Source organism: Vicia villosa, linkage group LG3 (assembly GCF_029867415.1).
Source record: "Vicia villosa cultivar HV-30 ecotype Madison, WI linkage group LG3, Vvil1.0, whole genome shotgun sequence".
Classification (NCBI taxonomy): Eukaryota; Viridiplantae; Streptophyta; class Magnoliopsida; order Fabales; family Fabaceae; genus Vicia; species Vicia villosa.
Window position 1 is genome coordinate 7626091 of NC_081182.1, and position 72089 is coordinate 7698179.

A 72089-nucleotide genomic window follows, 5' to 3' on the forward strand; every position below is an offset into this window, starting at 1 on the left:
CTGTTCATCTCTTTCATATCCTCAAGCTTTAACAACAAGAAGTTATTCACAATTCTCAATCAAAACTCTCCTCACACATGAATCATCTAGAGCAACCGCTCACAAAATCTCGAATCGAAACCGAAACCCAAATTATACATTAGATCATGCAAGGAGAAAATGAAAATACATTTGGGAGATTAGAATACGCTACCGATTGATTTCGATACGAGGTGTTGAAGGTGACAAGGCGTCGGATTGAACGGCGAGAATGAGGATGATACGTTTGCTTCTTAAAATCTGTAGGTTGCGTTGTAGAAGTGTCAACGGAGCTGCAAGTCGCGAAAGGTCCGCATGCTGACGCGAGATTGCGCGCTGATGATGAGTCCAGAGTCGTTGCAAGGATGCAGTGAGCGATGAATGTTGAAGCATAGATCTGACGCCGTTGTTGGTGCTGTCGCGATTGAGAAAAGTTTGGTCGGACCTACGGGACCGGTGCGGAGGAAGCGATGCTCACGGTGGTGTTGCGCGATTTGGATGCGGTGACTTCGCGGTTTCACACCTATGCTTCTTCTCCTTCTTTATTCTTAATCTCCTCCTTGGATTTGATTTGCTGCAAAGATATAAACAAGTGTTATGGTGATCATTAACAGAATATATGAAGGAGTAAAAATGTTGTTCGATGCGGATTGATAGAAGTTGTGAGTTGTCGGAAGAGGTGTGTTGCCGCAGGCTGTTGCTGAGTTGTTGAAGCAGATAAATCTGTGAGAGATTGAAACAGGGACGAGTTTATAGGTGAATTTGATGATGGGTTCGCTGGTCGGGTCCAATGTTGCTGCGACAGGGATGATGCAAGTTGCTTCAGTTTGATGATTGTTGTGTGTTTGCTTAGCGGGTGACTGTCGGCCAACAAAATAAGGGTTCTCAAAAATTTGGTGGATGTCAGTGTACTATCTGTGAGAGTGAGAGACTAGGTTAGGAAAAGTGTCAATTGTTAGTTTATATAATAGAGAATTAGGTTAAATAAAAATAAATGGGCTTGGATCTAGAGTTAAATAAATATTAAAAATCTTCTTCTTCTTTTTTTTTTTTTATTTTATATTTTATAATTTTACCTAAAGCACGCATAAAACAAAGATTAACGCTTAACTATAAAAAAAACTATTTTTGAATCTTTTTATTATTTTATGATTTTTTTATTTGTTTTGTGAATAAAATGTGAATAAAGTAAAAAAAACATCTTTTAATAAGCAATAAATAATAAAAATATGAAAATACCAATTTAAATATTAAAAACTTATATTTTTTTTTTTTTTGTGATTTTAAAAGTGGAAGTTAAGTTAGTAGCAAAAAATTGTCAGTAGTGGGATTCGAACTTGTGGGCAAATTTTGGGGTATGACAGCTGCCCCTGTTCAATTATCTTAAACCTGAAGATGTAGAGTGGTTTGTATGCCAGTCGGTATCTGAAGGTGGAAGATGATTGAACACTAGAATACCAAGAAATTTGCCCTAGCTGAGGTAGGAACTTTTGTCGGAGATGGGCTTTAAAGATGCCATCTGGTAGTTGTTGGAGTATGGATTGTTGTGGAATTTCTGCTTTTGCTGTATTCTTTTTTTTTTGTTTGAATGTTGAGGAACCGTCAAAGGTATCGACTCAAATCTGTGTTGGGTTATTTAAGGAACCGTCAAAGGTATCGACTTAAATCTGAGGTGTGTTATTAAGGAACCGTCAAAGGTGTCGACTTAACTCTTGATGTGGGTTGTTAAGGAACCGTTAAAGGTGTCGACTTAACTTTGAAGCATATCATTGAGGCACCGTCAAAGGTATCGACTCAGATATGCAGATAGATTGTATAAGGAACCGTCAAAGGTGTCGACTTATATCTGAAGTGTGTCGTTAAGGAACCGTCAAAGGTGTCGACTTAACTCTTGATATATTAAGGAACCGTCAAAGGTGTCGACTTAATACTTGAAAATAGATTGTTAAGGAACCGTCAAAGGTGTCGACTTAACTCTTGCAAATAGAGGTTAGTTTTCTTATGTCATGATGCATGCGTTTATGTAATGAATATCTCAAAATAAATGAGAAACTTCGTATGTTATGGATTTGTTATGCGGTGATGTATGTGATGTATGAATATGCTTGTGTCATGTGGTATGCGAATATGATTTATGTTGTCTTAGTCGAGAATATAGATCTCCAGGTCTCTGTGATTTTGATGTTTGATTTCGTCTTGAAAGATGCTCAGCTGGGGATTTATGATTTTTGCTTGGGGATGATCAGTAACTTGATGTACCCTGATTGGGGATTAGAGATATTAATACACTATGTTGGAGAAGGGCACAATTGAAGAACCGATAGTGTTGAGGATGTAAACTCTGTTGGGGAGTCATATCTTTGTCGGGACGAGTATGTTTGAAGATATCTTCTTAATGATTACTCTGTGGGGATATGTTCTTGTGAACCCGGCTCTTTAGGGAGACATGGGTGGAAGTTGCCCCCAGTATTATAGTACTTGCCATTCCTGGAATTGTGTTGATTAGAACATGCCAATGGATATTGATCGAGGCGTTGAACATGCCTTGTATACTTTGCCCCCAGCTAATAGGAACTTGAAGAGATTCGTCTCGCGAGGACTTTATGAAATGTATACTATAGGTGACATGCCCCTAGTAATTGTACATTTAGGATGATGCCCCTGACTGTTTGGAATCTTGACTTGATTGTCCCAGATTGATCGGGCAAAGCGTGCCATACCCCTTGTATACGTAGGAGACATGGCTTCTTGGAGTAATATTGTCTGTTGGGATAACTTTCGATCATTAATTGTACCCTGTTGCAAGTTCTTTCTGATGCTAATATTTGAAATTATGTAGCAGAATTTGTTTAATAATGAAGTCATGAGATGCAATGCATACGTTTGCCTTAAAATTTTTTTTTAAAAAACCCTTAAAACAAAAGATGTAAAAGCGTGATATTTGTAAAAACATGTTGTTTGTAACAATGTGATGTTTGTAAAAGATGAAGTGTCAAGTCAACATTTGTAGCAAACCTTAAGGAGTCAGGATACCTTTTTGGTGACAGTATGCTTTCGAACTAACCATGCTTCAATTAGGACTTTCAAGGGTTGTAACGTGGCTTGGTTCACGGTTTAAGAAACAAAGGATAAAGACTCAAAATTTGATTATACCCACCCCTCTTCGTGATGATCTTCAGTCTTAAGCTCAGTTAATTCAACTTATGCATTCAGGTTCCAAGAGACTTTTGGATTTGCACCTTTGATAATGATGATGGTTCACAAGCGAAGAGAACTTTTGAGATGGCAGTCACTTCTTTCTTTTGGTATTCACAACATTGTGTTGTTCAAGAATTTATTGACTTCTTCTTTTTTTTTTTTGTCTTTTTGATATCCCTAACTTTTGCCTGAACTGTCTATTTTGAGCTTACAGTCAGCGGGATGCCTTGATTTTTGCCTAAGTCATCTTTTTGATTTTTGACTTAGCAGGCTTTTCTTTGTATATATGTTTTTTCATTTTTCTTTCTTTTTGAAAGATATTGACTGCCTTACTTAATGATTGATGAATCATCATTGTCTTTTAATTGGCATCTCCAACACTTCTTTGATGTGTGCGGACGAACGCTTGTGATTGAAACCTTTGTTGAAAGGTGTACTGAATGATTCTCTTAAAATAGAATGCACAACCAAATTAACTGAGAACTACCCTGCCCCAGGTTATGATCAAGGGTTTTAATTAGTGCAAAAAATAAACTTCTACTTCTTAGGCTCAAAAGGGGTTGACGAGGGATTAACATCCTTATATCTCCACTGTTTAGGAATTGAAACAATGCCTGTACATCGTCAACATAGTCCGTTCAAAAGCATATTGTATGAGGTTGCGGTATCTTTTTCGTCATCCTCCCTCAAAAGGTATACAGCTTTAGCAGGAGTTGAGTATCATAAAACATATGCAAAGTAAAGATGCAGTTTAGATGAGTGATAGCGAAATAATTTATTCAAGACAAACATATGCAATGCACTGATGATGATTATTAAAACAGATAATGTCTATCATAAGTCGAATGTTTAAACAAACAGAAGAGAAACTTGCAAATGAAAGTAGATCTAATGATCCAGAAGTTTGTCCGTCTAGACGTTAGTCAGTCTTGTCATGACTAGGCATAGGAGAAGTGATCACCACCGGAGTTTCAGGAGGATTGAATTTGACTTTCCCATCATTGATCAGATCTTGAATCTTATTCCTCAATGTCCAGCAATTGTTTTTGTGATGTCCAGGAATATTGGAACGGTACGCGCACCTCGCATTGAGTTTATAGCCATAGGTGTTTAGAATTCTTAGGAGCATCCCTCCGAGTAATTAATCTGATCTTCAACAGATGTCGTAATGTTTGAGCGGAAGGCTCTGGATTTTGGTGAATTGATGCTTAGGTGCATCTGGCTTGCGTCGTTGTTGTAGGACTTGGTGTAGAGATTCAGAGTATCCGGGGTTCGAGCTTCCGGAATGTGTATCTAATTGAGAAGACCAGAACGGGTCATGCTTTAGACCATATCTGTAGAGGAGTGTCAGAACGAGTCATACATTAGACCATATCTGAGGAGGAATATCAGAACGATCCATACATTAGACTATATCTGTTGAGGAATAGCAGAACGAGTCGTACGTTAGACCATATCTGTTGGAATGTCAGAACGAGTCATACATTGGACTATATCGGTTGAAGGATATCAGAACGAGTTATTCATTAAACCATATCTGAAGGGGAATGTCAGAACGAGTCATACATTAGACCATATCTGATGAATAATGCCAGAACGAGTCATACATTAGACCATATCTGACTGAAGATACCGGAACGGGTCACACATTGGACCATATCTGATAGGGAATACCGGAACGGGTCGCACGTTAGACCATATCTGATAGAGAATGCTTGCTTGTTAGAGTCGATGAGTTATTTGACGAAGTTTTGGAATGTAAAAGGGCTTGTCAGAATGAATCTCCCGCTCGATTATATCTGAGAGGAATGATTGTCGAGGCGGAACCTGAAAACAAAGTTAGAAATATGCGATGTCATGAATGCAAATGAAATGTTTTTCAAGGATCTTTAAGGAATTTAGTTAGCAACATTGGAAAGTGATTTGGTCGCATATTTGTTTGAAGAATTCTGACTCTTGTCTTTGAACATCCTTCTTTGAGAATCAAGCTCACCACATCGAGTGGATCATCGCCTCTGATTCAGGATACTTCTGTTATTGGAAGGTATGTGGCCAAAGGAAAATAAATCCTCTTGCCCCTTGCTAGGTATCGAGTCTTTGAATAGGAAAGTATGCGGCCGGATGAAAGTAAATCCTCTTGCCCCTTGATTAGGAAATTCGTCCTTGATAAGAGCACTTAAAATTGTGCGCCATAAATTCCTAAGATCCTTAAAAGGGTTAGTTAAATCATGTTATGCTCATGGTGTCATGATGTCATGCAGATGCAATGCATTAAGTAAAGCATAAGGTCAAATTTTCCTACAGGCAAATCCTGCAAGAAAGTAGAAAGTTAAAGCGTAAGGCAATGAGGACGAAATGTCCTACAAGCAATCCTGCAAGGAAATAGAAAGTTAGAGCATAAGGTAATGAGGACAAAATGTCCTACAAGCAATCCTGCAAGGAAATAGAAAGTTAGAGCATAAGGTAATGAGGACGAAATGTCCTACAAGCAATCCTGCAAGGAAATAGAAAGTTAGATAACAAACAGGTCACACAAGAGTCCTTAGGTTTAAAGGCTTGCATGAAGTTGGTAGGTAAGTACCCCCCACTGAAGTTAAGTTGGTTCAACCTGTCCTATATAAAGATCGGGTTCTAGGGAGCTCATGTCATTGACCTTTCTCGAAGGCGCTTATCTCAGTTCGGCAATCGAATCACCAACCAAGAAGGTCCTGAAAGTCCAGTCCATATGAGTGTAGCTTCGAGTATCAACCAACTCCGATCGGAACCAAAGCCAGCTATCTCGCTACTTGCTAATAGGCCAAAGTCAAGTTTAACTAGGGTTCTAGGGCAAATTAGTGCTTAATGACACCACGCAGCAGCCAAGTGTTTCCTCAAGTCGGATCCCAAGGAACACCAGGACAAACAAATGTGTCACACTAACGATGGCCACCATATCAACCACATCAGTATACGCTGTGCAGTCTCCTTGGTCTCACGCCATTTACCTAAGGTTCTCAGATCCGGGTTAGGATCTTTCACACAAGTAAATACCCAAAACAACCTTTGAAATATAAAGCAAACAAATCAAACAATTAAAGTGATCCTAAACTTTAAGGTAACCCCTCTTTTATTCGAAAGCATCCCCAGCAGAGTCGCCATTTCTGTAATACGGTGAACTGACTTTTTATAATCGAAATGTCCGGATAGCAAGAGTCGCCACCGACTTTTATTTTATCCAATTTAAGGAAAGGCTAAAAGAACAGAAAAAGACCTTTTAAAAGATTTTGAGTTCGGGGGGTAAGTTATGCAAAGGGAAGGTGTAAGGCACCCTTTGCATCCATGGTTATCCATGGGCTCTTAATTGCTTAGCTCACTTTTGTTTGTTTGAATTTGTTTTAAAAAAAACAGTGTATGAATAGAAATTTTGAATAAGAACTTTAGCTTGTAAATAAGCGTAGTCTTTTTGAATTTGATTTGAAAAGAGTGAGAAAATAGTTTTTGAATTTAGAGCAAGCAATTACTAGCAACTACCCTAAGTTTGAAAATTCGTTCTTTTAGCTTTTCGAGGCGAAAGGATCTATCCATACCATGAGAGGGCAAGAAGTCTTTCAATTGGATGTGTAAGGGTCATCGAGTTATCATTCGCCATAAGACTGTCCCATGCCATAAAGAGGGCAGGTAGTCTAAGGGAAGGATAGAATAGTCATTAATCTTTTAGGCATCATGCGAGGATACCCTAGCAATTGGGACAATCATCATGTTTTTACCGAGGCAACTTCGAGGGACAACATTGATGATGATAATGAACTTAGGACAACATTTATTTTGCTTTAGGTATCCTCGGAATCGAGGGACTTTGACTATTTTGTACACTCAAAGGCAACAAGGCAACAGGCAACAAAGGCAACCAGAGGGATTACCCTAAAGGTGTGTGGGTGCAACATTCACGTGGTTAACTTCGATTACATTTATCTTGTAGTTAGGTGATCTATGTTCAGTTCATGGTTTGCACTCCTTAAATTACTAACCACGCAGTAATATAATATCACAATTTAAGTGCCTTCAAGGCCAATCAATACAAACCAGGAACAGATACATAATAATATGGGGATAATATGGGGAAGGGGACAATGAAACCAGCGGATCCCTTAATAGGGTTTGACATAAGTAATAACTGAGATAAAGTAGAGTTTAGGGTTACCAAACTCGTAGCTTTGGCAATTTGATGAACCTTTAGCCTTGATTGATGAAGGTTGATGGACAAAGGTTTGCCTTGAACATGAAGCATTGACCCTGACCATTGAAGAATTGGCAAAAGAAAAAAAGAAAGCAGTGAGTGTATGGCTGATTCATTGGTATTTGAATAAACCCTAATTTAATAAAAAGAAGCAAAAATAAATATTTAAATAAATACAGAAATCAGGGACTTAGCTTCTGGATTGGCGTGGCGCGTAGTCGGAGGAAACCTGGTGCTTTAGATCCAGTGGAGGAGATTGAGGATGAATTTGCGAATATCCGAGGGAGTAGAGAAATAGCTCGAATGTACCTCGCAATAAACAAGAAAATGGTAGGAGAATATAAAAATGATAAATAAAACATAAACAATTATTGATTAAAAGAAAAAAAGCAAAAATTGAGATAATCATGTTAAATTCCAAAAAAGACATTAGCAAATAAGGACATAATTTTTTAGTTTTATCATATATAGAAAATGGAATTTAGTTCTAACATGTTTTTAGAGTTTTAATAAAATCTTCATAAACATGTTTTTTGGTACTTTGAATATATGTATTTTATACTTTAACAATTTTATGAATTAAAACAAACTTAGAACAAGTAGTAAGCCTGAACCTAACGTGAGCCGCCCCCACTCAATCTTGTCTCCATCCGCCTCTCATTCTCTTCACTCACACAAACTCTTCACACACATTATCCCAACAACACAAACCTTATCCTTCTCCTTCAATACTCTCTGTTCATCTCTTTCATATCCTCAAGCTTTAACAACAAGAAGTTATTCACAATTCTCAATCAAAACTCTCCTCACACATGAATCATCTAGAGCAACCGCTCACAAAATCTCGAATCGAAACCGAAACCCAAATTATACATTAGATCATGCAAGGAGAAAATGAAAATACATTTGGGAGATTAGAATACGCTACCGATTGATTTCGATACGAGGTGTTGAAGGTGACAAGGCGTCGGATTGAACGGCGAGAATGAGGATGATACGTTTGCTTCTTAAAATCTGTAGGTTGCGTTGTAGAAGTGTCAACGGAGCTGCAAGTCGCGAAAGGTCCGCATGCTGACGCGAGATTGCGCGCTGATGATGAGTCCAGAGTCGTTGCAAGGATGCAGTGAGCGATGAATGTTGAAGCATAGATCTGACGCCGTTGTTGGTGCTGTCGCGATTGAGAAAAGTTTGGTCGGACCTACGGGACCGGTGCGGAGGAAGCGATGCTCACGGTGGTGTTGCGCGATTTGGATGCGGTGACTTCGCGGTTTCACACCTATGCTTCTTCTCCTTCTTTATTCTTAATCTCCTCCTTGGATTTGATTTGCTGCAAAGATATAAACAAGTGTTATGGTGATCATTAACAGAATATATGAAGGAGTAAAAATGTTGTTCGATGCGGATTGATAGAAGTTGTGAGTTGTCGGAAGAGGTGTGTTGCCGCAGGCTGTTGCTGAGTTGTTGAAGCAGATAAATCTGTGAGAGATTGAAACAGGGACGAGTTTATAGGTGAATTTGATGATGGGTTCGCTGGTCGGGTCCAATGTTGCTGCGACAGGGATGATGCAAGTTGCTTCAGTTTGATGATTGTTGTGTGTTTGCTTAGCGGGTGACTGTCGGCCAACAAAATAAGGGTTCTCAAAAATTTGGTGGATGTCAGTGTACTATCTGTGAGAGTGAGAGACTAGGTTAGGAAAAGTGTCAATTGTTAGTTTATATAATAGAGAATTAGGTTAAATAAAAATAAATGGGCTTGGATCTAGAGTTAAATAAATATTAAAAATCTTCTTCTTCTTTTTTTTTTTTTTATTTTATATTTTATAATTTTACCTAAAGCACGCATAAAACAAAGATTAACGCTTAACTATAAAAAAAACTATTTTTGAATCTTTTTATTATTTTATGATTTTTTTATTTGTTTTGTGAATAAAATGTGAATAAAGTAAAAAAAACATCTTTTAATAAGCAATAAATAATAAAAATATGAAAATACCAATTTAAATATTAAAAACTTATATTTTTTTTTTTTGTGATTTTAAAAGTGGAAATTAAGTTAGTAGCAAAAAATTGTCAGTAGTGGGATTCGAACTTGTGGGCAAATTTTGGGGTATGACAGCATCCATCCAATCCAATAAAGGGCCTGCATGCCTTTGTCAATGCTTTCTTGGTCCCATCAAAGGATATGTAACACCTCTCAAACCTAGGCTTCAATCCTGGGGCAAATGAAGTAGTGTTAATTTTGAATGTATTGCCTGCTGAAGCCCTTCTCAACTCAGCACCATAAGACCACAACATACTAAATTGTTTGCTTGAATCCCCCTCAACTATTTGTCTTGCAATTTGTCTTGCCCTAAATGCCCTGCACCCTGGAATTTCAGTTGAATACCCTTTGTCTAATATCAGCAACTACCTCATTCAGTTTCATCTTAGTGTTGTTCTTCAAACCATCTACAATAACCTTAGCAACCCATTCTGCCTTAGCACTTTTGTTAAAAAACTTTCTCCCACACTTATGTTTTGCAAATAGTGTCTTTATCCTAAAAGTTGTGGATGTTAATACCCTACTACACAATACTGTATAATTACACTTTTTCTTGTCCTTGCAAACAACCCTGCATCTATTATAATCATTCTTCTCAAACTTCATATCCCTTCCATTTAGCACATTATGCTCAAGTATGGCATCCTTAAACTGTCTCAATGAACGAAATTCCATTCCTACTTTGAAGACATAATCCTTGCTCAGTTTATCTTCCTCATTGAACCTTATAACACATGGCCTTTCATCAGAACTATCATCCTCAGCCCCACTATCCAACTCATCTGTCATGTATTCATCTTCAATGACATGTTGCTTCCCCATTTCTTCTGTGATACTAATTTAGTTAACTTGTTGACTTGCTGCACCAGGATTTGCTTCCCCATTTGCTTGATTTATATGCTCAGCAGCATTTCCATTCACCACATCATCCATTTCTTCAGCAAAACCCTTCATTCTTTCCTCCTCACTATCATCAAAATGCACATCCCTTACTGATTCATCACTTGATTCATCCTCACTATTATTCTCATTATCTGCTTTGCCCTTCCCCTTCTCCCTAATCCTATCCATAAGGGTACTACCACCTTCTTCAGGTTTTGGTTCACAAAATATATCAACATCACAGTTATTTCCAACAATAAACATCACTAACTCAGCAGCATCTGAGTCATCCCTAAATGGCAACATGTCTTCTTCAAAACTACCATTTTCAGGTTTCCACCACATCTTAACAGTTTTTTCATCAAAGTCAAGTTCAATGGTTTTCACTAAGTCACGTGCTTCATAAAACGACCAGTAATCTATGTCTTGGTTGTTAAACCCAATTACAGTCCCACCTTCGTATCTAATCTCTAGGTCTTTCACAAAACAACCTTTTTATATAAAACACTACTTTAAACGTAATCATTTCCTGACCAATACATTTTAGTAACAGTTATAGGTTGACTTCAGATAAAGTATAAACTAAAGAGAAGTGAATATAATACGAAACCCTAACAATTCTAAATTGGGAGAAGTGCGTTTACCTGGGTCCACGAAGATGGAGACAGCAACGATTGTGAGGGACCACGAGGAGACAAGAACCAGAACGAGGGACCACACAGAGGATAGAATAAGAAGCACAAAGAAGCTGGGACCACCAATGGAGAACAAAAACCACGCGCAGCTAGGGTTAGAGGTTGGGGAAGAACGAGAGTGAGAATTTGACTTTTGTTTTCTGAAGATGTGTATTTGATACACTTAAGTTCAAGTTAATCTCCTTTTCCAGTGTGGCAATTTTAATTTTTCTTTTTTTCCATGTCAACAATGCCACGTCACACTCCGTTAGTGAAAACTAACGGGAGGGACAATATTACGTGACGTCTAATTTTGCAGGGACCTTTTTTCTAAGAAAATTTTTAGAGGGACTAAAAGTGCAGGGTCCCTTATTTATAGGGACTAAAAACGTATTTAACCCTAATATTAACTCTCTATCATTACTCACCCCTTCAAAATCAACCTTGTCCTCAAGGTTGTAGAGAAGAAAAGAAATTGTTGATAGAATAATGTCTTTGATCCCACTGTTAAGGTATGGTGCTCCATGAAGAACTAAATAATCAATCAATAGTTTCTCCTCAAACATGAATTAAACACCAAGGTCATAGGAATGTCATAAAAGTAAGTGAAGGGTCTTCCAAGATCTTCAGGATATTGTGGAGGCAACACATCTTGAGGAATATATTAATTGCACAGTAAATATTATCATCCAAAATCCTAGCATGATTAGGAATAACAGTAGCAAGTGGCTGAAATTTTTGCAACTTTAAGTTAGCATCAGGGAATAATTTTTCTAAACAACTATCCATCAATGCACTGTTTACTGACAGAGATATTCCAAACCTATTTCTATCTAAGTATGAATCCATTTACCTTGAACAAACACATTAACATCAGAACAAACGAAAATGACACACATTGGGATCTGATAAGGAACTATGCTTTGTTGTAAAATTTCATTGAGCAATTTAAGAGCCTCTCGATGTCGATTACTTTTAGCATAATCAGATATCATTTCACTCCAACACACTAAGTCTTTTTCAATCATTTTGTCAAATATGAAAGAAGGATACTTAACCATTCCATGTTTTGCCGAACCAAAAAGCAGAGTTACCCGACCAACTCCATTGCACTGTAATTTGCATACATAAACCACCTTCATTGCCCCATAATATGCATACACATTAATGAGATGAAATTGTATATAAGAGTCCAAAGCAAGACCATTATCTGTAATAAACTTCTGAATTTTTCTTCCATACCTTAAATTTCCTGCATGACCACAAGCAGAGAATATAATACAATGGACAACAGAATCAGATTTCATACCAGAGCTCTTTATATCTTCTTTGAGTGTTAAAGCATCACCATAATGACCATTCTTAAAGTACCAGATACTTGTCGTGAAATACCTCGTAGAATTGGCCATGACATTTGGAATATGATCTTCTTCAATTCCAATCGCTCTATCAGACACTTTTACTTTAACCCTTATTGACTCAAGCATACCAATGTGTGATTTAACATCTGAAGATTTTGGTGGTAGTGGTGGACTGGTCCATGGTCTTTCAACTTTGATTTCCATTTCTACTGTGTACCAATTTTGTGATGGAAGCAAGTCAGCAACAATTAGTTTTTTTGTAAGGTAACACACACCAAAAAACCGAAAGGGAAAATGCATGTGCAAAAAAATTGAGTTTCTTTGTTTCCTACTTGGTGTATTAACAGTGAGCAGCAACACTTCTTGTCTACTAAAACCTTTTCAAATGAGAGAACTATACGTTGGTGGTGGATTGATAGTTTTCTTTACATCTTGGAATTTCACAATCTTCTTAAAGAAGCTTGGATCTGGAGGTTTTGGTGGAACTGAAAAGTACACATCATCCTAAAACTCTTTTTCGTTGAAGGGAGCCTTGGCTATGAACAGTGATAAAGAATCGAAGACTGGTATGAGTTGAGTTGTGGTATCAGAGGTTGGCGGTGGGGAAATGGTGAATCCAGATACTTTCGCAACGACTTCATGTGTGTATGTTCTCTCTATCTTTGAAATATCATCAGGAGGTTTTGGTGGAATTTCGTAATCAACGTCGTCGTGAAAATATCCACTGTTGGAACCATCCGCTAGCCATGAGACAATACTTTGTTCAGACATTTTAGCAAACACCTTTTGTGCAGAGTACACCCAACCAAAATTTGCAAAGAATTTTATCAAATAAATCAACCATTGTGTGTCATTCTGATAAGGTGGTTTTGGAGGCGGAAGTAAAGCTCGGTTTACAATCCAGGACTCTTGCAAGTTAAGATATCCTCCAGGGTCGAATAAAGGAACTGAATGTTGGAGTGATGTTGTGGAGGTAGTGTTCATCGTCGCCTTCATCGATGGAAATGTGAATGCTGAAGGGAACGTCACGAGTGTAAAACAAGAGGAATAATCCATACCTTTATCCTTGCAGACTGCATTGTTAAGATCTTTCTGTTCGCCGGCCACTGCCGAGACAATGTCGAGACTTGTTGTTATGAGCTCATATGGTTGAATCGTGTTGTCTCCATCTTAATTTTTTGGCTCGACGAACAAAGGCGTGTGTAATGGGATTTCTGCCGGAATGGGGGATTGAACGACATGATCTTTAATCGATATCGCCAAATCCAGATCTAAAACAACATGTGAAGAAGAAAACTGGTTGGAATCGTTGATTCTTTCGTCCGCCATTGTTGGTTGTTCATCAATGTTATCCCCTTGCACCAACTGTTGTAGTTCAACATCCAACTCCTCTTCATCATCTGGTAACGGTAGAATGACTCTCCACTCAGGCTTAAATCGCCAAAGAAACATTGTTGTGAACGAGTCCCAATCCACCCACCGATGACATGGATACTAATGGAGCCACCATGTGAGAGCTGGTCCTTTCATGGCAAGTCCAACTACCGTCATCTTCAATGTTTCTGGTGTAAGCCATTTCTTGAAGTATTTTTCGGTGCAAAGAACCCACCAATAGGCAACGATTTCACCATCAAACACCGGAATCATCATTTCCAATTCACTAGCGAGAGAGCTCGTCGATGAAAGCACCAATTGATAGGAAGATTTTTCCTACCAAGATTATAGAGCTAGGGTTTCTAAAAATAAACTTCATATGATTTCTTGATATCTAAAATGTGTCAAAGACACTACATTATATAATATCCCAAATGGATAATCAAATAAATCTAAACATTCAAAGCCCAACTAAATAGCAATAGAGAAAGCCCAATTAAATTCTATTAATAATATTAACTCTCTATCATTGTTCTAACAAATTTTCAAAAAAAAAAACAATTTTATAAGTTTGAGGTATGGACAACTTTAGTGTTAAAATAGTATTAAAGTTTCTTACAATATTTTGGCCGTTCGATGTTTGTAATCGATGTGCACCCACCATTAAAAGCGAAATAATACTCTCAATTAAAAACAAATTGTTTAAAGAAACCAAAATTTGAACGCTAGTCATTAATTCGTTACTTTATTAATTTTGAAGAAAAAATAAGAGTAAAGGCTCAAGAAGAATTAGTGTATGCCTTTTATTATTTATTTTATACATTTTTAAAAGAGTATTTTTGGTTCCAACCATTACTAGAAGATTATGAAATACAGACACGATACAAGTATTGAATACGATATGTATATGATACAAAGATATATCCGTCATTAAAAAATCAAGGATACGACACAGTTAAGATACGTATGATAAGAAGAGGGGAAGGGTGGCCTCCAGCTCCAAGAAATCGCACACAATCTCGAAGGCCTTTAAGAAAGCAAAAGCGTTAGGGTGAAGCTGAGATGGGCACAGTTGCAACCAACTAAAAACACTCCGATGTAGGTGAGTAAAGGGAAGCCTCAAGCCGGCCTCCTTGAACACAAACTCGTACATGGCGAATCGAGGACCTGGGTAAGCCGAACAGATCCTTTGATGAGACTTCGGCGCGAAGGCCCCCCATGAAGGCTCCACGCCCGGATCAAGATCTTCGACCACATTAAAAGCCTCCTTGGGGTGCGTCAGGAAACGTGAAGCGATACTCCTGGGTGCCACTGCCACCCAATCCTCGAGCTTCTTCGGAGTGGTCTCCACGACTGGGATGTGCTCCTCTTGAGCTTGACCCATCGTCTCGTCTTCGTCAGATACGTCGAAGACATCATCGTATTGGGCGTCGTCGGCCATTTACCAGAAAAGCAGAGGAAACAGTGAATTCGACATGTCAAATCCACCCTTCCACCGCAAGCCAAGTGAAAGGGCGAGGAGAACAGACGACGAGTAAACGGCCATCCAGGGTTCACCGATGACGCCGGTCTTAAATAAGCTATGAGAAACTCACCTAAAAGTCGGCGTCCCCTTCAAACTACCTCAGGCGAACACACGATTCAAAAACCACTACCATAACCTGGTCGCCTCACACATTCGTTTCTCATGCGATTCATAGATCACTCTCCTAAGCTGGTCGCCGCACACATTCTTTTCTCCGCCACACTCATAACCTACTCGACACACACAACCATTTTCCCTCGTCAACACTAACCTGCGCTCGGCGTACTCATATAAAACATACGCTATTTCTCACAAGCTCGGCCTACTCAAAGCTAAATCTCTTAAATCTATGAGGAAAATACAAAGAAAGAGTCAAGGGTACTTACTTGGATAAAAAAAGCAGAAGAGGAACGCGAGAGAAAAGGAGAAATCCTTGAGCAAATCTTGGGAGAGTTTTGTGAGCTAAGTGACAAATGAGTGGCCTCCTCACTCCTTATATAGGGGAGGGAAGCGAAAGGGCGCCATGATGGCCTAGGGAGCTGAAGAGGCGCAATTATTATTCTCCCAAAAGGCGGCTCCCATCATAGGGAAACACAAAAGATGCTGTAAAGTGCCTTGGGGAGCCCAAAAGGCGCAATAAGTGCCTGACCCAAAAACGGTGGAGTAATGATAACACTCTAGACAGTCGCCACCTGTCATTCAAAATCTGACGACACAGATTGAAACATTAAAAACTAACGGCAGGAACATCCACCTCCTCGGCAGAACTATGCGACCTCGAACCAATTGCGTCCTCGACCAAAACACCTCTCCACGGCAATTCCGCTCCCCGCGAGCCGGGTATCCATTCCCCGAGGAGACCGTAGTTGGCTACAAACGCTCGTTCGAACATATGCTCGGCTAACCCTTAGCGAAAGTCATCACTCCCACAGGACTAACGACTTGGGGGGCTCCTGTTCTGGACTGGGCCGAGCAGGCCCAACTCTTCTCCCCAGCCGAGCAGGCCCAATACGTTTGGGCCCATTTCCCTTGGTTACCGTTGCGAACCAGTCAAGCATGAAGACCACGTAACGCTTCAGCGAAGGATCCGGTCAACCTCCTCTGAATCCTACGCCACGCTCATCCCAGAACGTGAGTCACCTGCTGACTCAGCCCTAGCAGAGGGTGTTCTGGCAGTTTCCTAGCACGTGGGCTTCCAATTGGATTTGGCCCAATTAGGAAACCTTGGCCCAACGCTGGGGGCTATAAATACCCTCTTTCACTAGAGGGCCAGATATTCATTCTCTACTTCTTAAACTCTCATTCTCTCTGATAGCTTCTGACTTTAGCATCGGAGAACCTTGCAGGTACCCCCCCACTTTGTTCATCAAGCCAGATCCAACTGCCGTGACGATCCATTCTGATCAGGTTAGATCACTTTCTATATGATGGTGATAAACATGACTAAGCCGAATTTGAACTGTGTGCATTGAAACTGGATGCAGTTAGCCACATCTAGATTGTTTGATCAAGATCCAACTATGTGTCATCATGAGGTTGTGACTACATTCAATTCAGCAATGGTCCAACTAAGTTAGACACATTTATGACAGTTAAAAGTTATCAATAGTATCTTGAATTTTCAAGGGTAGATTCCATTTTATCAATCATCGATGATCTGAAGCTCGGGAGGGTTTTATTACTTGATGTCAAGTTGAAATTCTTGAATTTCACCCCCTCACTGCCCAGCCACATGATTTTTATAGATTTCTCAGCCATCTAAGAACCTCTCTAGACAAGGCAGGCTCCTGAAGATGTTGATGCAGGAGAAGCTTGAGAAGCACGCTGCTGGTGGTCAGGAAATGTCAATGAAAATACAAAACAAGTGGAGCACAAATTAGTTTAAGCCTTATTTTCTGCTTACATTATAAATGATAAAATGTATATGTTGTTTTGCTCAAGTTCTTAGCTATGGTTCATTTTTCCAAAAGTATGTTATAGTGTTCATCTCCCAAAGTTAAGCTTGTGCCGCTAACTAGGGAGTGCAAAATATCCGGTTGTGATGTCTAAATCCATAACCAAATCCGAATCACTTTTAAATATCCGGATATAATTGAATGAATATTAACCGGTTTAGTTATTAATGGTTTGGTTATCCATTCATATAATCCGAATATAATTAAATGGTTACTAACCGGTTAAATTATTTTGGATTCGGTTATTATCTAAATCCAAATATTTTAATTCTCAAAATAAATTATTTTTTTTTGAAAAAAAAATTCAAAAAAAGTAATTATTAAAACTGGATTTTTTTAAAAAAATTGATTATATAATCATAACCAAATCTATAACCGATTTTATAACCAGTTTTGAATTAAATGTGGTTATGTTTATAAATTCAAACCATTTAAATGGTTTTAAAATGATCATGGTTTGATTACAACTAACTCAGACTTATTGATTTTCACATGATATATAATATTGTTATTTATATTTGATTATCACGTATGACATTTGTTTTGTTTTACTCATTTATAAATAAAATATTATCCTAAAAAATAATCACATTAAAATAATATGACTTTTTATAAAGTATAAATAAATTATCAACACTTTAAATTAATCACTAATTAAATTAAATATGTATAAAATTGTCATTTCATAACAAATACACAAATAAAGGAAATTAATCACAATATTATTTATATGTTAAAATTATACTTTTATAAAATTATGCATGTTTATTACTAGTGCCCAGAAAATATCTCAATAAATAATAACATAAACTCACCTAAAAATAATAATAACTTCTAATTCATATGATGAAAATATATGTAGGTATATGAAAATATTTAACAGTAGTAAAGATACTCCCTCCGTCCCAAATTATAAGAAAAATTTACTTTTAAATTCATTAAATAATTAATGTATCTGGTCAATATATAGACTAGATACATTAATTATTCAATGAATCAAAAAAGTGAATTTCTCTTCACATTTTTTTGCCTAGCAAAGAACATTGCCTTTCAATTTCTCACCCAGTTTCGTGTTTTTTTTTGAACAAAAAGCCTTTCAATTTCTTTTTTAATATAATCTAATACCTACCTTAGCGACATATTTACCCTACCTGTATTTTAGTTTTGACTTTGATTAACAGAATAAATCGAAAGAATTAACGTGGTGTTAAAAGATCAAAATGGACCCTATATAAAATTAAAAGACCAAAAATATATTTTTCTGAATCAATACTATAAAAATAAAGAGTTCAAAAATTGTAATTAACTATCTGTTTTTCTTCATATTTTTTTTAATGGGCAAATATTTTAATAAACAGAAGTATAAGGATACTCAGGCCATTGCAATCGAAATATACCCCTACTTCCAAAACAGAAAGAGGTAATATGTTCGGCTCATGAAAATTAGAAGGCAAATGAAACTTACTAAACAAGCCCTTCCACAACCAAAACCTATAAATAATTTCCCATACCCTAAACCCTAAAATTTGATTTAAAATAAAAAAACCAAATAAATTTGATTTGAACAAAAGTAAAACATATACGGTGGATGGATGATATGCAAAATCCAAACCTAAAATTCAAATAAATAACCGACTTAGCAGTGCAGTGCAGTGCAGAAACCTACATTCTATTGTTCCTTTGCCGCGCTGCTATTTCTCTTATTCAATCCAAACTCGTCGTTGGAGATGTATCCATTGTTGTCTCCCTCAAGTATGGAGGTGAGCAACCATATACATGATGATATTGTCTTCTCTATTCTCTCCAAACTTCCTCTCAAATCTTTCAAGCGATTTGAATCTGTATCCAAATCATGGTCTCTCTTATTCTATAACCCTTATTTTATGACTATGTTTCGCAACTATTTCGTAACTAAAAACCATTCTTTTTATGATGATATATCTTTCCTCTTACATTTGAAAAACCAAGGTCTTTTATACTCTCTTTCTGGTGAGGGGTCTGAGAATAATAAAGTTAGATTTCATTGGGAAAAGCTTTCTCTTAGAGAGAGGAGCAGCAACTTTTCTTTTAACATTTTTTGTCCCATTAGTTTTAATGGCACTCTTTGTATCCAATATTATCACAACGGCTATCCAAAAATAATGTTGTGGAACCCGGCTACCACGGAATTCAAAATCATTTTTGAAGAATATGATGGTTTTTCAAAGGATTGGTCCGATCATTATCAAGTCGGTTATGATTATGTTAAAGATGACTATAAGATGATTAGGCGCACTCATCGCCGTCCTAGAACAAGTGAATGCGGGATTTCCACCTTCTGGGAGATATTTAGCTTAAACAATAACTCTTGGAGGAAAATTGATGGCCATTTTCCTCACTCATCTCACTCATATAGATGCAGTGAAGAAGTGTACGTGGATGGAGTGTCTCATTGGTGTGAAAAAATTGGAACACATACACATTTGGTGTCATTTGACTTCAGCATAGAATCTTTTATTACAACACCCGTGCCCTCTTACACAGATGATGTTTTTGATATTATTTCAAAAATGTGGATGAGGAAGAGAATTTTGACGGTATTAAATGGATCTATTGGTTTTATAGTACATTCTGAAGAGACAAGTACATTTCATATTTTAATTTTGGGTGAACTCGGTGTAGAAGAATCGTGGACTAAACTCTTTATTGTTGGCCCTTTACCTTGCCTTAAGATTCCAATTGGAATAGGGAAGAAGGGAAATATATTGATAAGCAAGAAAGACAAGGAACTAGCTTGGTTTGATATAAGTACCGGAACTATTGATGAAATTGGTGTTACAGCAGAAACTCATGGCAAGATATATTTCCATAAAGAAACCCTTCTTCCAAATGGAGAAATATATAATAAATTTTCTTCTTGTTTTCACAAGCAACCTTTATGAGTATGGCTATTTTAATTTTACATTGTACTCTGTTAGTCCATTTATGTATGCAAATTGATAATAATTTTTATTTCAGTTTCAAATGTAAGGATGATCTTTTGCCTTTTCCCAACTCCTCAGATTTTAAGCATAAATAGCTTATATTTGTGAAGCTTTATAATCTTTGTGTAATTTCATTACATTCTACTTGAAATATCTATGCTTAATTTTATGCTTTAGTTTTTTCTTTAATGATCCAAATTAGTTAATAAAATCAAAAGGTAGAATTTGATACTCTGGTCATGTATTTAATATCAAAGAAGTTTATAAGTGGAGCTTTTCTACTGAACTGCTAATCAATGACATGTAACAGTTTCTCAACTAAGAGAGCTGAAAGTTCGTATAGATCTCGTAGGAATCTAAGAAGCCTTGCTGGACAAGGCAGGTTTCAGAAGAAGCATGCTGCTGGTGGTGGTTTCACAGTTCAGGAAATTGTTCTCGCCACTATGACTTCATATATATACCCTTCTAATGGCAAATGTCAATGAAGACTCAAAACAAGTGCAACACAAATTAGTGTTAATTACATTATTGATTATTTTAATAATAGAGCTAAGTCTTGCAGTGGTAGGTCCAAAGGTTTTGATCTACCTTTGAGTTTTTTTATGGCTTGCGTGATTTATATTTATAGAGGTAGAGAGATTGAAAAATACTTTGATAGAAACAGTACAAGAAAAATGGTTTCCAACTATGTATTTTTGCCACGTGAAAATCACGTCGTAAAAAGGAACATTGCAAAGTGAAATTCATGTCGCAATGGACTACAAATTAAAATAAAAATGTTATCATGTGTTTGTATTTTGGGGGTATTTAAAAATTCGTTTTTGATGTAAAAATCACGTGCCTAATCAGTGTCATACATATAAACTCAGCAAAAGCAACGAACGCGACAACATCAGAGGGAAAAAACAAAAGTTGTTTTCATTTTTCTTCAAACATCTTCCTACTATCTTCATACCTCCACCACCTTCCATCTCCTTTACTAAATATAACAACAACCACAAAAGCAAAACCAAAGTAAGAGGAAGAAGAAAAAAACGCAAGAAGATGTTTGAAGAAAAAATGCAAGAAGATGATTGAAGAAAAACACACGAGTAAGAGAAAAACCAAAGTAAGAAGAAGATGTTTTGAACAGAGAGGGAGAAGAATTGAAAAAACAAAGACGGAGAAGAATCAGAACCGAATATGTATTTTGTGGTAACTGGAAATTCGGCCGTCGTGAAAGCCATTAACTTCTATCGCTTCGTCCGAGCTCCACCACACCAGAGCTGCCTCGTCGGAAACACCACCGCCGCTACAAAGGCCCCGTTTTTTATCACATGCGGTTCGATCTTCCACTTTTCTCTTTTGCGATGTTGTTGTGTTTCCTCATGTTTCGCTTGTGCCCTTTGTGTGTTTGCTGGAAGTGGAGATGTAGAAGACAATAACACTGAAGTTGCTTTTACTTTCAATTAAAAAAAAACAAAGTTGTGATGTGTTTTTCACGTTGTAAAGTTGTGATATGATTTTCACGTGGTAAAGTTGTGTAGTGTTTTTCACGTCATAAATAAGTTACGACTTGCATTCCTGCGATGTGTTTCATCACGTTGTTAAATTGGGTGTTGTGATGTGATATTTTTCTTTGAAGTGGTTTTCTGGTGGCTAATGAGTGTTATTTAAGTAAAAATAGGGTTTGTTCTTCCGAACTCATGTGACTATTAGAGAAATTCTTCTGCCCTATCGTGGACTTGCTTTCATTTTTTAAAAGTCATCGTGGTGCTTTAGATAATTCATTTTATTTGTTATTGTTCTTTGTCCCCTTACATTCAATTTTTTGATGTGTTTGAAATTCTAATCAATTCTTCTAAAACATTATAAATTGTTCTATCAAATTTATTTTAAAATTTTTTTTTTTATAAGTTTGAGGTATGGACAACTTTAATGTTAAAATAGTATTAAATTTTCTTACAATTTTTTGGCCGTCCGATGTTTGTAATCGATGTGCACCCACCATTAAAAGTGAAATAATACTCTCAATTAAAAACAAATTGTTTAAAGAAACCAAAATTTGAACGCTAGTCATTAATTCGTTACTTTATTAATTTTGAAGAAAAAATAAGAGTGAGGCTCAAGAAGAATTAGTGTATGCCTTTTATTATTTATTTTATACATTTTTAAAAGAGTATTTTCGGTTCCAACCATTACTAGAAGATTATGAAATACAGACACGATATAAATATTGAATACGATATGTATATGATACAGAGATATATCCTTCATTAAAATATCAAGGATACGACACAGTTAAGATACGTATGATAAAAAAAAATTAAACATGAATTAAATCATTCTCTAACGAAAGCCAATTGAATTTGTAAAATTTGATAGTAATTGATAAAGGAATTATGAGGAAAAAAAGAAAGTTAAAGTTGAGAGAAAAATAATTAAGAAAAAAAGATTGATTCTTGTAAGAGAAAATTGAAAGTGATGAGATAATTAAAGTTGAGAAAGGAAGAATTAAAGTAGAGGAAGATTGATTCATATAGTAGAAATATGAATAGTCATGAGATTAACTAGCCATATCCACAACGTATCGGAGACGGGTAACTAGCGTATTGTGTATCGGGGGCAGGCACTTTTTAACAAAAAAAAAGGATATTCCTTCGGGGGAGGAACTTTATAACATATTTTTGGAAGAGAGATGAACCATAATTAAATGGGAAAACCAGCAGCAGCAGCAGCATGTTTCTCCTGCATCAACTTCTTTTGAAGCCTGCCTTCCTCAGCAAGGCTTCTCTCAGAAAACGTTAACTTGAACATACAAAAATATTTAAAATCCAACATTGTACATGTGTATGAAAAACCAAGCTGAAGCTAAATTGAAACATATTTAAGTATAAAGTGATCAAACTAAGAAATGCACACACATGTTGTATGTATATTTCAACTCATATTATGATGCATTACAGAAAGCAGCGATCTCAGAAAAAACTAAAGCACAAAATAAGCATAGTGGCATAGATACTTCAAGTAGAATGTAATGAAATTCAAACAAAGATTTATCAAACTTCACAAAGATAACCTATTTAAACAAAAAAATCTGAGGCAATTGAGTAAAGGCAAAAGATCACTTACAATTAAAACAGAAATAAAAAATCCTATCAATTTGCATACTTAAATGAACTAAGAGAGTAAGCCTTCAAAATAATATTGATAAAGCAAAAATTCTTATCATCAAACTGTTTCTTAATTTCGCATAAGCTTGATAATAACAAAGATATGGGCATCTGACAATTCACTTTGCGTACAAGGTAAAATTCAAGTAGCCATAATCATATTGCTTCCGAGTGGTGAAAACAAGAAGAAAATTTACTATATATTCCTCCATTTGAAAGAAATCTTTTTTTATAGAATAATATCTTGCCATGAGATTTTGTCGTAACACCAATCTCATCAATAGTCCCGGTACTTATATCAAACCAAGCTAGTTTGTTGTCTTTCTTTCTGATCAATATATTTCCCTTCTTCCCTATTCCAATCGGAGTCTTAAGACAAGATAAAGGTCCAACAATAAAGAGTTTAATCCATGATTCTTTTACACCCAATTCACCCAAAATTGAAATATGAAATGTATTTGTCTCCTCAAAATTTACTATAAAAGCAACCGATCCATTTAACACCGTCAAAATTCTCTTCCTCGTCCACTTGGTCGAATTAAAAACAAAAACATCATCTGTGTAAGAGGGCATGGGTGTTGTAATGAAAGATTCTTTGCTAAAGTCAAATGACAGTGTTGATGTTGAAGTTATTGTTACATGTTCACTTTTGAAGTAAATGTTTCCTCTACATTTCTTATCGATGATCAGAAGGTCAAGAGGGTTTGTATTGCTTTGGTGCCAAGTTTGAATTTCTTGAACTCCACCACCAATCCTCACTGCCAGCCACATGGGTCGTATAGATCTCGCAGGAATCTAAGAAGCCTCGCTGGACAAGGCAGGTTTCAGAAGAAGCATGATGCTGCTGCTGCTGGTTTCAGAGTTCAGGAAATTGTTCTCGCCACTATGACTTCATATATATACCCTTCTAATGGCAAATGTCAATGAAGACTCAACAAGTGCAACACAAATTAGTGTTAATTACATTATTGGTTATTTTAATAATAGAGCTAAGTCTTGCAGTGTTAGGTCCAAATGTTTTGATCTACCTTTGAGTTTTTTTATGGCTTGCGTGATTTATATTTAAAGAGGTAGAGAGATTGAAAAATACTTTGATAGAAACACTACAATAAAAATGGTTTTCAACGATGTATTTTTGCAACGTGAAAATCACGTTGCAAAAAGGAACATTGCGAAGTGAAATTCATGTCGCAATGCACTTCAAATTTTAAGAAAAAAAAACCAGGTTTACACATGTTATCATGTGTTTGTATTTTGGGGGTATTTAAAAATTCAAAAATCCGTTTGTGATGTAAAAATCACGTACGGCTAATCAGTGTCATACAGATAAACTCAGCAAAAGCAACGAACGCGACAACATCAGAGGGAAAAAAAAACAAAAGTCGTTTTCATTTTTCTTCAAACATCTTCTTCCTACCATCTTCATACCTCCACCACCTTCCATCTCCTTTACTAAATATAACAACAACCACAAAAGCAAAACCAAAGTAAGAGGAAGAAGAAAAAAACACAAGAAGATGTTTGAAGAAAAAATGCAAGAAGATGATTGAAGAAAAACACACGAGTAAGAGAAAAACCAAAGTAAGAAGAAGATGTTTGAACAGAGAGGGAGAAGAATTGAAAAAACAAAGAGGGAGAAGAATCGGAACAGAATATGTATTTTGTGGTAACTGGAAATTCGGCCGTCGTGAAAGCCATCAACTTTTATCGTCGACTACGCTCAGGTTGTCCCCTTTGACGGCATTGCTCTATATTCAGGCTGGTTGGCATGCGGGATTCGTGCAGCGGATACCCAGGTCACCCTTTGAGGTTGCTCCCGACACAGTGACCCGAGTGCAGCTCACAGCCATATGGGAGGACTGACAGCATCATGTGGTACCGCAGGAGTACCGTCTCACTCGGGTCACACAGGACTGGCACAGTGAGGAGGGGTACGTCAGGGCCTAAAACCCACGTGGCAGTTAGAGGAATCTAGAAATTGCAAGGGGGAGATTGCAAAATAAACTTTGTCAGGGCCTAAAATCAAAACTCGATAATATTACAGGGGTATTGTATATTTAACCCTTGAAATTCTGAACAATTCTTTTAAAACATTTTAAATTATTCTATCAAATTTTAAAAAATATATATTTTATAAGTTTAAGTTTATATACAACTTGAATTTTAATATAGTATTAAAGTTTCGTTTACAATTTTTTGCCCATTTGATGTTTGTAATCGATAGGAATCAGATCTTCTCCTGCTCTCTCTCATGAGTTAGAATAAAATGAGTAATTATAATTGAACAGGCACTGCAGAGGATCCTCATCCGTAATTGATATAACCCAGTGAAATAATACTCCCAATTAAAAACAAATTGTTTATTGAAACCAAAATTTGAACGCTAGACATTAATTAGTTACTTTATTAATTTTGAAGAAAAAATAACAGGAAGGCTCAAGAAAAATTAGTGTATGGCTTTTATTATTTATTTTATACATTTCTAAAGTAGTATTTCTGGTCCAAACCATTTCCTAGGAGACTATGAAGCACAGACATGATACGAGTATTGGTTACGATACATATCTGATACGGAGATATGCCAGTCATTTAAAAATTGAGAATACAATACGTTCAAAATACATATGATAAAAAAATTAAAATTAAACATGAATTAAATGATTCTTTAACGAAAACCAATTGAATTTGCACAATTTGATAGTAATTGGTAAAGAAATTATAAAAGATACTTAAAGTTGAATAATCATGAGATTAACTAGCATATCGCGACGTATTGCCTTCGTATTGGGGAGAGGCACTTTGTAACAAAACAAATCGGATAAACCAGCACCATCATGCTTCTCCTGCATCAACTTCTTCTGAAGTCTGCCTTGCTCAGCAAGGCTTCTTGGACGGTGGAGTTTAAGAAATTCAACTTGATGTTGGAGCGGTAAAGCGGCAAGCAAAAAGTAATAGGTATTATTTATTACCGGGTGATATAGGTTATATCGTATCGTAGTCCACAAAGATTTGTGATAAAAACTGCCGTTCGACTATTTCGCGTTCTAAGTTTCATGATTGGGTGCAGAAGTAAAATGCAAGAAAAGTAAATAAAAGCAAATAAACAATTTCAATAGTCTAAGAGAAATAGTTATGGAATTGTATTTTGTTCTACCCGTTGAATACTTAAATCTTAAAATTTATCGTTCAACACTCACAATACACATCAAAATCACCGGGCATGTTTCGAGATGCCATATCAGTGTCCATGTCTGAAACACCGACGAAAGCTCAACCGTACTATTCACATCAGCGATGTCACAACCGACACAAACAACACAGAGGCATTAAACTCGATACCCATTACGGTTATTAGGCCTAAATCCATTTCTGGAATCTAGAAACTAACAGTTATCATTCCTAATCAAGATCTATTATGTCTATTTCTACAACAACACAAATCTGGAGCATTTAAGCAAAAAGATCAAGAACAACAACAATGATGATTTGTAAAGCGAATATATAAACGATCTCAAAATCGACAAATGTATATACAATAAGAGTAGAAATATACATACAACACCCACCATTGGAATGAAACATAGGGAAGAAAGAAGATGACCCGAAAACTCTCACCGTCACAATGAAATCGATACAAATTCATAGTCAATCCATATGATGTAGCATCCAATGGTGTTTCCTAAGCCTCTAAACTATCAAAAATGGACCAGGGCCACTCCAAGGGAGAAATGGATGATAAAAAACCTAAAAAATATGATTTTACAACATATATACAAAATTTGAAAGTCGCAGACCGCGCTAAGCGCGCCCACCGCGCTAAGCGGACTGTCCTTTATTTTTCCTAAACCGCCAGAGCGCGCTTAGCGTCAAAAACCCGTGCTAAGCGCCTAACTTTCTGCCAAACTCGGTCAAAAATGCTCCCAGACCGCGCTTAGCGCCGTCAAGCCCGCTTAGCCCGCTCAACAGAAAAATGAAATCTTGTTTTGGTCATAACTTGAGAACCGTAACTCCGATTTGCGCCCGGTTCGAAGCGTTGGAAAGCTTATTTCATGCTCTATCTAACCATGAATAAATTGAAACCAAATTGATGATTTTAATCATCCTTATTTTGATCCTTGTCCTTTGATGAATTGGTAAAATCGCGTGCTCGCCGCCGTGTCTTCGACAATTTATTCCTCAAAACTCTGAACACGCATAAATACCTACAAAAAGACAACAAAATATCAAACGGTATATATTTACACGAAAACGTAACAAAACACAAACGATACAATTATACACAAAAACGGAGAATTATTTAAATGGTATTAACAAAAAGTATCGATAAGTGCCACTACTTACATACACAAAATAACTACAATTTGACACTTATCAAACTCTCCCCAACTTGAATTTGTTTGTCCTCAAACAAGGCCAAACACTCAAATCGCAAAAGTTAAAATCAAAGAATCAAGAATCAACAAGATTAGGAAAAACGAAACAATTGTACGGTTCAAACAAAAACGTAGCAACAAAGTAAATACTTACCACAATCCTACAATGACAACATGAAAACGAAATGAATCCTAAGTACAAAAATCATACAAAACATTCTAAAACAAAACAAGCTCAATCACGAATCACGCCTAGCAAAAGTTCATCGGTAGATGAAAAACACCGAAAGTTGAGGACTTTGACACGCACCCCACAAACTTGCAAACAAAAGACAAAATTATGAGTTCATCCAAAAATAATATTGAAAACGCAACGACACGAATCACAAGGGCTTTAAAGGTTGTAATGTGGCTCGGTTAACAAACAAGTGATAATTCCTAAAGCTAATCAAAACAAAAACTTGCCTAAATCTAAGGGAGTAATTACTTCCACAAATTTCAAACGAAGGAATTTCAATCAAACTTTCTTCTTCAACACATGTTTCACACCAAACACAATACTTATTAACACAATCTTACTCCATACTCTTTTTGTTATTTTCTTTTTCAAACTTTTTTTCTTTTTCTTTTTCTTTTTCTTTCTTTTTCACATTTTTTTCTTTCTCTTTTCACAACCTCATACCAACCACAATATAAGCAAACAAACATCCTCTCCCCAACTTGAATTCAACCATAACATAAAGTGAATACTCCCTACTTTCTAAGGCAAGGTAAAAATACAACTAAACATCATAGTTAAGGATTCAAGAAAAACGATAATCAAAATCCATCAAAAGGTGAACTATGTCTCAAGTTCAAAAACAAAATGGACAATGACAAAAAGGCTCAAAGGGGTTACGAATGGTCACCCACTCACAAGGTGAATTGACATTTGGCTATGGTAGTTGCGCTCAAAATCAAACAAGTGCCTTGATCACTTTCGTGCATTCACAAAATTAATACAAACGAAAGATTAAACATAATAATATCCAGTTAAAATAAGAAATGTCAGTCACTCGCATATGTATACAATGGAAAACCACCTCACATTTATGGTAAAAAGGAAAAACTAATTGTGATTCAGGTCATGAGCAAGTAGTGCAAAAATAATGAGTAATATGAAATTTGTACAAATGAAAAGTCTCCTAAACATATTATGCTATAGAAAGCGATAAGCGATTACCTTGCGATGTACAAATTCGAACAATCATTACCGCATAATTGGCATGTCGAATCATCAAAATTGAAGAATTAACAAATGCGACTTCAAGTAATCGAACCAAAATTTGAGTCTAAACAACAACAAAAGAATTAAAATTATAACTATAAAATACAATACTATAAAGCCTTAGTGGAAGTGGGAAAAAGGCGAGCCGAGTGAACAATTAAAAAGAGTTCACTGGCCAAAAACTCCCAGGTTGCAAAAAAAATATCTATTTTCCAATATATATTTTAATAAAATTTCTATAAATTGCAAAAAAAAATTATATTTGATTTTTTTAACGAAAATCACTTATAAATTTATGCAATAATTATTTTCATTATATAAATTTTGATTAATAATATTAATTACAGTTCACTTTTTCATTTATTTTCTTTTCCTCGCGTTTGTTATACAAGATATCATCTTTAAATGTAGCTAAATATGCAATGAATACTAATCACTCATTTGTTTTTTTTGAAATAAAAGATTTATTACTTCAAAAGAGAACAATTACAACCAAGCTATAAAAGCCATAAATGACCTATATGTACATAAGGGAATTAGCTATAAGCTTTCTATAATTGAGTTTTTGCCACCCTCTAAGCTTTCCATATTTACATAAGATATTCATTCATTCAAATTGAAAAATACATCGATCATTCCAAATTCAAGATCGCTAAAAACAGAAAAAGGTGAATCTGCAAACAATCTTGCAACACCTAGGTTAATAGCATACAACGGCAAACTGAAAGTGCCTACAAATATGACAAAATAAAAGTCACCAGAATATTCATACTTCTGGATCTGCAACATTGACGCCCAAGTCTTCCTCAAATCTGCAATGATTTGAAGTAAATGTGTCAATCTGAACCAACAAACACCGTACTAAGACGGGAAAACCAACAAACACCGCACAAGACGATGAAAACTTAAAAACACACAAAAGAAGAAGCAAATCTATATGAATAACCACTTATTTAAATAAAAAGAGAAAGAAAACGGTGTTGAGGGAGGGGTGATTTCTAGCAAAAAATGGCCAAAAACCACCCCTACGTTGGAATAATGAAAAGAGAGAAAAGTTTAGAGGAGAGAAAAGTTTAGAGATCTTTGGTTGCCACCCTCTATATACTAAAACATCAATTATATTTCTAGCCACATTGTGTATATCTCTATACTCCCCCAAGTTACCAAAGATTCTATTATTCCTGTACATTCAAAGACCATACACCACTTCAGTCACAGCAGCTTTGAGAATTCCTTTCTTCCTACCCTTGCGGCCTTGCCTTTTGTGACCTGCTTAATCCAGTTGAAACCAATGTTATTAATGACTTTACTATCAAGTCAATCCATGATAATATGCCAAAGTCCCACCGTGTGGTTACAATGGAACATCAAGTGATCTAAATTTCCTCTTCCACTTTACACAATGCACAAATAGTATCCTGCAGCAGCCCCAATCTATGCAATCTCTTATTTGTTGGTAATCTATCTTGTATAGCAAGCCACAATATCACTTTAGCTTCAGGCCTAGCAAAGTTGTGACTCATCAAGTGATACCACTCCACCCTATTACTTTCCCTCATAAGCTTATAGTAGACTTTCATCATCTGGAATTTCCCATGAGCCATCATGCTATTCCAGAGTTGTTGTATACCATTGATGTCTTGGATCCTTGCCATGATATGCTTCAAAATCCAGGTGCAATATTTTGTTTTAATTTCTGCTTTGTAGTCTCTACCTTTCAAGTAATATGTATGAATCCACTTTACTCATAGGTTATCAACCTTCATACAAATGTTCCAAAGACTTTTCATCAAAGCCATAAAATTCCAGGTGTTCAGATTCAGAATATTCAGGCCTCTATCTTTCACTGGCCTACAGACTTGTTGCCAAGCCACAGGGCTTTTCCTACTAGTGGTTGCTTTCCCAGACCAAATAAAGGACCTGCAAATAGAGTTAATCTTCTTTATGACAGATTTAGGTAGGGGTAAGTAGAGCATCCAATATTGAGCAATGGAACCAATGATACTCCTCACTAATTGAATCATGCCAGCAATATTGAGAAGATATGCGCTGACCACTGTCTAATCCTGCTTACAATTTTATCAATTAAAGGCAGATAGTGCTGCAAGTTAAGCTTACTACTTGCTATAGGTATACCAAGATATCTTATAGGAAGCTTGCCTTTAGTGTAACATTTCATCTGGCTCACTTTTAGCTTAGTATCAGAATCCATCCCTCGATAGAAAGCCTTGTATTTCTTTGGATCGACAATAGACCTGTTGTATTAGAAAAAATAGTGAAAGCCTCCAGAAGAATTTCCACAGAATGGACATCACCTCTGCTGAACAACAATACATCATCAGCAAAAGCAAGGTGAGTGATATTCAGCTTTTTGCACTTACTATGGAACTTAAAATTGGTATTCAGGGTCATCTTGTTAAGAACTCTATTCATGTACTCCATCATTATCATAAAGAGCAAAGGGGAGATTTGATCTTCTTGTCTTATGCCTCTTTTAGCCTCCAAGATGTCAGAATATTCTCCATTCACATTGAATCTATAGCTCAATACTAATCACTCATTTATTTTTAATTTTATTATAAAATGGATTTTTAATTTCTAAATATTAAAATTGATTTGATTTTGTTTTTGATTAAGTACTTGTATACATTAAATTGAGAAGAGTAATGCTATTTAATACGAATTAATTTGAAAAAGAGATGCAAGAATGAACATGGGTCACTATTTTATGGGTGGATTTTAAATTAATTTTAAATTTAATTTATTTATTAATAGAAATTATGGGGTTGTAGTAATAATAAATGGTAAGAATTTATTATTGGATTTAATGTTTAACTAGTGTCTTACCCGTGCGTTCGCACGAGTACCCGTCGTTTTCGCGCATTGTGATTGAGAAAAATAAAAGATATTAGTAAAAGATTAAGTTTTGGGTAAAATTGAAAAAGTTATAAAAATAGTAATATTTTATTTAACAAATTATAATGAAGGAAAAGTTTTAAAATCGCAAATTCACGAATTATAATGAAGAAATATTCAATCAAATTATATAATTTAATTAGTGATAACTATTAACCCAATCTCAAACTATCAGCTAAGGAGAATCGATTATTTTTTGCTAACTAAGGAGAAAATTAATTATTTTGGCTCAATTATAACTACAAACTATCAGCCCAATCTCAAACTATCAGCTCTGTCTTGTAGGCCAATGAGAAACCACTACAAACTCCATTTATAATAATGATTCATTCAAAATGCATAATTAATAGAAAAATACTTTGACCAGCTACTTCATGTTCCCGTTAATATTCATTATTTTGATAAGTAACTTCGTATTCCCGTTAATATTTCAAATTTCTTCCCGTTAATTTTCAAAATTTTGATCAGTAACTTCATGTTCTTGTTAATATTCATTATTTTGATCAGTAACTCCTTGTTCCCGTTAAGATTCATTATTTTGATCAATAAGTTCGTGTTCCCGTTAATATTCCAAATTCGTTTCCGTTAATATTCAAAAAAATTATCAGTAACTTAATGTTCCAGTTAATATTCAATATTTTGTTAATAACTCCGTGTTCCCGTGAACATTTATTATTTTGATTAGTAACTTTGTGTTCCCGTTAATATTCAAAATTTGTTCCTGTTAATTTTTAAAATTTGGATAGTAACTTAATGTTTTCGATAATATTCAAAATTTTGATCATTAACTTTGTGCTCCCGTTAATATTTAATATTTTAATCAATAACTCCGTGCTCCCGTTAATATTCAATATTTTGATCAGTAACTCCGTGTTCCCACTAATATTCAATAAATTGATCAATAAACTTCATTTCCCATTAATATTCAATATTTTGACCAGTAACTTCGTGTTCCCCTTAATATTTAATATTTTGATCAGTAACTTCGTGTTCTCGTTGATATTCAATATTTTTGTTCAGTAACTTCATGTTCCCGTTAAAATTCAATATTTTGATCAATAACTTCAAGCTCCCATTAATATTCATTATTCTGATCACTAACTTCGTGTTTCTGTTAATGTTTCAAATTTGTTCCTGTTAATATTCAATAGTTTGATTAATAACGCCATGTTTCCGTTATTATTCAATATTTTTAGCAGTAACTCCATGTTCCCGTTAATATTATATACTTTGCTCTGTAATTTAATACTCACGTTAATATTCAATATTTTGATTTTTAATTTCATGTTCTCGTTAATATTCAATATTTTGATTAATAACTTCATGTTCCCGTTAATATTCAATATAGTTTGATCAATAACTTTGTTTTCCCGTTAATATTCAATAGTTTGATCAATAACTTCGTGTTCTCGTTAATATTCAATATTTTGATCAGTAACTTTATGCTCTCGTTAACATGCCATTTTTTATCAGTAACTTCTTGTTTCCGTTAATATTCAATACATTTAATATTTTGATCAGTAATTTAATATTATCTTTAATATTCAATATTTTGATTAGTAACTTCATGTACCCATTAATATTAAAAAAAATCAATTAATATTCAATATTTTGATTAATAACTACATGTTCCCGTTAATATTCAATTTTTTTATCAGTAACTTCATGTTTCTATTAATATTTAATATTTTGATGATATTTTTGGAACAAAAATAAATTAATTTTAACATTGTTTAAAAATATTTGATGATAATTAAATTTTTTTATAATAACAAAAATCTTAAATTGACAAATTATAATGAAGAAATATTCTATCAAATTATACAATACAATTAATAATAAATATTTAATATAATTGATTAAACTCAATTTACAAATCAAATATATTATTCCATATATAAAATATTTGAATCAATAGTTAATTATTCCTATATATAAATATTTTTGTTTTGGAATTATTTATAAAACTATTTAGGCTTAATTGCAACTTTAATCCTCCTATTTTGTCTTTTTCTTGATTTTGATCCCTCTATTTTAAAAATCACTATTTTAGTCCTTTTTAAGTTTTCTGTGCAATTTTCGTCCCTCTATTTTGTTTTTTTCTGCAAAATTAGTCCCTATTCCTGTCTCTTTTTCATTAGAAAACTCAAAAAGGGGACCAAAATCGTGGTTTTAAAAATGGGGGGACTAAAATCGAGAAAAAGACAAAATAGGGGGACCAAAGTTGCAATTAAGCCAACTATTTAAATCAATTGTAAACTTATTCTCGTTATTACATTTAATTAAATGTGTTAATATCAGTACCATATGTGCGTACCATATAATTACCCGTGTATATCCGTAATATATTATTTTGTATTTGGATATAATTGACCCATTAAAGTTTTAATGGTAATATTTCAATTATATTATATTATATATAGATAAATATATATATTGATTATTGATGAACTTGTTCAATTAAATTTTAAATTTTATAAATGACAAACAAATTGTATGATTAATAAAAAATATCATACAATTTTGATATTATTTACTCATATATTACTTATGTTTTATTCTATTACTACTTATTCATACATTACTTATGTTTCATTCGATTACTTATGCTTATTAACACCCATAGTTATTTTTAAATATTTTTTTTTTAAAAAAGTCAATAGATTTAATATATTTATTTTATTTAATAATCTCTAAAAAATTTCATTTATATATATATATATATATATATATATATATATATATATATATATAACTTTCATATTTTATATTTTAAATAATTTAGTAGTATTAGTAAGAAATCTTATTAAAGTGAAAATAGAAAATAGTAGTTAGTTTTTCTATACAGAGAATGACGATGGCACATGTTGTATTTTAAATATTTTGAAAATATACTTTATTTTATAATAATATCTATGAATTTTTTATCAAAAAACTCCATACAATATATAAAAGCAATGATATGCCTAAAACATTTTATTAAAATATGTATCTAATAATATTTATCCTTTTGAAGGAAATCAAGTGAGATAAATTATATTTATTAATTTTTAATGATAATATGATTCACTCAATTTTTGGTGATACAACATCAATATAATTGGAGTACTAAATATATTTGTAACGTATTTATTTTATACCAATTAAGATATTGGTAAGTAATTGATATGATTTTAATGTATTGATTCTATATCAATTAAATTATTCCCAACGTACTGATTTTAAGGTATGGATCTTTAAAAAGGCTTTTATATCTTACAAACCTAGATAATTTTAGGTAAATCATACAAAAGTACAATATTTACTCAAAATTATATTATTTTTAGGTAAATCATACAATATTGTAAAAACAATATAATTTTGTAAGATATAAAAGTACAATATTTTCTCAAATCTAATAATTTAAATATACATATGGTAAGTACTAAAAGAATAAGAAATCAAAAGTTGCAATCACATGCATTAAATCATAAATTAAAAGTTGCAATCAATCAATCAATGATTACTAAAGATAATTATGATATTTAACTTTTTTATAAGTAAATGATTTATGTCTTTTCATTCTAAACTCTTTATTTACCTAAAAAAATATACTGTTTTTTTCTTTATTCTTTGATTCTATTTTCTTATACATTTCAAAATTATGTATATGTTTTGAATTTGTAATATTTTATTATATTCTATATTTATTTTTTTTGTTCGACCTTAGAATAAATAAATATCAATAATATTTTATAAAACTAACTTTATAAATTATATACAATATTATGTTATTTATATATTATAATATCTATAATTTTTATAGCTACTAAGATTTAATATAAATATGACTCAGAGATAAAATCAATTAATCAATGAAATTTATTTATTAAAATTTGCAATAATATACCAATTATTTCCATATCAAGAAAATAGGTGTGCTGCTTCATTATTTCAACAAACCATTCTTTAAAATCACGTTCAAATCGACCATAATGCTTGGATTATTATGGATAAGAAGTTAAAAATTGTAATCACATTAAATCAAAAAATTAAAAATAATAAATCAAAAGTTGCAATCAGATTAAATCAAAAATTAAAGTTGCAATCAAGTAAAATGATTATGATATTTAATTTTTTTATAGGTAAATGATTTATGTCTTTTTATTTCAAAACTCTTTATTTACCTAAACAAATATAATGTTTTTTTCTTTACTCTTTGATTCTATTTTCTTATAAATTTCAAAATTATGTATACATTTTTAATTTGTAATATTTTATCTTTATTTTTTGTTTTGTTCGACCTTATAATAAATAAATATCAATAATATTTTATAAAACTAACTTTGTATATATTGATAACCTTAATTTCTTAATTTGACCTAACTAAAATATTCTTTAGTTCTATGAATTAATATAAAATATTATCTTATTTACATATTATAATATCTACAATTTCTATAATTACTAAGATTTAATATAAATATCACTCAAACATAAAATCAATCAATTAAGATTTATTTATTAATATTTGCACTTAAAATATAAAAAATTAAAGTTCATTCTATGATTTAACATAAAATATCATGTTATTTACATAGTATAATATCTACATTTTTGACAAAACTTGCGCAAGCATAACCCAGTAATTTCAAGCAGATTCTCCATTGTATATTGAGACCAGCCAACTTGATTTCTACTTCTACAGCTCAAACTTTCGGGACAGTCAAAGAAGAATATTTATTTCAAACGAATCGTATAGACGATGTTTTCTACTGTCTGCACCAGAAAAAATCCAAAACACATATTAGGACAATATTTAAATTGTTACTAAAAAAAATGGAAAATAGGGATTGGAAACAACCCATGTAAAAAACGAACCATATACTATGGAGTGACGCCAATTGGTACTTCAAAATGATACATTACAAATTCAACCTGCAAATAACATGAAACGCCAATTAGTACTTCAGAATGATACACTACAAATTCAACCTGCAAATAACATGCAAATAACATGAAAGATATTTTCTATCAAGAAAAGAAAGGAAAAAATGTTAAATTCCGGTTTGTCCATGAATAGTCGTGGGAATGGCTGTAATTGCAAAAATAGTATAAACCAAAATTTTCCACATGAATAGGCGTGGGAATGGCTGTAATTGCAAAAATAGTATAAACCAAAATTTTCCACGATTAGGTTTGATGAACATGATAGATACTGTGAAAGTATGATGGTTATATATAGTAATGATAAAAGTGTTTTGGAACGTGGAAGGTGGAGGGCTTGGAAGGCAGAAGGGGCTTGGTAGGCAGAAGCATTATATGAGGTCATTAGTGCTGTAAGCAGTTGTGAATGTGAATGGGCAGAGAAAGTAAATAATTTGTAACTGCGAGATCATGAGAGGTTGGAGGTTTAAAGTTCAATCCTACAATGGGAAATGAATGATGTGGAATTTTGTGAGAAGAGAGGCTGATGTGGCATAGCTAAGAGATGAGGAAATGGTAGACTTTTCTTATATGATAGATAAGAATTTTCCTAACATGAATATAAAATATAAAAGTATACAATTAAAATATTAATATTAATTCAATAATGATTTTTGTCCTATAATATATTTTTTCCTTTATAAAAGTTTATTTTTTTCTAAGTGATCATTCTAAGTGATCATTGTTTTTGTTTTAATGAATGAAAAATACAATTTAAATGTTTTTTATTATAAGTATTTTTTTAAACGTAAAAATATATATTGTTGATATATTTTTGTTTAAACAAGAAAAAGTTAACTATTAATACACATATTTTTACAAATGAGAAAAAAGTGTATTTTTTATATAAATATTTTTATAAACGAAAAATGTGTATTATTTAACAAATATTTATTAAGGAAAAAACATATTGTTGATATAAATATTTTTATAAATGGAAAAATATATATTATTGATATAAATATTTTTTTTATAAATGTGAAAAATTATATTATTGATACAACTATATTTATAAACGGGAAAAAAATATATTGTTGATATAAATATTTTTATAAACGAAAAAAATATATTGTTGATACAAATATTTTTATAAATGTTAATACAAATATTTTTGTTAAGGGAAAGAGTTTAATGTTGATAAAAAAATTAAATCATTAATATAAATATTTTTATAAATTAAAAATTAAAAACTATTGTCAATACAAATAATTTTATAAATTAGAGACAATCTGGGCCTACACGACCATAACGCAGTTTTTTACTAGTAAAAACATTCAGAAATTATTTACAAATATTTAATTCGTATAGTACGTCTTTATATATCATGGGATCATATGCAAAACCCAAACCAAAATTCCTTACAGTACAGCGCCGCTTAATCAATCAGAAGAACCTAAATTCTCTTTTTCCTCGGCACGTGGTTGGATTGGAGATGGGTATAACACCGTCTTCTTGTTGTGAAAAGAAAAAAACACTGTCTGCTTCAAATGTTGAGGTTAGCAATTATATGCATGATGATATTCTTTTCTCTATTCTCTCTAAACTTTCTCTTAAGTCTTTGAAGCGATTTGAATGTGTATGTAAATCATGGTCTCTCTTATTCGATAACCCTTATTTTATGACTATGTTCCGCAACTATTTCGTATCTAAAGACCATTCTTTTTATGATGATATATCTTTCCTCCTACATTTGAAAAACCAAGGTCTGTTATACTCTCTTTCTGGTGAGGGGTCTGAGAATAATAAAGTTAGATTTCATTGGGAAAGGCTTCCTCTCACAGATAGGAATAACGACTTTTCTTTTAACATTTTGGGTCCAATTTGTTTTAATGGCACTCTTTTTCTCCAATATTATAACAACAGTGGCGAAAGAAATTTTATGCTGTGGAAACCAAATACCACGGAATTCCAGATCATATACACTGAATGTAGTTTTCCAAAGGTTTGGTCTGATCATTATCAAGTCGGTTATGATCATGTTAAAGATGACTATAAGATGATTAGGCGCACTCATTGTCCTCCTAAAAGTAACCTCAGGGTTTCTTCCTTCTTGGAAGTATTTAGCATAAAGAATAAATCTTGGAAGGAAATTGATGACGATTTTCCACACTCATGTAGATGTAGTGAAGAAGTGTATGTGGATGGAGTGTCTCATTGGTATGAAAAACTCGGAACACGTACACATTTGGTGTCATTTGACTTCAGCAAAGAATCTTTCATTACAACACCGGTGCCCTCTTACACAGATGATGCTTTTGATTTTAATTCGACAAGGTGGATGAGGACGAGAATTTTGACTGTATTAAATGGATCTATTGCTTTTATAGTACATTGTGAAGAGACAAGTACATTTCATATTTTAATTTTGGGTGAAATCGGTGTCGAAGAATCATGGACTAAACTTTTTAGTGTTGGGCCCTTACCTTGCCTAAAGATTCCTATTGGAATAGGGAAGAAGGGAAATATATTGATCAAAAAGAAAAACAACGAACTAGCTTGGTTTGATATAAGTACCGGGACTATTGATGAGATTGGTGTTATGGCAGAAACTTATGGCAAGATATTAATCTATCAAGAAAGCTTTCTTCCAAATGGAGGAATATATAGCAAATTATCTTCTAGTTTTCACAAACGACCTATATGAATTTTACCCCTTGTACTCTCTTAGTCCATTTCTGTATGCAAATTGATATGATTTTTATTTCAGTTTCAATTGTAATAATGGTCTTCTGCCTTTACTCAATTGCCTTAGATTTTATGTTGAAATAGCTTATATTTGTGAAACTTGATAATCTTTGTTTGAATTTCGTTACATTCTATTTGAAATATCGATGCCACTATACTTAATTTTGTGCTTTATGTTACAAATTAGATGATAAAATAAAAGCATACCAGAACAAACAAAAGGTAGATTTTGTAATGCAGAAAAAACTCTGGTCATGTATTTAATGTCAAATAAGTCTATAAGTGGAGTTTTTCAATTGAAATACTGATCAATGACAATTAACAACACTTTCTCAACTAAGAGGTTTTGGTAAATAAAAGTGTGTTTATTTCCTCTGTATGCATGCAAATATACTGCCTGATTTATTTTAGATAAGCTATTGAAGGTGTATCGCTCTTTTGCTTCTTATAATTATATTTTGAGGCAGTGGCTTAGACTGCTAGTTTTATATTCTTAAGCATGATATCAGTCAGAAGGTAGTGCTACATTCTTGAAACTTTTGTATTCATGGAGCTGAATATTTGAACTCAACATTTTGTTTCACTTGCCAAATAAATAAAGATGACTTTCATCAAACGAGAGAGTTTAACATTTGCGCAGAAGCTGCAGATGTTGCCAAATATCAGATTTTATATAGATCGTTGTTTATCTGATGACAAGAATGTTAGGATTTCTGTTGCAAATTCATATTCATATGTTCAGTGCATCACATAGCCACTTTAAACTCTCACTCCAAAATGGTAGTGTTTGTGTTGAAGTTAATGTTTCCGACACTTTTCCTACCCATGATTCTTTCAAGAACTGGTAATAAAAACTCACATTTTCCAGAATATCTAAAACTGTTTCATTTTTTACACATCTATAAATTTCTTAGCTGCTGCTCAAATTTCCTCCCTCTGTTGTGTATGCATAATGTCCATATTCAAGAGTATGTTACATGCAGCAAACGCCGAATTCGAGCTATGGTGCGTAGCAGATGAACATAATAATTTTAGAGGTGCTGCCATGACAACAGAAGTTGACCCTAGTAAGCAAGTATTATTGAACAGATTCTGGATAACTGTACATGTTCACTTTTCAAGTTAATGTTTCCTCTACTTTTCCTATCTATCGATAATCAGAAGCTCAAGAGGGTTTTATTGCTTTGGTGTCAATTGAATTTCTTGAACTACTCCTCGGTCCAACACTCAATGTCACTGCCAGCCACATGAGTTATATAGATTTCTGAGGCATCTAATATCATGCTGTCATTTATGTCATAGATATTTGAAGGAACGAATTTTTTTTATTGATTCCATATTATATTCCATGGTCCATCTTCCATTTGATTATGACTTTGTTTAGCTTTGCCATTCCCACCTGCATCTCTAGTGCCATCATCAGTATTATTATTTTCCTTCTTTTCCCCACACCCATCTTTGTAATGGCCGAAACGACCATAATTTAGACATAAAATCAGTGTTTTAAAAACTGAACCGATCATCAAGCCGGTGAGGATATTGGATCACTGGTTCATTGGTTGAACCAATGGGTCACAGGTCGAATCGCATGACTAAATCGGATTAAATTGAATAACTCGGTTGAATAAACCAGTCTCTATTGCAATACTGTATATTTATTAAATCGGTCGAACCAAATGACTCAGTCTCTAAAAAATATCCCAAGACTTACAAAATTTTAAAATATCAGAATTTCACATTTTTATTCTATACATTCCAATTTCAAATATAATCATTACTCACAACAAAATAATACAAAATATAAATCGAAAATATAATCAAATACCTATGTTTGGTCTTGACCAAGTAAAGACAACCTTTATGACCGCTTGACCTACCAATGAATGACGAACAACGTCTTATAAGAAGAAACTAGTAACAACTCGTGCGTTCGCACGAGTTCTGGTACGGGACGCACATTCGTTTCAAATGTATATTTTTTAATAGAAAAATGTTTGGTACCTGTGAAATAATAACAATTGAATGTATAGAAAAATGTCAAGTACCCGTAAAAAAATAATAATTGAATGTATAAGAAAATGTCTGGTACCTGTGAAAAAAATAATAATTGAATGCATAGAAAACTGTCTGGTACCCGTGAGAAAATAATAATTGAATATTTAGAAAAATGTCTGGTACCCGTGAAAAAATAATAATTGAATGTATAGAAAAATGTCCGGTACCAGTAAAAAAATAATAATTGAATGTTTAGAAAAATATATGGTATCCATGAAAAAATAATAATTGAATATATAAAAAAATGTTCGGTACCCGTGAAAAAATAATAATTGAATGTTTAGAAAAATGTCTGGTACCCGTGAAAAAATAATAATCTAAATATATAGAAAAATGTCTGGTATCCGTGAAAAAATAATAATTAAATGTATAGAAAAATATCTGGTACCCGTAAAAACTTTTAGATCAATAAGATTTTTTAATACAAAATACAATTTTATTATAATATATGTGAATAATAGAAGCTAAAAAAAATGTAATAAAAAAATAGAAGAAAGCAAATATTAGAAGCAAGTAGAAACTAAATATTTGTATTTCCAATATGGAAGATTTTTAATATTTTAGATTATATTTGTCTTTCCAAGAAAAGAATAAAAAATATTTGGCAAAGTGATCGTATGGTATATTTTAATGGTATAAATTAATGATATAAATTCTTAGTAATCACAAGGCATTATTTTAATGATATGAATTAAAGATTTTAAAATCCAATCATATTGTTTATTTCGTGACACGTAATTGAGTGCTATTAATCTCATTCAATAAGATTAAAAATAATAATAATATCACTTTATTAATAATATTATTTATTGCAGGCTAGAGAAAAAATATATTTTATTATTTTAAGAGTGAAGTTCCATTTTAGTCCCTCACAACAACTGGAGAGGTCAGATTAGTCCCTGATAAAAAAAAAGTCCCTATTAAATCCCTTACAAAATTTAACCGAGTCATGTTAGTCCCTCAACTAACATTTTTTTAAAATCGGTTTTTTTCCTACTTTTGAACCGTGACTGGACTGCTAATAAAGACTCATTTAGTCCCTCACAAAAACGGAAGAGTCCAAATTAGTCCCTAAAAAAGTCTATATTTAATCTCTTACAAAATTTAATCAAGCAATGTTAATCCCTCTTTTAATATTTTTTCAAATCAATTTTTTTTAAAATTGTGACTCCTATTTTACGACTGTTGAATTGAAATTATTTATGAAGAGGTTGTAGATAAATCAGCATGATACCACAATGTTCTTTTCTTTGTTTGGTTTATTATCAAGCTTATGGGTGGGTGACTATGGTTTTTGTTGTTATGTATTCTTGTGTATTAGGTGTCGTTATTGTTTTAGTTGTTAATGATCTTTTAGGAAGGTTTAGTTTTGTTACTAAGGTGATTTAGGATAATTTCTTTCTTTTGTAAATAATACTTGTGGCAAAAATAATACACATGGTATGTTGGAAGAAAATTGGTTTATACCATATCACTTAGGTTTTGATGATAACAAAGTATTTAATAAACAATTAGGTACACTAACATATGTTCAAGTGTGCAGGATCATTAGTCAAAGAATTTACCGGACTCTGACTCTGATAGGAACATATGAAGAGAAGCTTGAGACTCAGATTCTGAAAGATCAGAATATGATTACTCAAATTCTGAATGATAAGATTTTAATGTCTCACATATAGGGAACCCAACTTCTGGTGGAAACTTAGACTCTAAAGACCATGTGCAAAGGAACTCAACCTCTGACCCGTACTCAATTTCTAAAAAGTAGGTCTTTCTTGTCAAGTCTAATAATAGTTTAAAAATACGAAAAAAACCGTTTGAAATAAATATTAAAAGAGGGACTAACATGTCTCAGTTAAATTTTGTAAGGATTAAATAGATAACTTTTTTTTCTCAGGGACTAATTTGGACTCTCCCTTTTTTGTGAGGGACTAAAATGAGTATTCACTGGTGGGACTAAAATGGGTATTCACTGGTGGTCCAGTCACGGTTCAAAAGTAAAAAAAATCGAAAAAAATCGGTTTGAAAAAAATATTAGTAAAGGGACTAACATAGCTCGGTTAAATTTTGTAAGGGATTTAATAGGGACTTTTTATTTCTCAGGAACTAATCTGACCTCTACAATTTTCGTGAAGGACTAAAATGGGACTTCACTCTTATTTTAAATTCACTTCAAAATAGTCCATTGAATTAAAGGATTTTAAAATCTAATCATTAATGTTTATTTCATGACACGTAATTGAGTGCTATTAATCTCATTCTACAAATTCAAAAAAATAATAAGATCACTTTTTTTTTACAGGAACAAACTTAACTGCTTTCATTAATCAAATAAGAAGTGATACAAGGAGGAATCTCATCAAACATACAACGTCGAGTCCATGAATTGGCCGCCTTAGCTAAGGTGTGAGCAACCATATTCGTTTGTCACTTTATAAACTTAACCTCAAAGTTAGGGAACTCTAGTAATAACAACTTAATGGATTTAATAATTAAATAAAACTCCAAATTACCGCTCGAACTGGAACTAAGGGCTTTGACCACCTGTTGGGAATCACTTTCGAAAATCACCAGTATGTTATGAAGTGTAGTGGCTGATTGGATAGCTTCTTTAATGGCTAATGCCTCCGCCTCCAACACGGAGAAGGTGCAATTATCCCAAGCAGTACCTGCAGCTACAAAGTCACCATGATCAGTATGACTGCACCAACCGCGATTCGTAGTCCCGACACGTTGATTAAAGGCGGCATCAACATTACATTTTAAGCATCCAAAAGAGGGAGGGTTCCAAATAACCAAATCTCCACTATCTGAATTCGTTTCCGGAAGATTTTATGCTAGAAACCACTCTTGCCACCTATGGAAGGCCAGTCAACCAAGCTTCGATGCGTCTTCCTTCTCATTGTGCGAAACAAAGTCGTTCCTATTCTTCCATAAACCTTCCAGCATAACCGCAACTCTCCCCGCGGTTTTCCTATCCTCCTTAGTACAAATGTCAAGGATAAGGGATTTGATATCATGAAAAATTTGGAGACGAGGGGATATTATATCGAGAAGTCCTGCCGTCTGCCAACAAGAATTAGTTTCTAAACAATAAAAAAAACATGCCAATCGTCTTCATAATTATTACTGCAAAGTTGACAGATTGGATTACACGGCACACAGTGATGAACAAGGCGTACCTTTGACGGGAGACAGTCACTACAAATTCTCCAAATAAGATTTTTTACTCTGGTTGGAGCTTTAATTTTCCAAAGGCTACTCCAATTTAATTTTTTCCCTTCCCGAACTAATCCTTTCCTAGCTCTTCCTCCAAATCCTATAACCCGACCGAACACTATAATTACCGTTAACATCTTCTTTCCAAACCAAGCGATCTTCCTGCACCTCTTCTGCCAATGAAACATGTAAGATATCTCTGACAACTAAATAGTCAAACAAATCGCATAAAACTCGCATATTCCATTATTTAACATTAGGCAACAAAAGATCATTAACGGTTAAAGTGTACACACCTTGTTTTTGAGGTCCCATCAAGCAACCCTCTCTACTTCCACGCAACCAAGGTTCATCCATAACCCTTATGTTTCTACCATCACCAATTCTCCATCTACACCCAAGAGTAAGGACCTCTCGGGCCTTCCAAATACTCCGCCAAACATAACTAGGGTTGTAACCCAACTTAGCTTCGAATAAGCCAGTTCTCGGAAAATACCTCGCTTTAAAATTCTGGACACTAAAGCATGTGGATTTTCCATAAGAAACCAACATTGCTTAGCAACCATGGCTAAGTTAAACGCCTTAAAATCCCGAAAACCCAAACCACCCACATCTTTCGAGCAAGTCAGTTTATCCCAAGTCATCCACCTTATCCCCTTACTACTAGATCTCTTTATTAGAATATTAATAATATTATTTATTGCATGTTAGGTTGAGATGAGTATATAATAGTAGTAGACCTCTAGATGTGATAACATCACAGACAACATGCCAACACCTAAAATTATGTACTATTAACAAAGCTAATAATGTAAGTTGTAGTTACATAGGATGACATTGATTACACGGGATGGTGCAAAAATTGAACAATAACTCATAGGTTGAACATATCTAGTAGCCAATAGGTTATACTTTTAAGACATAAAAATGAAAAAAGTACTATAAAAAAAGATTGACAGTGATGCTATTAAAGATTGGGAATTTGACCCCTTATAAAATTATATATATATATATATATATATATATATATATATATATATATATATATATATATATAGTTAGGAGCTTATTTTATAAAAATCAGCACAACATTAATACTATAGGTAATGACAAGTTAAATTTATTTATATAGTGAAATGATATCTTTTATATAGTATAGTTCTACATGCCATTTTATGCTGTTTTTTTAGAATTTAAATGGTAATGAGATTTTTTTTAAAGGGTAACGACATATCATTTAACAGAAGTAGAAAAAAATATTTTGTCAGATTTTGCAAGATTTTCTCACAAACACATAAAAAATTGGTAGAAATATATTAAAAAAAAACTTCAATAGAATAGATGATTTTTAATATAGAAGACTTATAAAGTACTGATTTGTTTATAAATTTTAATTTCATTCACAAATTTTCGTTACTTAATATTAAAATAATTATATTATCATATTTTCATGTGTTTTTCATATTATCATAAATTAGTTTTATAAAAAAGTAATTAAATATTTCCAAATATTATCATATATTCAAATATTTTTATGATATCAAATATTATCATATTTCAAATATTTTTATGATATCAAATATTTCCACATTACCATAAATTGTGATATTAAAAGTTTTCTTATAAATATTTCTCATATTATCATAAATTGTGTTACCAAGAAAATAGAAATAATATTTGGAAATTGGAAAAGTTTTGGGTTTGTTGAAAAACAAAGAAAATGAAACGTTCTCACAAGTAGCATAGGAAAATTAAGTAGAAAAGGAAATCAAAGAAGGTATCCACGTGGCTCATCTAAAAAGCAAAGGGGCATAATTGTATTTTCCAAACCATTAAACTTTCTTATATTGTAGATAGGGAGACGTTAGAAGTGTATATGAATAATATAACTGTATTCAGAAAGGTCTAACAACATGTGTAAGTATCAGATATGCCTAAGAGGGGGGGTGAATTAGGTACTTTATAACTTTTTCGGTTTTATGGTGTAAAGTGATTATTTTTCTGGTTTATGGTGATGTTACTAAAAATGTAAAGTGCAGAAAAATAAATGACACAAGGATATATCCTGGTTCCCCTCACAAACCGAGAGTACTCCAGTCCCCTTACGCAGTAAGAGATTTCAATATAATTGGTATCTTGTACAAGCCTAACCAAACACCAAGAACAATCCTCTTGGACCAAGAACAATCCTCTTGGATTTTTCACTAAGACCACTTATGAGAACAATCCTCTCAAAGTGTCTAACTTGTTTCCAACAATCCTGGATAACAAGAATACAACAAGTATTTGATTTTGTATAAGAGTTTGAATAATAGAACAATGTATCAATCACTTGATTGATCTTCCCTTCCAATGATAATAATTCACAATTCTTTAAAGTAATAGATTGCTCAAAATATTTTCTGATTTGGATGATATGAAAGTGTGTAGAAAATATCTTGAAAAAGATTGAAGAATAACAATGTGAATTTCTGAAAATTTCTAAGAGTTTTTGATTGGAAGAGGTGAAGAATGAATTTGAAATTTTGAGTATATATAGATGTTTATAACACCTCTTGAAATATCACAAGTTTCTGCATTTTAATCATGAACCATTGCCAAGATTAAAGGAAAGGTTTTAATGAAAAGGTGTTTGAGAAGGTGTAATGAAAAGATGCTGTTTTTCAAAAACGTTCAGCAAGCAATCGATTGCACCTTTGTGCAAATCGATTGCACAACTTCTAACAGTAAAAAAATTCAAAAAAACCTTCAGTGCAAATCGATTGCTATATTGTGCAAATCGATTTACACAAGCAAAAACAGAAGCGCATGTAAAAACCTTCAGCAAGCAATCGATTTACAGTAAGTGTAAATCGATTTACACTAGGTGAAAATGCATTTTTTGTTTATGAGACTTGAGATTTAAGAAGGGGTATGTTATGCAATTTTGTGGTTTGATTTTTTGAGCATCTAAGACTTTAAGTAATTGATAATTATGATTATACCTATTCCAAAGAATTCATAGCTTGAATCAAAGTCTTTACACATGATGCTTTATCTTGAATATCATCTTTTCCTTCTTGTCATGTATGATTTGTCTTCATCAAAACAAAAGATCTTCCATTGAGAATCTTGATTTCACATTCTCCCCCTTTTTGATGATGACAAATAATCTTTACTAATGCATTGTTATTTCCGGAAAGCTTCTCCTTTAAGATATATAACTCCCCCTCAATATGTGAATCTAGGAGTATTTTGTCTTGAATGATTTTGAGATGAAAATGAATTTTGTACCTTTAAACAAAACAACAAGGAAATACAAGCATATAGGTGTAACTTCCTTCTCCCCCTTTGACATTATCAAAAAGAAGGGAAAGATGGAAAAAATACATGAAAATATAAGAGATATATAGAACACCAAACATTCATTCATTAAAGAAAATAAGCATAACAAGGATAAGTCATAATACTAAGAGTGCAAAATAAAGGAGCTATGGTACTAAGTACCTTACAAGAACATAACATAAAAGACCATAATTTTAAAAGACATTACATAAAGAACCATAAGACATAACATAAAAGACAAGAAGACATAACATAGATAGGCTTTAAGGTTGGTCCATGTTGTTATTGTTGAACTCAAAAGGGCCTTGGTTGAAGAAATCTTGTTGAATAGGTGGTTCGGTATATCGTGGAGGAGGTGCAGCCGGGTTGGTCGAATCATAAGGAGGGATATAAAGATGTGAATAGAGATAGGAAAATTGTTGGTTCACATCATGGCGAAACTCATTAATCCGATTTGTGGTAGATTCATTGATTGAGTTCCATTGGTTGTTGATGGAGGTGTTAAGGTTAGCAAATTGTGAAGTCATGTAATCATAGAGTTCTTGGTTGCTTGGACCGTTTGAATCATGAGAGGGACGAGCATCGTCTTCACCACCTTCAACTTCTTGCTCATTTCCTTCGTTCTCTACAACATCTTCACCAATGTAAGTGATAGTTTTTGTGGCCGGATTATATAAAACATCCATCCGTGCATCAACATTCTTAATAGTAATTTTATTACTATTTGAATTCATAAGACAAACTTCATAGCCATCAAAATCTATCTCAAAGTGTTCCAAGATCCGAGTTATAAACCAAGCATATGGTAAAAATTTGGACTTATGATTAAACTTCAACATATGAACCATAATTAACCGAGCCCAATTAACCTCAATGTTGTTTTTCCTTGCATACAAGAGTTGCATTTCAAGCTCCGTAACAGTGCAATGATTTCCAGCCCTAGGGAACATGATATAGACCATAAAGTAGTGAAACAACCTATCATCTATATAGAAAATTCCAGCAGACCATGAACCTCTTGATGGTTCAACACCACCTAGTCCCTTAACTCTTTTAGCATGAAATTCTTGTTCAGTCATCCTTCCTATACTATAGTAAAAGTTTCTCTTATTAAAATCAGCCCATGCTTCATCCTCGGGGTCATAGAGAGAGCTACCACTACTAGGGATATTCAAAATACGACCAAGTAATTTGAAGGTTAAAGAAATTCTTTTTCCAGCAACATAAGAAATGAGTTTTCCATTTTCCATATGCATATTACTAAAGAACATTCTCACTAATTCCGGATAGTATGGTCCAAATGAAGATATGACCGGTTCCAAACCATAAGAGACCAAGGTATTTTGAAAAGAAAAGCATTCTTGAGGAAAGGTAGAGAGAATACCATATTTTGGAGTTTGAACATTCTTGCTTGAAAAGAACTTTGTATACCTTTCCTCTTGTTCAATGGTGAGATATTGGAGTAAAGGATTCACCATGGATGATGAAGAAGCTTTGCCCTTGCCCTTGCTTTGGTCTGAAACTTTTCTCTTTTGTCTTGAAGCCATGGATGAGAAGATTTTCGTTTTAGGGTTTCTTTGAGTGAGAGAGTGAATTTTTGACAAAGTGTAGTGTTAGGTTTAAGAGAAGGAATTTTATATAATTGATTTGGTCAAGATAGATTTTAAGGAGATAAGATAGGGAATGGAGAGTGATAATTGGGCATTAAAAATGGTCAAGGATAGGTGGAAGAGTTGGTGGAAGAGTGGGTTGAAGAGAATTAAAAATTCTGACCAAAATTAAAAGCACAATAAAAGCAACATAATGGCAAAACGTAACAGGTGCAATCAATTTGCACAAAGGTGCAATCGATTTGCATAACATCAGAAAGTGCAAAAATAAAAAATACACAGCAACCAATCGATTTGCACAAAGGTGCAATCGATTTGCATAGCACCAGAAAGCGTAAAAAATCAAAACAAACAGCAACCAATCGATTTGCACAAGGGTGCAATCGATTTGCATAGCATAAAAAATAGAACAGACCTTACTGTTTCAGTATGCAATCGATTTGCATATGTTTCCAATCGATTTGTCCATAAAGAAATTGTAAAAAAAACATAAATAAAAATATTTTTTTGACACACATGAATGATGAGAAGTGTGTACCTTTGATTTATGAAAATGAATAACATATTTAAACATCACCTTCATCTAAAATTCCGAGTTCTCTTCGAATTTTGTAAAATGGTTCTTTTGCAAGCGGTTTGGTAAAGATATCCGCAAGTTGGTTATGAGTATCCACAAATGTTACTTCGACATCTCCTTGAAGAACATGGTCTCGGAGAAAATGATGTCGAATGTCTATGTGTTTGGTTCTTGAGTGCATGACCGGATTTTTTGTGATATTAATTGCACTTGTGTTGTCGCATCGAAGAGGAATGCATCCGAGATCAAGTCCGTAGTCACGAAGTTGTTGCTTAAGCCAAAGAATTTGTGCACAACAACTACCCGCTGCTATGTATTCCGCTTCGGCCGTGCTAAGAGCAACACATGCTTGCTTTTTACAAGCCCATGATACTAATGCATTTCCAAGAATGTGACAAGTGCCACTTGTGCTTTTACGATCAGTTTTACATCCTGCATAATCCGCGTCAGAATAACCAATTAAATTGCAAACACTACCTTTAGGATACCATAAGCCAACGTTGGTTGTTCCTTTGAGATACTTCATGATCCTTTTAACCGCCATAAGATGTGATTCCTTTGGATTTGCTTGAAAGCGAGCACAAAGACAAACACTAAACATTATGTCAGGACGGCTTGCCGTCAAATATAATAAAGAACCAATCATACCTCGATACTTAGTAATATCAATTGAAGTACCGGATTCATCTTGATCAACATATGTACCGGAGCCCATTGGAGTATTCATTGCTTTACAATTATCCATATCAAACTTCTTCAATAATTCTTTACAATATTTGGATTGATTGATAAAGATTCCATCTTTGAGTTGCTTAATTTGTAGTCCAAGAAAGTAGTTCATCTTTCCCATCATAGACATCTCGAATTCTCCTTGCATCATCAATGAGAATTCCTCACACATTTCTTTGTTAGTCGATCCAAAAATGATATCATCAACATAGACTTGAACCAATAAAGTGTTACTCTTGATTTTCTTAATGAACAAAGTTTTATCAACCTTACCCTTTTCGAAACCCTTTTCACACAAAAAATTGCTAAGTATATCATACCATGCTCTAGGTGCTTGCTTTAAGCCATAAAGAGCCTTTCTCAACTTAAAGACATGTGTTGGATTCTTGAAGTCTTCAAATCCCGGGGGTTGTTTGACATAGACTTCTTCATTGATGTAGCCATTCAAGAATGCGCTCTTGACGTCCATTTGATAAAGCTGAAAATTTAATGAACATGCATAAGCAAGTAAAAGACGAATAGCTTCTAACCTTGCAACCGGAGCAAATGTTTCTTCAAAGTCGATTCCTTCTTCTTGATTGTAACCTTGGGCCACCAATCTTGCTTTGTTTCGAACAATTATACCATTCTCGTCAAGTTTGTTCTTAAACACCCATCGAGTACCTATGATGTGTTTATTACTTGGTCTAGGCACAAGTTCCCAAACTTGATTTCTCTCGAATTGATTTAATTCTTCTTGCATTGCATTTATCCATTGATCGTCTCCTAAGGCTTCATCAACTTTGGAAGGTTCAATTTGAGAAACAAAAGCCATGTGTAAGCAAACATCTTTGAGATTTAATCTTGTTGCAACTCCTTGACTAATATCACCAATAACTTTATCAATAGGATGATCTCTATGAGTTCTCCATTCTTTTGGTAGATCATTGGTGTTTGATTCTTGTTGTACACTTTCTTGTTGAACTTCCGGTGCCTTCACAATTGTATCATTTGAAAGTTCTTCCGGTGCCTTCACAATTGTATCATTTGAAGGTTCTTCCGGGGGTAAATCTAAAGGATCATCATCATCACAAACAACTATTTCCTCTTTGGAAGTGTTAGTCTCATCAAAAGATACATGCATAGATTCTTCAATAGTTAAAGTTCTTTTATTATAAATTCTATATGCTTTACTAGAAAGAGAATAACCAAGAAATATGCCTTCGTCGGATTTCTCATCAAACTTACCAAGGTTGTCTTTGTCATTGTTGAGAACAAAGCACTTGCATCCAAAAATGTGAAAGTGAGAAATGTTTGGCTTTCTTCCTTTGAAGAGTTCATATGGAGTCTTCTTTAAGATAGGTCTAATGATTACTCGATTTCCAACATAACATGCCGTACTAACCGCATCCGCCCAAAAATATTTAGGAAGATTTGCATCACTAAGCATTGTTCTTGCAAGTTCCACTAGAAATCTATTTTTCCTTTCAACTACTCCATTTTGTTGTGGAGTTCTTGGTGCTGAAAAATTATGAGAGATACCATGTTCTTCACAAAATTCTTCAAATGATGCATTTTGAAACTCTCCACCATGATCACTTCTTATGGATACAATCTTTAATGATTTTTCATTTTGGATTTGTTTTGCATACTTCTTAAAGGCTCTAAAAGCATCACTTTTCTGCACAAGAAACAAAGTCCAAGAATATCTAGAATAATCATCAACAATAACTAAAGCGTATACATTACCTCCGAAGCTTCTTGTCCTTGATGGACCAAATAGATCCATATGCAATAATTGAAGTGGTATTGTTGTAGTCACCACATTCTTTGGTTTGAAAGATGATTTGGTTTGCTTTCCCTTTTGACATGCATCACATAATTTATCTTTGACAAACTTTATCTTGGGTAGGCCAATAACAAGATCATGTTTGGTTAACTTATTTAAATGATCCATATAAATATGGGCTGCTCTTTTATGCCATAACCATGATTCATTATTGTTTACCAAAAGACATTTTACTTTCAAAGATAAATCATTTAAAAAAATCATAAAAATGTTATTAATTCTTGTACCTTTGAGTTTTACCTCATTGGTGACTTCATCGATGATCAAGCATTCTTCCTTAGTGAATTTGATCTTGAAGCCTTTGTCACAAAGTTGGCTAATGCTTAGAAGATTATGCTTTAGTCCTTCAACATAAAGAACATCTTCAATGGATGTGAAAGGTGGTGCACCAACTTTGCCTTTTCCAAGGATTCTTCCCTTATTGTTGTCTCCATAAGTGACAAAACCCTTGGCCTTTAACTTTAGATCTGAAAATTGGTTTAAGTCACCCGTCATATGCTTTGAACAACCACTATCTAGATACCATAGGTTTGAAGTGGTCTTCAAGCATACCTACAAAACAAATTAAGTTTTGTTAGGTACCCAAATGGCTTTGGGTCCATCATAGTTAGTTCCTTTCTTTACCCATACATAATGTCCACTAGGAACACTAAAGTTCCTTACATAACAAGCATTGGGCGTGTGACCAATAATACCACAATAAAAACAAGTAGGTTCAAAGTTACTTCTATATCTAGGAGGATAAGATTTCTTCTTAATAAAGTTCTTCCTTTTAGGATAATGTTGCATTAATTTAGGCTTGATCACTTTCTCTTGAATTGGTTGGTTACTAGCTTTGACAAAGATAGTCTTGTTGGATGTTGGTTTATCAAACTTAGAGAAACCAAGTCCGCTCTTATCATTGGAGTATCTTTGTGTGCTAAGAACATTTTCCAATCCAATTTGCCCTTTTTCATATCTTTCTAAAACACGTTTTAATTGGACAATTTGGAAGGAAAGTGATTCACAATTCTTGCATGCAACATTATCTTCTTGAACACTAATCATTTTTTCTTTGTCATTTTTATGTTCTTCTTCAATTATCTTAACCTTCTCTTCTAAAGATGATATTATCTTCTTTTGAGATGAGATAGTTTTATAGAGAATTTTACACTCATTTAACAATTCATTTATTGCACCTTGTGCACCATTATTAAAAAGAGAATCATCGTAACTAACCTCGCCTTCTTCATCATCGGAGTGGTGTGATGCCATCAATGCTAGATTTGCACTTTCGTCACTATCGGAGTCCGATGAAGAACTTACTTCATTATCTTCCCATGCTATGTAGGCCCTTTTCTTTTTGAATTCCTTCTTGCCTTTGAATCCATTCTTCTTAGAAAGTTTTGGACATTCCGGCTTTATGTGTCCTTGTTTCCCACATTCATAGCATGTTACTTCTTGTGATGAAGTGGATGCTTCTTTATCCTTATGCTTTGAGAATTTCTTCCTTTTGACAAAGTTAGCATTATCAATATTATTTTTATTACCAAAAAATTTGCCTAACCTTTTTACAAGAAGCATGAAGTTTTCATCTTCATCTGATGTATCTTTCATTTTGCTTTCCTTTGAATCTACCTTTAATGCAATGCCTTTGGATTTCTTCTCTAAGTTTTCATGCTTTTCTAATCTTCCAAGTTCCGTCTCATATTCTTGAAGTTTACCGAACAATGTTGCGGAAGTCATTCTAGATAGATTCTTTTTCTCGGATATCGCTGTTACTTTCGGTTGCCATTCTCTAGTTAAGGATCTGAGCACTTTAAGATTAAGTTCTTCGGTAGTAAGAGTCTTACCAAGTGCCTTCAAGTGATTTGTCAAATGTACGAATCGTTTTTGCAAATCGAGAATAGTTTCTCCGGGCTTCATTCTAAACAGTTCGTACTCTTGGCTTAAAGTATTCAACCTTGATCTTTTAACTTCAGCGGTACCTTCATGAGTTTCTACAAGAGTATCCCAAATTTCCTTTGATGTTGTACATGTTGATATTCGGAAGAATTCATCCATACTAAGAGCACCATGAAGAAGACTGATCGCCTTTTTGTCAGCAAGAACCCTTTTTCTATCATTATCATCCCATGACGCTTTAGGTTTCTCCGATCCAACACCATTAATGACCGTTGTAGGAACATGAGGACCTTGTAGGACAGCCTCCCAAACTTCTTCTCCTTGTGCTTCTAGATGAGCCTTCATTTGGATTTTCCAAAAGTCAAAATATTCACCACAAAACAATGGAGGTTTGTTGTTAGAACCACCATCTTTGAAAACCGGTCTTTGATTTGCGGAAGCCATTCTGGATCTTTAGGAACAAGTTACCTATAACTTGCTCTGATGCCAAATGTAAGTATCAGATATGCCTAAGAGGGGGGTGAATTAGGTACTTTATAACTTTTTCGGTTTTATGGTGTAAAGTGATTATTTTTCTGGTTTATGGTGATGTTACTAAAAATGTAAAGTGCAGAAAAATAAATGACACAAGGATATATCCTGGTTCCCCTCACAAACCGAGAGTACTCCAGTCCCCTTACGCAGTAAGAGATTTCAATATAATTGGTATCTTGTACAAGCCTAACCAAACACCAAGAACAATCCTCTTGGACCAAGAACAATCCTCTTGGATTTTTCACTAAGACCACTTATGAGAACAATCCTCTCAAAGTGTCTAACTTGTTTCCAACAATCCTGGATAACAAGAATACAACAAGTATTTGATTTTGTATAAGAGTTTGAATAATAGAACAATGTATCAATCACTTGATTGATCTTCCCTTCCAATGATAATAATTCACAATTCTTTAAAGTAATAGATTGCTCAAAATATTTTCTGATTTGGATGATATGAAAGTGTGTAGAAAATATCTTGAAAAAGATTGAAGAATAACAATGTGAATTTCTGAAAATTTCTAAGAGTTTTTGATTGGAAGAGGTGAAGAATGAATTTGAAATTTTGAGTATATATAGATGTTTATAACACCTCTTGAAATATCACAAGTTTCTGCATTTTAATCATGAACCATTGCCAAGATTAAAGGAAAGGTTTTAATGAAAAGGTGTTTGAGAAGGTGTAATGAAAAGATGCTGTTTTTCAAAAACGTTCAGCAAGCAATCGATTGCACCTTTGTGCAAATCGATTGCACAACTTCTAACAGTCAAAAAATTCAAAAAAACCTTCAGTGCAAATCGATTGCTATATTGTGCAAATCGATTTACACAAGCAAAAACAGAAGCGCATGTAAAAACCTTCAGCAAGCAATCGATTTACAGTAAGTGTAAATCGATTTACACTAGGTGAAAATGCATTTTTTGTTTATGAGACTTGAGATTTAAGAAGGGGTATGTTATGCAATTTTGTGGTTTGATTTTTTGAGCATCTAAGACTTTAAGTAATTGATAATTATGATTATACCTATTCCAAAGAATCCATAGCTTGAATCAAAGTTTTTACACATGATGCTTTATCTTGAATATCATCTTTTCCTTCTTGTCATGTATGATTTGTCTTCATCAAAACAAAAGATCTTCCATTGAGAATCTTGATTTCACAACATGAATGGTTGTGATACAAGCATGTAAAACTTTTCACAATAACAATAGAGTGAAGACTCATTTTGGTCCCTCACAAATATTACACGAGTCAAATTAGTCCTTCACAATAAAATAGACCTAATTTAATCCTTTATAAAATTTAACCGGATCATTTAAGTCTTTCTGTTAATATTTTTTTCAAACCGGTTTTTTCCTAGTTTTAAACCGTGACTGAACTGCCACATTGGATTTTATTTACTTTTTATTTTTTAAATACTAAATTGATTTTTATTTTTAATTTCATTTTTAAACAATTATAAATTAATAATATAAAAAAGCCAAATTTATTTCTTATAAGGAGTTGAACTTAGACCCATGTGGTTAATCTTAAACGATTCTAAATTTTAAAAAAAATACATATCAATATGGTTTCGAACCTAAGGCTCTGTTTGGTAAGCCACATTATCGAGCTTATAGCTTATGTCTTATGTCTTATGTCTTATAAGCTCATATGATAATTTAGACTCGTTTGGTAACTGTCTTTTCATCACGAGCTTATAGCTTATTTTACTAGCTTATAGCTTATTTTCCAGACGCTATTTTAAATAGCGTTTTAGCTTATGTCTTATAGCTTATCATTTTTTCTTCCTTTTTTATCCTTATTATTTTATTAAAATCCATTTTTAACCCTTATAATTTATTTTAATTTAAAATAAAATTAATATATATTAAATATCTTTTATGTCATTTTACATTTATAAGTTAATTGAACCGCTAATTTTACCAAACACTTCAATTAGCTTATAAGCTATCAGTCTCAACCATTCGCTATAAGCTATAAGTTATCAGTCATCAGCCATCAGTCATAAGCTATAAGCTATCAGCTAGCTTATTAGTCAACCGCTATTTTTACCAAACAAACCCTAAGTCTCTTCAGATTAAATGACAGTCAATTTAATACAATAGAAATTGATTTGTCTATTTGTAAATGATAATCACTTTACTAACAATAGAAATTGATTTGTCTAGTTGTTATACATAGTCACTTTATTAACCGTAGAAATTGATTTGTCTAGTTGTGAATGATAATCACTTTATTAACAATAGAAATTGTTTTATCTAGTTATAAATGATAGTTACTTTACTAACAATAGAAATTGATTTGTCTTGTTGTAAATAATAGTCTTTTTTTTTTGTGAAAAAGGACGGCCAAAAGCCCGAAAACAAAAGAAAACTACAACATTACAAGTCGGGGATTGGAGACCCCGGTGGCATCTCTTGTTAACTCATCTACCAACTCAGCTGGACAAGTCGTATAACATAATTTTCCTATATTATGAGACAAACTTAGATTAGCCAAAATATCAGCACTCTTGTTGGCTTCTCGAAAAATATGAGAAAGGGTGATATCTTCCATTTCATCTAGAATTTTCTAATTTGATTGTAGATTCCATTCCCGGCCTTGATCTTAACAGCCTTTTCATCTATCGCATCCACAATGTACTTATTATCTGTCTGAATACTTATTCTTGTGTATCCTTTTGAAAGAGCAAATTTGATTCCTTCAAAAATTCCCCATAGTTCCGCAGTGAGTACACTACAAACACCAATATTCTTTGAAAAACCTCCAAGCCATGTACCACGGTAGTCTCTGAGTAATCCTCCACATCCTGCTTTGCTCTAAACCTTTGCTACTCCATCTACATTAAGAGTAATAAAACCTTCTTGGGTCGGAGACCACTTGACAAAAATCAGGTTTTTTGTATTAGCTTCTTGTATTCTCTGAGTAGACAAACTCAAACTATAATCGTTATGCCATCTCCTAATGTCTTCAATCAGATTTGTAGGCATAATGAAATTATCATCATGTATTCTTCTATTCCGTCAGTACCAAAGAGAATGGCATGTCGTTGCCCACAAAACGCTCCAATCATCTGTGTCTCTTCTACTAAAGTTGTCATTTAGATTCATGTGCATCAATTCCGTCAGACCTGCAAGGAAAAAGTTAGTATAAAAATTCTCACCCAAAAGTGAGAGCCAAACAAATTTTGCAAGAGGGCAATCTCTTAGAGCATGGAGGACAGTTTCCGTGATATTAGCACAGTCATTGCAATACAGGTCCCGCAGGTTTATACAACTGAGACGCGAGTTGGTAGGGAGACTATTATGGTTAACTTTCCACATAAATGCATTAATTCTCTCAGGGGTTTGCAACTGCCATATTTTGTTCCAATCATTCCTAGGAACAGAAACGACTCCAGCATTATTCAAAAGCTGGTACGCAGAACTAACAAAAAATTCGCCATCCACTTTGCTATTCCACATACAAATATCCGGACCATTATCAGCACGGGGAGGGTGTATAGCTACAATTTCTTCAACAATATCCAAAGGGAGAAATGTCATCAACCAATCACGATTCCACTCTCCATCATCATTGAGAAGATTAATGATTTTTGTTTGAAGATCCATATTCAGATTCAAAATTCTCTCGTCATCAATTATGATGCCTGATGGAAGCCATCTGTCAGCCCAAGCCTTTGTGGTTTCTCCATTACCAATATCCCATCAAACCTGGTCCTGCAAAATAAGCCAATCTTTGCTAATTTGCTTCCATATGCTAGAGTCAGTCGGTTTAGAATCCACAGTAGAAAGACCATTCTCTCTTCTATCATATTTGCCCTTGAGGACTTGACTCCAAAGACTATTATCACCATTATGAAACTTCCAACCAAGTTTCATCAAACAGGCTTTGTTTGCCATACTAAGATCTCTGACACCTAGACCTCCTTCAGATTTTGGTTTAGTGATAGTACTCCAATTCACAGCATGAATGTGTTTCTCAGAATCAGAATCTCCCCAAATGAAATTCCGTTGAATAGCTTGAATCTCCTTCAAAGTTTCTTTCGGCATTACAGTGGACATCATAGTATACGTAGGCATAGCTTCTAACACAACTTTTTAAAGCGTGATTCTCCCTGCAAAGGACAAGTTCTTGGCTTTCCAATTGTTCATTTTTGTCTTCACCTTCTCCAACAGATAATGGAAATCTCTATGCCTAGGTGTTTTTCCGGTTAGAGGGACACCTAAATACTTACCAAGATTCTCGGTTTCTTTGAAACCTAACAAGTTCAACATCTCTTTTCTCACCATTGTTGGGGTATTCTTGGAGAATAATATCCTAGTCTTCTTAACACTGGCCTTTTGCCCATACTGGAGGAAAAAGTTTCTCAGAACCGCTTCCACACACTTCATTTGATTTGTAGTGGTTGTACCAAAAAGGAGAAGATCATCTGCAAACATGAGATGGGAAATGATTGGCCCTTTCCTACCTGTTTTGATACCTCTCCAATCTTTATTTTCAACTTTCTCACAAATCATATGTGAGAGTTTATCCATGCATAGCACAAAAATATAGGGAGAGATCGGGTCACCTTGTCGAATTCCTTTCTTGGGGGAGAAATAATTAGACACTTTGCCATTCCATCTAATAGACATACTTACAAAAGTAATGGAAGCCAGAATGACTTGAATGATTTTTTCAGGGAAACCAACTTCACAAAGAACCTTATGGATGAAACACCAATTAAGATTGTCATAGGCTGCTGCTAAGTCAACTTTCACCACGAACTGACCTTTTTTTCCTTTCATCTTATTCATGTTATGCAGCATTTCCTGAGCCACAACTATGTTTTCTTGGATGTTCCTGCCAGGTATAAAACCTGTTTAATAAGGTCCAATAATATGTCCAATATGCTCCTTTAGCCTGTTGACAATAACTTTACTCAGAATTTTGTACATAGTGTTACACAGAGATATGGGACGAAATTGTTGAACCATTGTGGGGTTTTGAATTTTTGGTATCAAGCACAACTCAGTTTGATTGATCTCTATAATAACTTCAGGATTGTTCCATCTATTCTGTATGTTTTTAACAGTGGTGTCCCTAGTGATGGCCCAAGATTTTTGAAAGAAACCCGCTGGGAAGCCATCAGGACCTGGTGCTTTCCAAGGTGCCATGCTAAAAAGAGCCTTTCTGATTTCCTCTATTTTCAAATCCTGCCCTAAATTTGCAAGAGATTGCTCCTTTAGATTTGGATAAGTAAAGCGAGTTACCTGCCAAGGACTTGTCACATAATCGCTAGTATAACGCTGCTGGAAATGATCTTTGAAAAGATTACTGATTTGCTCTTGATCCTCAATCCACACATTCTGGTCATTTTTCATCATAAGAATTATGTTCTTCCTTCGCCTCTGAATAGCTTTGATGTGGTAGTAATGCGTATTTCTGTCTCCATCCACCAACCATTTAGCCCTTGACCTCTGGAACCAAAGTAATTCTTCCTGGTGCAAAAGCTTTGCCAACTCAATTTGAAGATTCTTTTCGATCTTCTTGAGACCATAGTGCCCTCTGCCTTCATGGAAGCTAGTTTGGATGCCTTTGGGTTTGTTCATAATGCTTCTTTTCTTACCATTGATGCTGTAAAGAGTGAGGTTTGACCACGATTGAATCTTGCTCTTAAATCTCATCAGATTTTCAACTACAGGTTGATTCTTATGCCAATATTGTTGCAGGAAATCTTCATAAGAATCCTCCAACAACCAAGCACTTTCGAAACGAAATCTGTAAACATTTCTATTATCTTTGAAAGAGATAAGGATTGGATGATGGTCCAAGAAATCCATACGGGTAAGCACCTTAACATAAGCATTAGGAAACTTCACTCTCCATTCATCATTACACGTAGCCCGATCGAGTCTTTCATAGATTTTGGTTCCTCCCTGATAGACTGGACCTCTCCATGTATATTTATGCCCCATAGATTCCATATCCATCAGGTTACAATCATCCATACGCTCCCGAAATAAATCACACCTTTTCATGGAAACTCTAGCTCCTCCTCTTTTCTCAGCGCTATTCAGAATATCGTTAAATTCTCCTCCTAAGATCCACCCTTCCTTCATATTACTTGCAATTCTCTTAAGCTCCTTCCAGAGATCTTTTCTCCCTTCCTCTCTAGGACTAGCATAAACGGAAGTAAAGAAACTCTGCTCCCCTGTTCTGAAATTTAGGTGAACATGCAGGTACTGAAAATGTTTTTCAATAACTCCGACATCTACCTTATCAGTATTCCAAGCTAGAGCAATTCCTCCAGAGAAACCAATGGCTTCCGAGACAATTAAACTATCAAACCCCAGCTTCTTGAAAGAGTTTGCAAGTTTACAGGAATCAACTCTCGTTTCCACTATAACAAGCATGTCAGGCCTATTCATAGTGAGGTATTGTTTACATACTCTAACAAAAGCTTTGTTAGCCGCTCCTCTACAATTCTATACCATGATTTTATGATTTTGTATCATCATAAAAAAATTATTGAGATGATGTGGCCAAAAGAGCCTGGCCTGGAGTTTCTTCCACCATATCCATTTCAGTTTCTGCATCTTCAGTGTTTTCAAGCGCCACCTGAGGAATTGACTCATAGTTCTCCTTGAAAGTTCCACTCCCTCTTACGTCTGAAATTGTCCGCAGAGGAGTGGTTTCAACATTGCTTAAGTCCACAATCTGATCTTCTTCTCCATTTGCGCGTAATTCTTTTGGGCCAAGTTGGAGTAGAAGGTGAATGGAACCCGTATTAGGCCCATTTGGATTTTTGGATTGAAGGGGGCCCTTTGAATTGGGCTTCTCATTCAGGTTTAAGCCTGTAATTATGTCACTCAGAGTTTCTCTCTCCAGCATCTTCTCGTATATTTCTTTTTTTTCCAAAAGGACCCACCGATCTCTTATCTTTTTTCTATGCCACGTGTTGCTTTCTCTATGACATTATGGAATCCCTTAGCCTTTTTATTATTGGTCTCCTCAAATTTCTTTTTCTCTTTTCTAGATTTTCTTTGGTGAGTGACCGTTGGAGATTTTGGTTCTTCTCTAATATTCCCCATTGAATTCTTCCCATTACTCTGCTTGCTCTTCTCCTCAATAATTTGCTTGTTATTCTCCTCATTATTCTGCTTGCTCTTCTCCTCAATAGAAATTGATTTTTTAGTTGTAAATGATAGTCACTTTATTAACGATAGAAATTGATCTGTCTAGTTGTAAAGTGAAGGGACTTGGATTTGAGACCTCATAGGTAAAAATTTATGTATAGAATTTGTTAATATTAGTAGAAATCATGGAAATTACTTGTTTAAAAATTAGAATGATGTACGTTACATTTTTTTAATTAACCAAATATATTACTTATTTTATCTTTTACTAAGAATTAAAGTAACAACTATATTTATTAAAAACCCGTGTGAGTGGCACGAGTGTTTTTCTAATTGCTGCATAAATCTAAACACAAAAGCATCCGTAAATAACCCAAACGGTGTAGCGCCGCTCACTCAACTAGAGAAATCTACTTCTCTTGTTTATTTCCGACGGTGCTAATCCGCTGATTCAACCCAAATTCGTTGTTGGAGATGGACCTATCGTTCTCTTCTTCGAATGTCCGGGTTAACAACCATATACCCGATGATATTGTCTTCTCTATTCTCTCCAAACTCTCTCTTTCTGGTGAGAGGTTTCAGAATAAAGTTAGATTTCATTGGGACAAGCTTCCTCTAAGAGATAGGAGAAACAACTTTTCTTTTGATATTTTGAGTCCCATTAGTTTTAATGGCACTCTTTTTCTAAAATATTATAACTTCTATGGCACTCATAAATTCATGTTGTGGAACCCCACAACCATGGAATTCAAGATCTTTTCTGCCAAATCTGATTGTTTTTCAAAGGTTTGGTCCGATCATTATCAAGTCGGTTATGATCATGTTAAAGATGACTATAAGATGATTAGGCTCACTCATTGTCGTTCCAGAAGTATCCATGGGATTTCTTCCTTCTGGGAGATATTTAGCCTAAACAATAACTATTGGAGAAAAATTGATGATCATTTTCCTCTCGCATGTATATGCCATGAAGCAGTGTACCTGGATGGAGTGTCTCATTGGTTGGAAAGAACGGAAACACATATACGTTTGGTGTCATTTGACTTCTGCAAAGAATCTTTCATTACAACATCCATGCCCTCCGACACAGATGGTGTTTTTGATTTCAATTCGACTAGGGAGATAATATTGACGGTATTAAATAGATCTATTGCTTTTATACTAAATTATGAAGAGACATCTACACTTCATATTTCAATTTTGGGTGAACTCGGTGTAAAAGAATCATGGACTAAACTCTTTATTGTTGGACCTTTAACTTGCCTTAACTTTCTTATCGGAGTAGGGAAGAAAGGAAATATATTGATCACTAAGAAAGACAATGAACTAGCTTGGTTTGATATAAGTACCGAGACCATTGATGAGATTGGTATTACTGCGAAATCATATTGCAAGATATCAATCCATAAGGAAAGCCTTCTTCCAATTGGAGGAATATACCGTGAATTTTCTTCTTGTTTTCAGCCGCATGATATATGATTATGGATATTTGTATTTTACCTTGTACACAAAGTGGCTTGTCAAATGCTAGATATTGAAGGTGTTTATTTCCTCTGTATGCCTGCAATTATACTGCCTGATTTATTATAGATAAGCCTTTGAAGGTGTGTCTCTCTCTTTTGCTTCTTATAAATATACTGCTAATTTTATTTTCTTGAGCATGATATTCTCACTGTCTATATACTCTGTACAAGACAGAGATAGAGAGAATACTTGAGCATGATTGCAGAGCGCTGGGTCAAGATCTGCTATTTTGGGCTGGATTATCGAAGGCCAAAAACGGGAGACTATCAGGATCCTACTTGGTAGGGCAAAGTCAGCAAGTGACTTCTATCATGGATGTATTGAGGGTTCGGAGTTGTCAAAGACCGATTTCTCCGCTAGGCGGTTGACCACGTGCTCTACGGGGGTTACGTGACAAGCAAGTCGTCATTCCTTTTGGTCTCAGATGTCGAATTGGGTTTGGCCGAGGATGTGCTCGGGCACACTCCAGAATACTTACATAATGAGTTATCTTGTAATTGATTAATTATTTTCTTTATCTAAGCTTTATTAATTTTATACCAAAGACAAATAATGCAAACCATTGAAAAAATATCGCATTCAAATATGCAACAAAACTTTGAATTTGATCTTCACTAAAGTTCAAAATAATTCTGATGAAGACTCAATTTTTAACAAATTTGTACTTAGAATTTTTTAAAAATGTCTTTAATAAAATATGGTTGTTGGGACTGCACCTTTATTATCATATTTTGAAAATGTGTTTTTTGGTTGTCCTGTTATTCAAATTTGTTGAGATTGTAAAGATGAAAGTTCATGTTTATTCTTAATTCTCAAACAAAAATTAGTTGTTGTGTTTGCAGAAATTGAAGGAACAAGATGTTATCAATAAGAAACATCATATTTTTTAGCAAAATTTCTTTGATAAAATATTCTTTTAACTCTGTACATGATATTAATAAAAAATATGTTAATGCTTTGATTTATAGATGATCTTTCATCGGAAATATTACTCATTCCAATTGTAACTTTTACAAATTTTGCAAATATCCTTTGTTTTATTTATATTAAGTCGCAGTTGGATTATAATTTCTTTGTTGCCAAACTTTTGTCTCGTTTTTTTTGTAATCGAGATTGAGAATCCTTAATTCTCTTATTAATTTATCTTGCTTACAATAAAAATTATAATAAAAATTTAAAAAGAAGTGTGCATCAAAATATTAATAAAAAAGAAATATATCAAATTTTTATTTGAAAGATCGAGAGAATTGGAGAAAATTCAGTGCTAAAAGAAACTTACTTTTCAGAGACAACTAATGGAGTTGCTGTAAAACAACCATATGAAATTTCTATGCTACAAAACATGATTTTGTATACTATTGATAACTTCTTATGGTTGTTGGGACAAAGGGATTTTCAAGAAAGATGAGAGAAGAAAAAGAGAGAAAAGAAAAAACTGTTAACTAATTTTGTAAAGTTGTTATTATTATAATGAATAGCTGTATTTTGTTTTTTTGACAAAATGAATAGCTGTATTTGAAACTATACAAGTTATACTTATTTATAAGCCATCAATATCTAGGCCCTCACAATTCAAGTCTAATCACAACCCAAGCTTAAAAGATATAAGTTATATTTTGACTGAATGATGTATTCGATCTGTCGAATACAACTGACTCCTATTACTCTTTGACTTGCTACTTTGAAACAGTCTAATACTAACTTTCAAAATATCGAATTATAACTTCAAACGGTGGTTACATGTATAAAATTAAAGTTCATTAAAAAATTATATATATGTTGTATTCAAGTTTTTTTTTTTTATCTCTGGCTTGTACAGTATATGGACAGTGAGAATATTTCACAAGAGTATAAAATTAGCAGGATCTTGAGTATGCTGTATATTTTGAAACATTAAACGAATTTTTAAAATTAGAAGGATCAATGGCACAAGCCAAAGATTCCAGTTTTGTAATTAATATTTTGTTAAATAGCATGTACATAATTTTCAGCTTTCCATTACTATTCCATTACTTTTCAGTTACATATGTTTTGTATTTGATATATAGTTAAGTGTTAATTGTCATTCATCAGCAGCTCAATAGAAATACCCCACTTAGAGAATTATTTGACCTTAAATACATGATCAGAGTTTTTTTCTGCATTTTAAATTCTACCTTTTGTTTGTTCTCATCTGCTTTTATTTTATTAGTAATTTGGCTCATAAATAAAAAAACTAAAGCAAAACATTAAGCATAGTGGCATTCAAACAAAGATTATCAAGCTTCACAGATATAAGATCTTTAACATAAAACCTGAGACAGTTTAGTAAACGCAAAGATCTTTAACATAAAAACCATATCAATTTGCATACATAAGTGGACTAAGAGAGTACAAGGTAAAATTCAGATAGGTCGCGCTTGAAAACAAGAAGATAATTTACTATATATTCCTCCATTGGGAAGAAGGGCTTTTTTATCGTAATATATAATGACACGATAGTCTGTTGTAACACCGGTCTCAATAATAGTCTCAGTACTTATATCAAACCAAGCTAGTTTGTTGTCTTTCTTTCTGATCAATATATGTCCCTTCTTCCCTATTCCAATCGGAGTCTTAAGACAAGGCAAAGGCCCAATAGTAAAAAGTTTAATCCATGATTCTTTTACACCAAGTTCACCCAAAATTAAGATATCAAATGTATTTTTCTCTTCATAATCTGCTATAAAAGCAATAGATCCATTTAATACGGTCAGAGTTTTCGGCGTTATCCTGTTGTTAACGTCCTCTAAGCAAGAGGGCACATGTGTTGTAATGAAAGATTCTTTGCTGAAGTCAAACGACACCAAATATATATTTTTTTTCCTACTTTCCCACCAATGAGACACTCCATCCATGTACACTTCATTACAGCATCTGTATGGTGAGTAAGGATATTTATCGCAAATTTTCCTCCAAGAGTTATTGTTTAGGCTAAATATCTCCCAGAAGGAGGGAATTCCACCGTTACTTTCGGGAGGACAATGGATGAGTCTAATCATCTTATAGTCATCTTTAACATGATCATAACCAACTTGACAATAATTATACCTAATCTCTGGAAAACAACAATTAGAACTATCATAAATGATTTTGAATTCCGTGGTAGTTGAGTTCCACGACATTATTTTGTGAGAGTTGTCATAATGTCCTAAACAAAGAGTGCCATTAAAACTAATTGGACCCAAAATGTCAAAAGAATAGTTGTTTGGCCAATCTAATTTAACTATTTTCTCAAATCTCTCACCAGAAAGAGAGTACAATGCATCCTCATCATTGAGGTCGTCTACCAGGTGTAGGAAAAGAGATATATCATCATAAAAAGAATGATCCTTAGATATGAAATAGTTGCGGTACATAGTCATAAAATAAGAGTTATCAAATAATAGAGACCATGGTTTGCAAACGCATTGGAATCGCTTCAAAGATCTGAGAGAAAGTTTGGAGAGAATAGAGAAGACAATATCATCGGGTATATGGTTTCTAACCTCAACATTTGAATCAGACAATGTTATATCCATCCCCACCACGAAATAGCACAGTCGCCGCAAGGAAGGTTTCTAATCAAATTGGTTTTCAACATTAAAACAAAATAATCTGTTTTCAATTTAATCGCCTAAACTAAATCTAAATAATTTTCAATTTTTTGAAGCAAAGAATTGGTCTTTCAAGTGTACTATTGGAAAATATGATTAATAAATTATATATCAATTATATAATAACATTTAATAACAGTTAATATATATTATTCTGATATAACTAAAGAAAAATATTATTATTAAAAATATTCAAAGTTAAAAAGTAATATGCTTCAATGTAAAATGCCTAAACCAAATCTAAATCTCACATAAATTAATGAAAAATATCCATCACGTACAAAATATCAACTGTAACTTTTTTATGAAATAATTTGTTTCTCATTTACTCCAATGGTTTAAAATCAAACTTTAGGAAGTGAGAATATTTGGTTATTGTGAGAAATGAGAATCCTGATCATTAAATTTTTATTCAGTAAAATTAATGGATTAGATTACAATCTCATTCTACAGTCCTCTTTAATATCACCAAAATCAATTCTCATTATATTTTAAGAAATAAAATATGTGATACTTTTAAAAAATAATAATAATCAATTAGAAGTAATTTAAATATATGATATCTGTATTTTAATTAATAAGAAGTTAAAATTTATTATGGTTTTTATTCAAAAACTAAAATTATCATATATTAATCAAAATTGTTAATATAATCAAATATTAATCAAAATTACTAGTAAAATTAAAATATTCATATATTATTTTGTATAAAAACAATTAATATGATTATTTGTCATTCAAAAGCATTTATATCTAGAGTTTCTGTATCCACAAAAACTATATAATTATTTATTCATTCTAAACGTTAATATATAAATTCTCATTTGTTGCCTATTGAAAAAATTATCATAACTAAATATTACAAATATATTTATAAATATGATTTTTCTGGTAGTTTAAATTAATATATAATTATATTAATAGATACGTTTTAAATAAATCTATTATATTTATATAATAATAGAAGTAGTTTTTTATAGATTGAAATATGATTATTTTAACAATAATGCTTGTTTATATAATTAAATGAAAAATGTCAGCTATAAAATATATTATTAATTTAATTTGATAAATACTTGTGAACTTGAAAGGTGTCATTTTTTATTTAAAATTTAATATATATAAATATGTATTATCATTGTATTAAAAAATTAAAACAATTATATATTAAATCGATAAAATATTCACGACTAACATATATAAATTATTTTTAATGGATTACTATTATTTTCAAAACTAATTAAATATTTTATTTCTTAAGTTCCAAATATTAATAAGCTACATGGTGATGAATTAAAATATCTGATACTTTTGAAAATAATAATAATCTGTTAATGATAGTTTACTTCTAATATAATATAAATATATTAGATTTATTTAAAACATAACGATTAATATAATTATATAATAATTTAAACTACTAGTAAAATCATATTAATAAACATATTTATTGTATTTAGTCATTATAATATATTCAATAGGCAATAAATATTGTTATATATTAACGTTTAGAATTAATAAATAATTATTTGTTTTTTTTATACAAAAACTATAGATATAAATACTTTTGAATAGTATATAATCATATCAATTGCTTTTATACAAATATATTATATGAACATTTTAATTTCATTAATTATTTTTATTCATATATGATTATATTAACAATTTTGATTAATACATGATAATTTTAATTTTTGAATACAGCGATAATAAATATTTAATTTTTATTAACTAAATTAAAAATATCATCTATAAAATATTTTTAATTAATTATTATTATTTTTAAAAAGTATCAAATATTTTGTTTCTTAAAATATAATGTGAATTGATTTTGGCAATGATTATTAAAGAGGATTATAAATGAGATTGCAATCTAATCTATTCATTTTACTGAATCAAAATTTAATGATCAGGATGAGTTGTTCTCATTTTTCACACCAAGTATTTTTACTTGAATCGTCCTCGTTTAAAGATATATATAATTAACTAATTAATATAGTCACTTTAATAACAATTATTTTTTAGAGAATAATAATTTCCAGTCATTTTAAATCAAACTTTAGCTTTTCTACAATATAAATTTTTTTTTTGGGAGTGGAGAAAGCCGAAGCCTAGAACAAAATAAAACACTAAAACAAAATCACCCGAGAAACAGAAATCCTTGTAAGTTGTAACATCTCTCTCAAGTAACTCAACAAGACCAATACGATATAGTTTAGTAATATGATAATTATAATATCATGCAGTGACTTATTTTTAGAAAATAATAATAACATTTAACCGTTTAATTTTTTTAGTAAAAGAGAACTTCAATAAAATGAAAACGAAAAGAACAATAATGCGGAGACCAAATCAAAACCCCTACAGAGAAGATGAAAATTTAAGTCTAAGTCTAGGAGCATCTAATTTGTTTAACAAGAAATCATTAGCAATGTTAACATGAATATTATTACACCATGTTTGATGAGTTTCTAATAGTTTGCATATCTTCCTCATAGTTTTTTTTTCTCATTTTTTGTGACTATAGTTCCCAAGGCTAAGAATCCAACTTTTTTAAGGTGATTTTAGACACATCTCTTTATAAATTGATTGTTAAAGTTAGGCCTCAGATTAGAAATTGGGAGCGGTTATGGACAAGTTGATTAGTCTTAACCAATCAACCTTTCTTAAAGGGAGAATTTCGATAGATGGTGTTGTAGCTGTCAATAAGGTGATTTTAGAAGGAGTATCTCATTTTCATAGTAGATTTTGAAAAAAATGTATGATTCAGTTAGTAGGAATTTTCTGGATTATATGCTTATCATATTCATATTTAATGATAAGTGGAGATCCTAAATCAAATCTAGTGTTTTTTCTGGCAATTTGTTTGTGCTGGTTAATGACTCCTGAAATCAAGATTCAAAGAGGGTTGAAGCAAGGAGTTCCATTAGCTCGTTTCCTTTTTCTCCTCGTAGACCTTTTTAATTTGATTCAGCAGACTTTAAATCTTAATCTACTGTCTAGTTTTAAAGTTGGTCCCTACAATTTTGGAGGCCTATCATCTCCAATATGGTGATAATACCTTAATTTTGATTGAGTCAAAGGTTGAGCCTCTTTAGACTATTAAAGATAGTTTGACGGGATTTGAGCTTGCCTCGAATCTAGGGGTTAACTTTTATAAGAGTAATTTGATTGGAATCAATGTTGATCTCTCTTTTCCTCAGCTGGCTGAGGGCTTTCTGCATTATAAGATTTAGTCCCCCTCGTTCCGGTACCTTGGCTAACTTGTTGGAGGCAATCCCAAGTTGGAAATCTAGTTGGGAACATATGTTGAATTTGGTCTAAAAGAGACTTAATTTCTTACACCCTATGCACGATGATCGGCCACCAATTTCACCTTGTTCCTATGTTCGAATCATTGGAAAAGCACTTCATTCAGTGGTATTTTAAGTCGTTTTAGTCTAGTTCTTAATTAGTTTTGTTTACCTTTGTATTTGAATTTGGTGTGTTACTTTTTCTAGTTTTTGTTGTTTTTCCATTGCTTTTGATCTTGTGTTGGTAGTGTTTTATGTTATGCAGATACAGGGCATGATTCGAGACAAGAAAAAGTGAATTTTGGTGAGACAGAGCTGTGACACGGCCACCCGTGTCATGGGACACGGCCGTGTCAGACTTGCTGAAGAGAAGAACTTGAAAATATGAAAACCAAGAAGACAGAGTTGTGACACTGCCACCCATGTCATGGGACACGGCCGTGTCAGACTTGCGGAAGAGAAGAACTTGAAAATATGAAAACCAAGAAGACAGAGTTGTGACACTGCCACCCGTGTCATGGGACACGGCCGTGTCAGACTTGCGCGCAGAAAAATATTCGTTTTCAAATCTTTGAATCAGTCACTTAAGGAAGGGCATTATGGACTTTTCGAAGCAAAATAATTGTTGAGAGATATTTAGTCACTGTTTGGAAAGGAGAAAATCACTTTTTGACGGTCGGAGAACGTGAAAAGAGGATTGGAAGCACCAGGGTTTGAAGCGAAGAAATCTTCAAGAGCATCCGCAATTGAAGATCAATTCCTATTCATCTTATTGTAATGTCTTCATCCTTAATCCTTAATATCTGTTATCTTGACAATTGCCATGAGTAGCTAAACTATTTACGTGTTAGGGGGTGTCCCTGAATTGCTATTGTAATGAACCTAATTTCCTTTATGTTATGAAATCGTTATGTGTGTGAACTTATTTGATTGTGCAACGTGCTTATTGCTTTATCTATCGGACAAATAGATTTTTGATTTACGGTTAAGGGTTAGGTCGGACAAACCACCTTATCGCTGTTTGCACAATAATATTACGGTTGTTATTGCTTAGGAATGAGGATTCTCCGTAGTAACCGTAATAATCTTTATAAATTATATTGCGCTTGATCACTTCTTGAATTGCTAAGGAATTAGGATACAAGACAATATCAAAAGGTTTTCCACTAAGGAATTAGGGAAGATAACTCTTGAGATTCGGTAAT

The 72089-nt window shown here is 33.3% G+C and overlaps 4 protein-coding genes across 4 annotated transcripts; 3 read left to right on the forward strand and 1 right to left on the reverse strand.

Annotated features, from left to right (window-relative positions):
* Positions 1–18235: 18235 nt before the first annotated feature.
* LOC131657481 (F-box protein CPR1-like) lies at positions 18236–24286 on the forward strand. The gene is made up of 3 exons (XM_058926874.1): positions 18236–18257; positions 19369–20076; positions 24015–24286. The coding sequence occupies exons 1-3, from the start codon at positions 18236–18238 to the stop codon at positions 24284–24286; spliced, it is 1002 nt and encodes a 333-aa protein (XP_058782857.1).
* Positions 24287–38204: 13918 nt separating this feature from the next.
* LOC131657482 (putative F-box protein At4g38870) lies at positions 38205–39596 on the forward strand. Its single transcript, XM_058926875.1, has one exon. It carries the CDS (start codon positions 38205–38207, stop codon positions 39522–39524), a length of 1320 nt encoding a protein of 439 aa, XP_058782858.1. The 3' UTR covers positions 39525–39596.
* A 23328-nt stretch (positions 39597–62924) lies between these two features.
* On the forward strand, positions 62925–63929 carry LOC131657483 (F-box protein CPR1-like). Its single transcript, XM_058926877.1, has one exon. The coding sequence runs from the start codon at positions 62925–62927 to the stop codon at positions 63927–63929; it is 1005 nt and encodes a 334-aa protein (XP_058782860.1).
* A 2260-nt stretch (positions 63930–66189) lies between these two features.
* Positions 66190–67513, reverse strand: LOC131657484 (putative F-box protein At3g16210). Its single transcript, XM_058926878.1, has 2 exons — positions 66504–67513; positions 66190–66268 (listed from the first exon to the last, which is right to left on the reverse strand). The coding sequence occupies exons 1-2, from the start codon at positions 67511–67513 to the stop codon at positions 66190–66192; spliced, it is 1089 nt and encodes a 362-aa protein (XP_058782861.1).
* Between the last annotated feature and the right edge of the window lie 4576 nt (positions 67514–72089).

Coding starts and splice junctions, on each gene's coding strand:
- LOC131657481 (XM_058926874.1), top strand. CDS start 18,236: ATGAATCAAAAAAGTGAATTTC. Junction 18,258..19,368: donor GAATCAAAAAAGTGAATTTC/TCTTCACATTTT, acceptor AATATTATCACA/ACGGCTATCCAAAAATAATG. Junction 20,077..24,014: donor TGTTACAGCAGAAACTCATG/GCAAGATATATT, acceptor TCACTTTTGAAG/TAAATGTTTCCTCTACATTT.
- LOC131657484 (XM_058926878.1), bottom strand. CDS start 67,513: ATGGATATAACATTGTCTGATTCAAATGTTGAGGTTAGAAACCATATA. Junction 66,269..66,503: donor AAAGACAACAAACTAGCTTG/GTTTGATATAAG, acceptor AAACTGTCTCAG/GTTTTATGTTAAAGATCTTA.
- LOC131657483 (XM_058926877.1), top strand. CDS start 62,925: ATGGACCTATCGTTCTCTTCTTCGAATGTCCGGGTTAACAACCATATA.
- LOC131657482 (XM_058926875.1), top strand. CDS start 38,205: ATGGGATCATATGCAAAACCCAAACCAAAATTCCTTACAGTACAGCGC.